The sequence below is a fragment of the Syzygium oleosum genome, unplaced genomic scaffold (assembly GCF_021117445.2).
Source record: "Syzygium oleosum isolate NSW1041296 unplaced genomic scaffold, Sole_v2.1 Sole_v2.54, whole genome shotgun sequence".
NCBI lineage: Eukaryota > Viridiplantae > Streptophyta > Magnoliopsida > Myrtales > Myrtaceae > Syzygium > Syzygium oleosum.
Genome location: NW_026607538.1, coordinates 803,327 through 857,714, shown reverse-complemented (window position 1 = coordinate 857,714; position 54,388 = coordinate 803,327). Strand labels below are relative to the sequence as shown.

Here is a 54,388-nt window from a genome sequence, read left to right as displayed (position 1 = left end):
TCGACCTCATCGAATAGAGCGATGACATGTATCAGGGATTCTAGCTCGATTAGGAAATTAGAAGAAAGAATCGCGCGGCGTTTTTGTAAAACAAAATAGACAGTAATATGGACAATAGATATAAATAAACGGGTAAAGCGGCTGTTTTCATAATTTGGAGCGTGAGGTCCCCAGAGGCTAATTTCTTTTTATTTACATATGCATGATTTTATTTAGGAATAGCGTGTTTAGAGGATACTTTTCTTCCATATTTTGCTCCTCATTTCTGAACTCAACATGAATGGCGATATAACATTCAAGCTTTGCAACTCAAGTATGATCAATGGAATCTAAGATATCAAAACATTTTTCACCCGCACTTGTATATAAATTAACACTTTTAAAGGATAATAATTTCATGAATCATAACTATAAACCACTACGACAAAATTTAGGCGAGGACAAAATTTCGAAAATCATAAGGTAAGAAACATTATGTGCAATTATTATAACGAAATTGGTAAAATGACGTGATCTAGTAGCTTAAGAAGCATTGCATTATGTATTCAATTCTCACTCAAATCGATTTCTTTGGGGAAATGTTTACGCATGAATCTTCCGGTCTCGACATAGAATAACTCGTCTGCAACTCGAGGTAAACTCGACATACTCGCGAGAATCGACCGTGTCCGACCACACGGCGGCAGTGTTAAGACACAGCCAAAAGCAAGCATGACTACATGTGTAATCCCCAAAGCAAAAATATGAACAGCGAGCATAGGCAGCTCCGAAAAGAATGACGCTAATTCATGAAGGAATTTGTCCCTGGAGACAAGAAATATTTGACCAAGTACATGCTTGCAGGGGAAGGATGGAGACAACATGGACGACCAGAACTAATGTTTGTCTTGCTAGAAGCTGTGGCCCCACTCTGGCGGGGGAATCTACGGGTCATATTCCGGCGAGCATCGAAGCGAATCCGGCAGCCATCAGAACAAAAAGATCACTTTCTTGTTCGCTAGCCTTGATAGCAATGCAATTTTGGACTTTCTGGTGTACTGTTTTCGCATGCTTCTTGAGGGGGAAAGCATGCTGTGTTGTCCCGACCAACATCCTAGCTGTACTCCCGAAGCTACTGATAAAAAATTAGCGGACGATGCGGCAGAGCCGGCGACTTTCGGCGAATGAATGAGACTTGGTTTTTGCGACTGTAGCAGTCGGCTTTTCCGAGATTTGAAGTGGGTCACTGTCGCTGTTTGAATTGATGTCGACACCTACTTTGCGATCTCTTTTTTTAATCGTCGGTTATTTCTTGATGTCTGCCTGGTCATGGGAGATTAAGAGAGTACTGGTACTGTACATATATCGGATAGTCTAATGAGAAGCATAATACAAGAGGTTTGGACGTGTGTCGTTGATGAACTCGCTCCCAAACTCGCTCCCATGATTAGCGCATTGCTATCAGTCGGCCAAACAAAGAACCATACCCAATTTCATTCATTCATTCATGAGAGAGAGAGAGAGAGAGAGAGAATGCAGTTCAATCTTGTGATGCATGATTGATGGAGCTATCAACTGTGTAAAGAGGAGTAAATTGCTTTCTCAGACTTAGCATTGCAGGAGGCAATGGATTCATCCTCCACAATTGCCAACTTAAAACAATGCTATTGCTGTAAATTTGTCCTCCTGAAAAGTTTGCAAGCAACATTCTTTAAACTCCACCATGATTACATTTTCCATGTCGACTATAAATGCAAAGGCTCTTAGATTACAGTTATTTCACCAGCCACATATGCATCATTCGAAGATCCCTCTAACATGGACTATCTCTTAAGGAAATTAAATCTGCTGGCCAAGCATCTCACTGTTAATGGAGAATCACAGAAGTCTGAAAACTACAGAGTCTTGGCATTTTGATTGTCGATAATTTACAGGTTTTTCAGGCAGTTGTTTCAACTGTTTCTGCCAATGACAAAGAGGACAAAAAGAGAACTGGCGATTTTTTACACTTGAAAATGCAGGGCGGGCTAGGAGCTAGGCCAATTAGCCAGATGAATTGAATACAGAATATTCAGCCTTACATCCCAAAGCCAGTGAGTCCATGAGGGCTTACCTGGGGTACAGCGACATCCCGGATCTTCAGCTTAGCTTCACTCCAAATAAGAGGTGCGCTTGTTGAGTCAATGCCCATTGCTCGTTTCTTTCCTCCAGCTGGAGATTCTTCAAGAGCTAAAATTCTGGGACTCTCGTGCGAGGTCAAGCAGCTTTCAGTAGAGCAATCGCCCCTCTGGGAATGGAGGTTTGGTGGCACTTCGTCCTCCGTGCCATGTACTGCAGTCACCTCATGCGAGTAAAAGCCAAGTGGATCAATGGACAGGTTTCTTGGCATCTTAACCCCATATGCCTGGCATTTTTGGTTTTCAGTATCAATGATTGCGCTACCGATGAATTGGTCGGCAAGCATCTTGCAAGCCCTCTCAAGCATTGCCATGTATCTTCTCTCTGCATCCTGGCGTATTTGCAAGTGCTTCTCAGCCTACACAATATACCCAGGATCAGACAACTGAATAATAGATCTAGATCTCCTGTCAAGCCCCAGAATATATTATGTTGTTCTTGGCAAGCAATCAATGAGTAATTCGGAATGTGGAATGTGTGCTAACATTCTGAAGATGACCAGAAAAATAAGAATAATATAGCCAATGGTCCAAAACTTCTATGAGGAACTCCAGTTCCAGAGAGATCACAGACTTCTCCTTAGAATAGCCCAAAAGGAAAGAAACTACAGTATGTATATACATAAGGGAAATCAATCACCTCAACTTGAAGATGTAATTTGCTCTGCATTTCCATTTGTGCTCTTAATGCCTCTTTGACTTCATAATTTCTGCCAAAGCCGGATATCCTCAAAAATTAAAATTTCACGACGCAAGCACATGCAAGAAGAACCATAGGGAGAAGGAAGATCGGACAAACTCGGCCTTACTCATTCAGATCAGATGATGGTAAGCTTGGGGTAGAATTACCGCTACCAGGGTTTTCTAAAAGGTAAGAACCTGACAACCCTACAACATAATGGCGAAAGCAAAATGTGTAAGATAAAAAATCTGCGAGTGGATAGAATCTACATATTCTAAAATAGAGGATAATATTTGACTTTTCTTCATCAGCCCATTATATTTCTGTCAAGGGTAAATTAAATAATGAAAAGCAGTGTAATACCATCTTTGGGTGCATCGGCCCCATCTTTCCCTGATTGCTTGCCTAGTCTGTATTTCTGAATGAAAAAGAAACACCATAATTAGTCGTTGATCGCCAGATCACCGTCGTCAATAAGGCATTCTAGTGATATAACATGCTATAACCTGGAGGTGACTCTTCAAATGGAACAGAGTCAACCCTTTCACGTTCATTGTCCGCATAATGGCCTTTGGGGTAGCTTCTGCAAATTGGATCCACGCCTTCATAAAATTAATGAGACAGTAATGGAGAACTCCCAACTTATGGGATACACCGAATTTAGGTGACTCAAGAAACATGCAGGTAAGCACCAAAACAAAGTAAACACAACCTAAATTGAAACCAATTAAGAAGAGACAGGAGACTTTAGCCGTAGTCCTAGTCCTCAATTATTTTCACGATATATTTAAACTGTTCATCAGGCTTGAATGCCTAGATGGAGAAACAGGGTAGGCCAAACCCAAAGCAGAACACATTGAGTCTAAATCTTTCCATGCAACATGCAGCCCATAAGATCTGGCTTCACCCAAGTCAATGTTAAACATGACTATGTCAAATAACTATCAAAGTCAAGAGACAGCAAAGCTAAAGCTAGGACAATCTGTTTCGCCATCTGTTTCTCTCCTATAATTGCTATCGAGTGCTGCAAGAACACAAGAGAGCCTACAGAAAGATCCTGCAGCATTAGATGCAAATGATGACGCAAGATCAGAACTCCAAGACTTTGAGAAGGATTTTATATGCGCTTCGTCAGACCATGCATCTAAGTGAGACTCCACAATAGCAGCCTCAACTCTTTTTGGACCAAAACAAAAGCACCGGAGAATTATAAAGAAAAGGTCAAAAGCTCACTTTCATTTGTTGATATACAAAGTGGTGACAAACAAATGGCGAGTAATGTTTGGATCGTTTCTACGAGAGGTTTAGAAAGATATGGAGAACCTAGATCCTTCAGTAGACTCACGATTATATAAAGAGGAACGACGTAAAAGATTCATGTAGCCAACTCCACTTAGTGAAATAAGGCTCAATTATTGTTGTTTTTGTAGGTGGATTTTCTTTGAAATATTTCAATTTACTTAAGGATGGAGTTACAGTTCATTACAAATAAGATGGCTTAAGATGATTTATGTAGCTGACCTAATGGGAAAAGGCTCGGTTGTTGTTATTGTTACAGGTGTGGACCAACTTCTTAGTTATACTGCTCTATAGAGCCTGGATGATTTACTAGGCGGAAGACCAAGAGTAAATAAAGAATCTTCATATAATTTTTTCTGTTTACAAGTAAGTTGCACATTACATTCAAAGCTGGTTCTTCCAGGGAAACCATATATTTATCCTGAAAGGATATTTGTGTAACCTAGTCAGCTGCTGGAATTTGACGAATCTCAGAAAACCAAAAGGAGAAACTCATGATTTTTACCAAGGAATCATGAAATGATCCCCCATTCCTATCAGCCACAACCATTAAATACAATAAACACAACCATGTATAGAATAAGAAAAAAACCAGACACTTGGATGAAGGATCTATTCCAAAACCTCTTAACTGGTAGCAACTTAGCAATGTTAGTATCAAGCATTGCTAGATGCTACTCTCACTATTTGTCTTATCCTGTTTGGCTATCTGATTGCACATGTAAAAAAGCCCCTACAGCTCAATTATCCTCTTTTTTCTTCAGAAACTCCCTCCACATGGGAAAGTTTTGCAGATTCACAACAATACCAAAAACATTCAGAACATAAGTTGCATTCAGAGCAATAAATGAGCACTCTAGGTTTTAGTTTTCCAAAAGTTGAGAGCCAAGTGTTTTTTTAATTATTTTCAACAATGAGGGACGTAAATGAACATCCAGAGAGAAACAATGGTGTCTTCAGTTTCATTTAAAATAAATATGCTACAAATTTCAATTAATGTACCAAGCACAATTGCGAAAGCCGAGCATTACAAAAGAAAAAGTAAATTCTCAGGAAATTTTAAATGAATACTAAAATTGGAGAACTACTCAAGCAGTCAACAGAAAGCCAGATATTTTCTGCCACGTCTCCATTTTTTTTTTTGGGGTCAGAACCATGTCACCGTTGATCTCTCTCAGTTACAAATCAGATAAAGAGAGTGCCAATATCATGAAGCTACCACTGTAATAATGCAAGTAGCGTATCTTCTCACAATACACAAGCGCGTCCACGAATGCGAGGAAGTCATCACTCAAGTCCATGCAAAGCTAACACGCAATAAAACATGCAAGCCTCTTACACGAGTTGGCTGGGGATCTAAAAAGGGAATCCTGTTGATTTCTAAGTCTCTTCCTGCATCAGGAAGAGGGTAAGGCCTCGGCGTCTGGCCATTAATTACCAATTATACGTCATCCACTTAAAAAATGAGTGGATTAGACGCACCGATTCGCAAATTGACCCTTCAAAATTTCATTGAACAGGAAAATGACCTGGAGGCTTCCTGTCAGTCACTAAAAGTACCAGATTTCATGCCGAAGTGACTTGGAAATACTTGTGATTACTATCTTTTCTGGGATGTACACCCAAAACATTCTTTTGGCGAAAAGAAACAGCCAACCCATTCCGGAACCTCCAACGGGGAAAGACTACATCTATTTCTTCTATTCAACAAACAGCTTAAGATTTTCTAAGTTAGATTGACTTTCAGTTCTTACCAAAACAAGATTCCAAGACCAGCTACTTTGCAGCATAAGTCCCTACAACTCCTCTTTGCTCTACAACCTCAGCCTGTCAACCCTATAGAACACTCCAGTATCAGGCAAGCACTAGCCTAAGTTGAGCGCCTGGAGAGAACTACTCACATCTCTCAGTTGAATGCTTTCTCAACAGTTCCGCGACCGGCATTATAAGCGCCCAGTAAATTTCCTCCCACATAAGCAATTTCCAGACTTTTACAAATCCTCCTAAATTCCTCGTTTTCTTGTAGGGGGACCCGCAGTAGTTCTCGCAGCTCGGGAAACTCTGCCGATCCATATAAAAGCCACCTCATTTCAGCCCGAAACAAAATCGCTCAGCGGAACCCAAAATTCCCCGCGTCAAATCCGACCCTAAGAAGCACCAAAGACAGCATGCATTTCCTTACCAAACTTCACACTGCGCGAGCCCCAACAGCAGCCTAAATTGAGGATCCCATGAGAACGACTAAACCAACAAAACACTCTCCGTCTCAGCCGAGCTACCAAAGCCAAACCAAACCTTTCCAGCGGAATAAAACCGAAAAGAAATCACGCACAGGTAATCCCTACCAAACCAGCACCAAACCCGACACGCCTCGCGGCACACGAACTGCGCAGCAAAAGAGAGAAAGCACATCCGAGAAATGCAGGAGGAGGAGGAGGGCTCACTGCTGGCTCCGCCGAGCTGGGTGACGGCGTCGACGAACCGCTCGTGGAGATCGGTGGTCCAGCGGAGGCGGGGCTTGGGATCGGAGGTCAGCACGAGGCACGGATCCCCGCGGTGGCCGGGATTTCCTCCGCCTCCGCCTCCTCCGCCGCCGACGACGCCGACGCCGACGAAGTCGTCGGGGCCGAGGAGCCCCTCGTGCGACTGGATCAGCCTCGGGAACATCAGGCTCCAAAACCCTAGCAAGCGAACCGACCGGGGACCGGGACCGGGACCGGGACCGGGACCGGACCGCCGCCGCCGGAGGCTCGGGGGAGGAGCTCGAGCCGCCGCCGGCGAATCGGCGGACCTTCGAAGGAGGAGGAAGAGGAGGTGGGGAGCTCGGAAGAGGAGTGGGCAGTAACTACTAAGTGAAAATGGAGCGAATGATGACGAGCTGCTTTTTTTCGGTTCGCAGCGGCGTCAAGAAAAAGCGCCTCCTTTTTGCCCCCATTTTGCGTTTTACGCACCGTGCGTAAAAAAAACAAAACACACAAAAAGCAAGAGAGAGAAAGCGAGATCGATAGAGAGAGAGAGAGAGAGAGCGAGGGTGTGTGTCCGTACGGAAACGGAAATGGTTGGTCGCGGCGCTCACTCTTTTTTTTTATTTTTTATGTTTTGTTTTTTCCCTTACGAGGTTTTCGTCGCTTTCTGCGCTTGCGCAGCAGGGTCGACAGGACGACCGATTCCCCCCCCCCCCCCTCGTTTCACACGTCCCCGATATTAGGGGGTTATCGATTCTCGGTCCCATCGGTCCCATCCCCCGTTAGAATCGGAACCGGATAGAGAGGATCGGTTCTCAAGATTGAGAATCGGGGGAACAGGACCGATTGATCCTGGGACCGAGAACCGGTCACTTTTCTTTTTCCCCACTACTTGATACCCTATGTTTTTGAAACTGGAATTGTATTTCCCTTACCGACTATATAAGATCACGAAAATAAATGTGCAGTTCGAGCCAATGCGACGGTGAATTTGTATTCCCTACGCCGACTACACATAGTCGCAATATGTAGTCGATCCGGTAACTCCTTGGAACTGGGAACCGGACAGCCCGAACACCGGTTCCACTTTTGGGAATAGGGACCGGACCGACACTCCTGGGAGCCGGACTTGATACCATATGTTTCGAAACTGGAATTGTATTCCCCGTACCGACTATACAAGATCACAAAAATAAACGTGCAATTCGAGTCAATGCGACGATGAATTTGTGTTTCCTACGCCGACTACACATAATCATAATATGTAGTCGATCCGGTAACTCCTTGGAACTAGGAACCAGAACGCCCGAACACCGATTCCACTTTTAGGAACCGGGGACCGGACCGACACTCCCGGGAGCCAGACTTAACCGGCCGGTTCGGTCCGGAGGTTCCCGATTCGGGCGGTCCGTTTTGTACACCCTTATCGGGTATCCCTGGACTTTGTCGCGATGCGTAACTCGGTCCTTGAAATTTTGCCTCGGCATGCAACTTGGTCCCCGAGCTTTTAATCTGTTTTCTGTGGTCCCTAAATTTTCGACGAATATTCAATCTAGTCTATGAATTATTATATACGTGGATTCAATTTAGTCCCCAGATTATTTAGTCCATGGGCTAAATTGAATGTGCACAAAAAATTCAGGGACCACATTGAATAAATTAAAAGATTAGGGACCGTATTGCACATCGAATCAAAATTCGTGGACTATTTATGTCATTTTTCCCATGTGTGTTATATGCAATAATGGCTAAGCAACTATTTCTCAACATTTCTATAACCTCTCGAGACATCGTTCCTCTAGTCTTTTAACATTTATGTGGTACAATACTTGGCACATGCACTGTAACATCCACGTTTCGGACCCCAGATCAACCAAGGGAAATGGACAGGGAATTGGTACGTGGACTGACCCAAGGGTCGGCCATGGATCAAGCTGTTTGGTCGGAACGGGCAACCAAGGGATGGACAATGAGTCGGCTTCCCAATCAAGCAAGTTGATTAGAGTGATCGACCACGGATCGACTATTCGACCATAAGGGTCGGCAGTGGGACGATCGAGTACCGAGTCGATCAATGGGCGGTCATGGATCGATGCCACGTGGACATGTGTCAGTCGCGGGTGATTCCACTCGGCCATGCATCGATCGCCATGGACCGACTCCAAGCGGCCGTGCGTTGGTCGAGAATTGATTCCACGCGACTACATGACAACCGAGGGTCGATCATGGATCGTTGATACTCAAATATAGACCGGTTGTGAATCGGCCATGGATTATTGCGGAAAATCGGGAAAGGCTATGGAGGAGTCATGGATCAGGCCCCGTACCAGGTCATGGACCAGCCATGCGCCGATTAGGATTGGCCATGTGCCCGGCCTCGTGCCGGCCGTGGACCAGTTTTGCACCCGTGCCGCACAGGCCCCGCGCCCGTGCAGGCCAGGCCGTGTGCCCGGCTCAGCGCTCGTGCAGGCCAGGCCATGCACCCAGTGCAGCGCCTGTCCAGCTCGGCTTTGTGCCCGGTCAGACTTGGCCGAATAGGCCTTGTACCTGGTCATTTCAGATTTTGGTTTGGTCGTGTTTGGGTGCTATTTAGCCCTGAACCTCGGTTCCAAATAAGAGGGTCGATCGTGTATGGCACATAAAATCCCTGATGGTTCTAATTTGCTTAGTAAGTTAAGCATTAGTGAAATTTAGTGCTCAAAGAAAAATGAACCATTGGAGTTAGTGAGAGCCACCAATTATTGGGAGTTCTTGAGAAAGAAGCACAAGGATCACATGCCCAAAAGACTTCATGGGCAAGAGGACGAATTGGATTGACAAGTTAATGGAATTATTGACAACTTCTTTTGTAAGTTGCCCAATAATAGAACTTTGATAACTTTCTTTGTAAGTTGCTCACTTTTTTATTTTTTTTTCTTACGAGAATTCGTCGCTTTCTGCGCTTGCGTGTGGTCGCGAGGACAACCGATTCTCCCTTCATTTCACACGCCCTTGTTCTTCTTGATTGCTATGTTCGGATATTAGGGGTGTTGGTTCCTGGTTCCACCTTGGAACTGGACGAGACCGGGAGAATTTGGGAACCAGAGATCGGACCAATTGATTTTAGGACCGAGAACCGGTCACTTTTCTTTTTTCCCACTACTTGATACCGTATGTTTTGAAACTAAAATCGTATTTCCCATGCCGGCTACACATAATCGCAAAAAATAAGCGTGCAATTCGAGTCAATGCGACGATAAATTGTGTTCCCTATGCCGACTACACATAATCATAATATGTAGTCGGTTCGGTAACCCCTTGGAACTGAGAACCGGACTGTCCGAACAGCGATTCTACTTTTAGGAACTGGGGACCGGACCGGCACTCCCGGGAGCCGGACTTAACCGGTCGATCCGGTTCGGAGGTTCCCAATTCGGGCGGTCCGTTTTGCACACCCTTATCGGATATCCCTGGACTTTGTCCCGGCGCGTACCTCGGTCCCTGAAATTCTGCCCCGGCGTGCAACTTGGCCCCCCGAGCTTTTAATTTGTTTTTTGTGGTCCCTAAATTTTCGACGAATATTCAATATAGTCTATGAATTATTATATATGTGGATTTAATTTAGTCCCTGGATTATTTAGTCTACGGGCTAAATTGAACGTGCACCAAAAGTTCAGGGATCACATTGAATAAATTAAAAGATTATGGACCGCATTGCACATTGAATCAAACTTCGTGGACTATTTGTGTCGTTTTTCCTATGTGTGTTATATGCAATAATGGCTAAGCAACTATTTCTCGACGTTTCTATAACCTCTTGAGACATCGTTCCTCTAGTCTTTTAACATTTATGTGGTACGATACTTGGCACATGCACGGCGAAATAGATGTATGTACTATGGTAAATTGGTCATCCAAAAAAAAACCATAGAATGCTCCCTAGCTGTTTTTTCGATGGAAAAGCCTCGACCTCGATCATCGATTTGCTCATCACTGAGTTTGATATTCCGGCTGAACTAAACTAAGTCCAACTAGGCTCGAAGCACAAATTGTGCAAGTATGGATATGAAGTTTTTGTTCCTATACTTTCACGCATTTTCTAATTACATCCGTATAATTTAAATTAGTTTAATCGAGTTCTACTTTTACAAATTTTTTAATCAAGTCCATCTCCATATTGAATCCGATCAAATCCAACTGACGTGACTATCTTACAATTCCAAGATATGAAGAAATAAAATTTAACCGAACACAAAAACTGGTCAAGTCTAACTGATGTGACGGTTCTGCAACTCTAGAATATGACGTGAATAAAATTTAACCAACGTGAACGTCTGCATATAGACCATTGTATTTAGCTAACGTGAACAATATCGGACCATGGCGTGGGTAAAATTTAGCCTGTATGAACACCCAAGTGGACGCTTACGTCGGAAAACAAATTTTCCATGTCACACTCCTCAAGGGTCGCATGAGCTGGATTTCGCCGAATTTGGTGCCCGTGGACCCTGCCACTTGATCAGAACGTTCGTAAAAGCATCAGGAACTAATCAGAAAAAATTTAAAAGTACGAGGAGTGGATTAAAAAAGGCATGGAAATTACACAGATAAAAGTGAGAATTTATCTATTTGTGGATTCTCGACACGATTGTCGCTTTCTCTTGTGGTGGGGCAGTTGGAGCTGAACCCACTTGGAGATCAATTAGGACTAAATTATTGGAAGTTGTTGCTTTTAACATTAATTTGTAAGTGCGCCGACCAAGTATGACCAAGCATGCACTTTTAAATAGACCATAGTTTAGGTTGCTCTTCAACGGGGAATTTTTTTATAGCTCAAAACATCATCCATTTTGTATCATTTGAGAACCACAAGTCAGTAAAACTCGTGAAATTTACTTAATTAGTAGGTAAAAGATGCACATACTTGCCTTCGATCGGGTAAGACTCCACCCACATGATGGGAACAGGTTTCCCGAGCTACTATGAACGTAGCGTCGATTGCGTTCGGACAACTCTTGACTACCCGGCTACCGGGGCGAATGGGGTTCGAGGGATGTCCATCTTTTAGAAGCCATTCAAATGCTGAGCTGGTAGCTCTTAGCTGGTCTCCCTTTCCGTATCCTGCTTCAGCCAACCTGCTCCAGAGGAAAATCACTCTCTTTTGCTCATCTTAAGGGGGTGAAAGATCAACGGCAATCCAGCCTTCCGGAGAAGCGTGGCAGAATTTGGAACGCGGTTGTGGTGAGTAAAGATTGGGTCAGAAAAATCGACTGGTTCGAAGTGGGCCGATTGACCTGCACATTACCCCCGGAAGGACTATACTTTGCGTACACAGAGACCTTTCAGTCTCCGGAATATCCAAAGCCAACACGGAGGAACCGAATCCGAGACTGTTGAAAAAAACGTCTCACACTTGGATGCATTGATAACGCGCATGCGATTCTGTATGAGCTATACCAGCACAGATCGGGTCTGTTTCGTGAAACCCGTTTCAAGCATTTGGGGCATAAGCTTCTCCTGCAGCAATGTATAGACTCTCTCCATCTCTGGATGTGATCTGTCCCCAGCAAAGAAAACGTGACTCTTCCCATTTACTTCTATTTGGCTGAAGCCCGGCACTTTCCTCACATTCTGTTCCTTCATTTTCTTCCTCACTTGTGCGAATTCGCTCCACTTGCCACTGGCAGCAAACACATTAGCCCATAGCACGTAAGGCCCCGCGGCAGCAGGCTCTAGCTCTATTAGCTTCTCCCCTAGGACATTTGCTAGACTATCGTCTCCATGAAACCTGCAAGCGCCTAGAAGTGCGCCCAAGACAGCACCATCTTGTTCCCGCTGAGGCATTTTGCAGAAAACCTCCAAGGCCTCTTCTACTTGTCCTGCCCGACCTAGCATATCCACAAGGCAACAGTAATGCTCTGCTTGTGGTTCTAAAGCATACGCGGCAACCATCGAGTTAAAAAGCATTCGACCTTTCTTGACCATGCCAGCATGAGTACAAGCCGATAAAACCCCTACAAATGTGATCTTGTCTGGCGTGGTTCCTGCCCTTAGCATGCGTGCAAACACATGCAATGCATGGTGACCATATCCATGATTTGCGTAAGATAATATCATCGCGGTCCACGAGACAACATCCTTAGACTCGAGATTCTCGAAGACTAGCCTAGCAGAGAAAAGATCCCCATTTCTTGAATACATGGTAATAAGGGCATTAGCAAGTGGCGTATCTTGCTCAAACCCAAGAGGTATAACTAGTGCATGAGCTTGCATGACTTCTAACGTGCCTTCGCACGAGGTTAAGGCACTAGTGATCGTCGTCTCATTTAGCCTAAATCCAGATCGCTGCATGTGAATGAGAAGGTGTAAGGCTTCACCTTCTGGGCCATGTCTCGCGTAACCATCAATCATGGCATTCCAGGTGACTACGTTCCTTTGCGGCATTGAGCCGAAAATTTCATTAGCTTCAAGCATAAGCCCTTCATTAACGTATGCCGTGACCATAGCATTCCATGACGCAATATCTTTATTCGGCATTTTCTCGAAATATCCCCTTGCGTGTTTAGTCATTCCATTCCGTGCTAGACCAGTAACCATAGTAGTCCAAGAAACTTCATTTCTTTGAGGCATCATATTAAACATTCGAATGGCTTCAATTACCCTATTGCCATACATCAAACCTTGAATCATGACATTCCAAGAATATGTATTCTTCTGCGGCATTATCTTAAAGAGTTGCTCTGCATCATCTAATCGACCATTCTCAATGTAAGACTTGATCATCACTGTCCAAGCAACAACGTTCTTCTCAGGCATCAGATCGAAAGTTTTACGAGCTTGATCAATCAAACCATTGCAGGCATAACCTTGAACAACAGTAGTCCAAGAGACCACATTCTTGTCCGGCATTTGTTCGAAAAGCGCAAGACCCTTGTTGACCTGCCCTCCCCTAAAGTACCCAGAAATCAAGCTAGTCCACGAGTACACATTCCACTCCGTCATTTCATCGAACACCTTCTGGGCATCACCTATACGGCCAGCCTTCGCATACCCATCTATCATCGCCGAATCGACTCCCACATTTCTCCCGGGCATTTCCCAGAAGAGCCGTTCAGCCTTGGGAAGATCATTGCTCTTGAGGTATGCCTTGATCATGGACGAATAAGAGAAAGCATCCCGTCGAGGCATATCGTCGAACACCTTCCTCGCCTTCTTGACCTCGCCCCCACTGCCCAGGATCTTGATCATCACGTTGCAGTCACGGATGTCGGGATCTTGGGTCGATGCCGGAAGTGAGCTCAGAGCTCTGGGAATCCGAATCCGATTCGTGTACCTTCTGAGGAACCGTTTCGCCGGGGAAGAAGGCAAAGGCGAAGGGCCCGGGTTCGCGCGTGCGCAATGATTCGCGGCGAGCAGCTCGAGGAAACTCCGGCGGCGAACGGGGCAGGCTCTGACGGAATGCATGGCGATGACGGCGTTCCATGCACGCTCGAATCGTCGGCTTCGATCGCGAAATGGTGTCGATTCTCCGCGGCGAGGATGCTCTGGCCAGAGCGTGTGGCTTGTTGCAGAGCGAGTTCAATTTTAAACTGACCTCCCGGCTTTCCTGACGGATTATATATGGATATGTCCATGTGAGCCATTAGGACCATTCTGTAAATAAATAAATGATTTATTTATTTTTTTAATTGTGATTAACGAGATGATTAATGTTATTTTTATGTATACATAAATGAATCAAGGGTTAATAAGACGAAAAAACCCCAAATTGGTACACCGGTGACAAATTTATCCCAAACTAATTTTTTGACCACAAAAAAACCTCCAAACTGGTACCTTTGTGACAAATATACCCTCCGTTTGTTTATTTTAAATTGGATTAATACCACAAAAAACCACAAACGGTATACCTATGACAAACGGATGGTACACCTGTCAATTGCCACGTGTCATCCAACTCAGTAATTGGACAGTAAAATTTCACGAAAACTAATAAAGGGTGAATTTATTATAGGTGCACCGGTATGAGATTTTTGGTGGTCAAAAAATTAGATTAGGATAAATTTGTTATAGGTGTACCGATTTGGGTTTTTCGGGGTATTAACTCATGAATCAAATAGATTATTCAAGTTTAATATAAAATTAAATTATGAATGGAATTTTGGGAGGCAAATATAGAACCTTCAAAAATAGGAGCTCTCTTTTCTTTGTAACAGAGGAAAAGAAGCACCTCATACGGTGTAGCTTGAGAACACGGGACGAAGAGATCTGCACTTTTTTACATAAACATGCAGAGTCTAATGCTGCCTGATATGGACATCTAAAGAGAGAGGTGCCTCCTTGATAATGTCTTCCTCCAACAGTAATTACAAGTCGAAAGTTTCAGACGATGATCACGAAAGTTACAGAAGAAAATCCTCGAAAATCCGCCGTAAAGAACCCCAATCCAATCCGGGTTAATCCTATATCACAACCTTCTTGTCCCAAATTGATCCTCAAAACATAGCTGGGGGACGCAGGGATCTCGACTCAACACGATTAATTGATTACGTTTTCCCTACCTCTTGAGATCAACTGGAGACTTGGACAGCATCAGCAATCAACCACGAGTCTCCATTCGCTCTGAATTTCGGGAGTTGCCAACATCGAATTCCCTCATGCGACTAAGCGAGCCTCATCGGACTCAGGTATTATAATGTCGAGCCTCATCATCGGTTTGTATATCTCGGGTATCTGTGCACCTGCCTGCATGCAGAGTTCTACGACGGCGGGAGCCTTACCGTAATATGACTTGAGCGCGCTTGTCAGAGGAGGTCCCTTCGGGTCCCGCGCGTGCCACACATAGTTTGGAGGGAAAACTTCGTCCAATGTGGCATCCTGCCAGCCATGCTTACCATCCCTCCATTGGTGCTTGAATTCCCCACAGAGCTTTGCATTGTGGCCCCAAGGCCCCACATGAACCTCGGAGCAGTATCCACAAGCCTTGACTGTATATTTCTTCATCAATCTCTGGACACCAGATCGGACGGTCTGGTATGCATCCATCGTCTCTTGTGCTATCCTAGGTACCTCCGACAACAAAGGAGGTGGGAATCGCTCGCAAGCCCCATGAGTATCGAAATCGACAAGTGCAGACAAATCCGCCGAACACCATGGCCTAGGCTCTTCTACATATTCACCTCGATCAAAAACTTTCTTTCCAATCATTCTGATCGGTTTGGTTCTTCGACGCGATGGGTATTCGGGTATTTCCACGCCAGCTTGGATGCATAGCTCTACAACAGCTGGAATTCTATCATAATCAAAACGAGTCTCATGCTTGACGCGCCTTCCAAAAGGATCATAGAGGTGATATGACTCGACAGGGAGTAGAACATCATTGATGGAGCCCCGCACCCATGAGTGGGAGCTATTACGCTTTGCATTAGCTGAACCTAGGCAGTCCTGAATTTTATGGCCAGTCTCAGCCACATGAACTTCCGGGCATTTACTGTCGAAACACATAGGAAATTAGTTTCACTAGAGAGAAGACCTACTTGATGGAGTCCCTCAGCAAATGCAACATTCATCCGGAAGACCATCTACTCCATAATAATTACAGGCTAAGGAAAAAAAGAATTTACCTGCAACCATATACAGGAATAACATGCAAGAGCTGTGCAACGCCTTTGATCAGAACTTTCCAGGCATCCAGGACATCATAAGCCGCTGGAATCAGACCAGGTACTAGCAAGCCATTTTTCGGAGGTTCAAGGGGCTTCTCTATACCCATTTGAGCAAGCTTTTTGTTCATTCTCGATTCCCGCAGAATCTTTTTCAGAGGGACTGGATAGGGTTTCTTCTTTTTCTTAGGCAATATTGGTGGAAGATCGACGTTTTGGGGAAACGCTTTTTTCTTGACTGATGAATCTTGTCTAGGCCTCTGACTGGCACATAGGCATGTTCTCTTGATTTGCCGACCGAAAACTTTGCTTTGCTCATTTTCCAACTGCAGATCAAGTTGAAACTTAGATATGATGATGAGAAGTCAGCCTCCATCAGATTAATCAAGGGAGTCGCTGTCGAAACTCATGAACAGGGTAAAACATCCTTAATAGTATTACTGAAGAATTAAACTGCTCATTCATCTAGGAAGATTTAAGAAAAAAATCTCTTTGGTAGGCCTGATGTCAGGTAATCCAGTTATGCATCTTCACATTATTTTTTTCATTTTGTCTTTCACACTAACAGAGACTAAATTGGCCTTTCAAATTCTAAGGGAGACCTGGGAGTCTGGCGTACATCTTTGCAACACTCAGCATAAACAGGAAATCATCAGAAACAGTCTCATATTAACTTAACTTATAAAGTCCATATGAACTTAATGCAAGATATCCTTCTGTAACAGATGATGCAGATTGCAGGGTCCCTAACACTTGAAAAACTATCTCACGTTAATTAGCTTCTAAAGTCTAAAACATCCTTTGTCATAAAACTTGGGCATAAAAGTGTATCTTTCCATACGCGACACTAAACTTAAGCAGCCCATATTCTGGCGGTCATAATACTTCAAATGCCAAATGCTTAAACGGCATACGATTGACATGTAACAGCAGCTTTCAATCATAGCAAACAAGCACATTGCAATTTACCTAGACACATTCAGCAGATTCAAAACTTCTATCCCTTGTAGAGATATTGTCCAAACATGGGGAATAGATAGTACCAGTCCGAGCAAACAACTAAGCAATTGGAAATGGAATTTTCGGTAGCTAAGTACATAGAGGATATACTATTGGCAAAATAAACACAACATGGAAGAATGGCAGAGAAAGAATGTAAACCTTCAACCCAAGAGTATATGACCTTAAAACTGACAAATTAAGCCACTTATGCTCCATCAGACTCGGGCAGGAACCTACATAAGAAAACCATTTGCTCTCTGTTATTGTATAAAATTAAAAATGAATACAATGTCAAAAGGAATGGCTCTACAGTTTTGGTCGGGCGAGCTCAATCACAATTCTTGGCTTGTAAATCCTACTACACAATTTCAGAGATAAGCATCTGTCATGCCTGCTTTGCTGAAGGAATGAAGTCCAAAGAAAAAATGCTTCTGCATGGGAGCATAAAGTAGCTATGCCACAGCTTTCAACTGCAGATTGGAAGACATCTTTTTCCACTCTGTATCTAACTTCATTGGAAAGAGAGGTTCCCAATTGCATTTAGAAAAAGAATAGAAACAAAAGTAGCTTGTGATCAATAAGCCGATCACCAGATGTGGTTGAAAATAACACAGTTGTTTTCATGCATTCACAATTCATACTTTCGCTTTCTCAAGAAGCTAACCAAAACAACCATTAAATATCGCTCCCCCTACAATTACAGTGGAGTGGACCAAAAAAGCAAGGACGGTTATTTTCAGCAACCGTGTTATGTCAGTGCAGTATTTGCATCAAACAGATAGTATGCACACACTTTTCACAATTTGAACGACCGACAAGATGACAACAAGTGAAGTAGCAGCACCGTTTATGCAAACTAGTGGCAGTTCATTCATAAAAGGGAAAACAAAACCCAACAACACATAATTACGCAACAATGAGCCGCAAAATAAAAAGTCACACCATAAACAATCTTTTGCTATTGCAGTAAAAAGGATTAGGGTCATTTGAGGTCCTCCCAAATTCCACGGCAATAGACAAAGACGTGTCCAACAGAATGAATGCACGAAAACATAAGAAAATAAAACAAGAGCGCTCTACTTTTCTATTGATGAAAAATGAACTCTAAATTTGCAACTCACCACCCTGAGATAGAGTCCATAAAGTCGACGATGTTGAGGGCCACTGCTGGAGCATTTATATCCAAAAACTTTAGTATCTCCAATTCTTGTAATGCTGAAGAACAAAACTCGAGCTCTAAGTATAGCTGAAAAGCAAAATCAAACACTCTTCAAGCACAAAACATACAATATGTACAAACCCATTTAGCAAGACATGGGTGATGATCAGAATGAACGTACTAGTGAGAATAGAGGGGGAAAACAGAAGATGCCCATCAGGCTTTGACCCCAATGGAATGAAATTAACAAGAGAACCGTAAAGCGTAACATGAACTACCGGTCCAAAGGAAGAACCTTTTCCCACAAGATAACTCACGACCATCATTCCAAACAATTGCACAGGGAAAGGAAAGAAACAGTGAAGAAAGAAGGAGATGGAAATTGAGAACAAGGTCCGAGGTACCTACTGCTCGATGTCGTGCGTATTGGTCGGTCACTCAGAGCGGAGCTGAAGCAGACGAGATGAACATATCGTTTGTTTCGTGTGGGTGGGAATGGGAGAGCGAACTGAAGATGGTGAGTATCCAGGGCTGCAATATGACACTCCCTGTCTGCGTTCTTGAGGCCCGTCTTTGATGGCCATTGTTCAAAGTTTCACGAAGAGCGAGAACAGCCCTTGTTTTGTTTCCCAAGCTCAGGCCCAAGGAACGCCGTGCATGATCCAAAGTAAAAGTGTGCTCGGGAAGGAGGTAGATAGCTTGTGTCTCTCGCTTTTTGGGCGGGTAGGTTACAGACACCGGAAGTGATCTTGAAACCCACCCTGTTTTCCGGTCCGGTTTCAAAATCTACCCAAGGACCTATTTTTTTCATTTTATTTTTTACAGCAAAATAATATGAGTAATGAAACGGTTTAAAATAAAAGATGAACGGGGATGGGCGAGCAAAGGCAAGTCAGGAACGAGCGAGGAAGAGGGTGAGTTGCAACTGAAGTGTTTGAGTGAGGTTAGAGAGAATAAAGAAAATCAACGAGATAAAAGAAAAGATGCCAAGAGAAAAATTTAGGGTATTTAGGCTTTATGAAACCGATTCAAAATTTAGTTCTATTTTGAGTGGTTCTTCACTCGGAAAAGAAACCCGATAGGTTTTGACGAAAACCTAGAACTAGACTGTTTTTCAGGGAGGTCCGTTTTGGTGCCTAGGTAGAACAAGTCCAATTGCACAGCCCTACCGGCATGCCCATATTTTCATGAGTTGTATTCCTACTCTGCAAACTCGTGTGCAGTTTATACTTTCATGGCAACCGATATCGCTCCGACAAGAGGCATGTGGACAAGATGAGCAAAAAGTTTTCAACTGAATTGAATCACGATCTTATTTTATTGCACTTGAACTTGAGTTGAAGATTCAGAAGTGTACTCTTTTTCGAACCAAACAAAACCAATTCATGAATATCTTCACCATCACGGGAAGATAGTAACATAAACCACCCAAATACAAACAGTAACACATTTTTGGTCCCACAAAAGGACATAACTCTTTGTCGTTCTCCCCTTGACACATTGGATTTTCTCCATATTAAAATGCAATGCCATGACAGGGACAGCTTTCCAATAGTAGCTGTGAAAAGCTAATCAAACACCTTATAGAAAGACCCTACCAACTACAATAGATGTAAAAGTTTTGTTGAATAGGTACCCTCTGGTGGAGGCCAAGGGAACTCAAAGGAGTCGAAACTCTTAGTGCTCATAACTTGGGCCATCACGTATCACCCAAAATTATGCAACTTGCCGAATATGAGCTATTTTTGTCTCCGCTCCTATCTATATTTAAAAAGGTATGATGATTTTTTTTCCAATTTAACAAAAATCTTACATCCAAAGTTCAAAAGGCAAAGGCCAGATCCACAGCACAAAATTGACATTACAAGGCTTAAGGGGAGAAGGGTTGAAGTTGTTATACAAAATTGATAAATCCAAGCAGACACAAGAACACAAGGGCAAATAGATCTATCTAGTCTCTCCTGTCCAAATTTTCTAATTCTATACAACCAGAACTACAGTATTTTCCCTCCTGGCAAACACTATATGGCAACACAAGCGAAAAATCATTTACAGCTGGTTAACACGGAGTTTATCACATGCATGAGAAGGCGGATGCTGTTGGCTTCAGAAGCAGAGAGGGTGGGGAGATTTCGATGATGTCCTAGTATCTGGTACACCTGTTCAAAGATTGGTCTCACGTGCACTGCAATCATTGGATCAGCTGGGTTGATGACGACTGCAACTTCCGTCATCCAACTCACCTTCCTCGGTGTTTCCTTGGTCATATCACAAGCCAACTGCTGTAGAAGTGCAAGAAGCACTCCCTGGCTCAATGGTAGTGGAGAGATGGACAAGATCTTCTGCAGATCAACCTGGCAATCACAGAATAGAGTCAACCATATAATGTAGCTTCCGACTCATTTTCATAGCAAACAAACACCATATGAATCAGGTATTCATAGTCATTGCCCCTACTTCGGGCTATCGATATAATGTGACGATGGAATAAGAAAAATATGAGGCACAACCAATAAAGCCCTTCAGATCCAGCGTCATTAACAAAAATGCACCAGAAACCAGACAACCTAATAGCTCCGAGCCAAACATGTGAACTTGTCAATAATCCTTTTGCTTACTACCTTTGATTGATAAGGAGAAGGTATATATCCCAACTACAGAACAGGTAAAGAGAGCCCCATCATGGAGAACTTTGTAAATTTTTTTTTTTGGTTGAATAGGACTTTGTAATTGAAAAGGCTGAGGGGCAAAGACTAAATAAATACTAGAAATTGTACAAGCCGACAGGGATCACTTGAAAAAAGAAGCACTAGTCAAGCGATCCATAATCATTTCGCCTGTATTAAAGATTGACATAAAGAAGTGGCAGTGTGGCAGCTAATTGGTTTGCTGCTTTCAGTCCTTTCTCAAGAGTATATATAGCATAAAAAGTAAGACAAGAGTTTGAAGACAAACCAATGGAGCAGAGACTAACATACCTGACTACATAGCCAAGATACTATTGATACGTCACTTTTGTGTAGGGCTGCAGTAAAGGCTTCTTCATACTTGTTCTCAGCTATCAATCTGGATAACTCTTTAGTTGGATCAATTGGTGCCTCAGCCTGTTGCATAACATATTAAATATTTGTCAAGGATGAAAGGAACTTCAGATACGGAAGCACCACATGCTTTACAGATGATTTTCAGATAACAAAAGGACACATTTTGGAGCCTATTTAACAAGAGAATGGTTGCCGGGAACATACAATATCATGCAGACCGGGCAATGGCCCGTTACTCAACTGAGTAACCAAGGGATTTGCAACATTAGAACTTGCACCAGCAGTTGCGATAGCTAAGAGCTTGCGCTGGCCCTCAATAAGTTCTCCACTTAATGTCTGAGTCATCGATGAAGCTGAACTGATGGCATCCTGCAGTACAGACCCACACCACTTAAATGGATTATGCTATACAACAAAGAAATAGCAGCAAAAATTTAGCCATATGAAGACAGCAGCGCAGAACATGCTTTCTTTCCTATCAATTCTGTACACATCGATGAGAAAGTTCCATGATGCCACAAGGAGGATGATACCTTCAATTAGACAAGTAAAAACTATTCCTATAATGTACAACCAAAAAAGAAACAATGGAGAATTACATATGTGGAAATACCCACCCTTAGAGCAATGGCCAGGGGAGAGTGAGTAGACTCAAGTTGCTGCTGAGTAGCAGTGATATGTTTCATGAGTCCTTTCTGAATAGTAGCGTCAACTTGCTCGAACATTGCTTTGCATGACAACTCAAAAGCAGGTATTATGGATGCTTCCAAGCTGGACCTTAGTGTCTCCTGAAAGAAGAAAGTTTATTTAGCAAAGTTAGAATACTATTGCAGACAATTTCGAAATCAGAATAAACCACGAAACTCTCAAAGAAACCAAAGCCAGAAGCCATGGTATCAGATTGATATATACCAGTGCCAGAAATGATTCACCATTGAAGTTGAGAAAATTAATGCAGATACAATATCCGTATGCTCTAGAATCCAGACTTTACCCTTTTCTGGTTATATACATTATATTTATTTATTAAAATAAAGAAACTATTCTGGTGCATTAGAGACATACAACAGAGAAATCCACACATCACAGACATATCAGCATTTGAGGGAAGAGAAAAGAGCAGTAAATCCATTCACAAATTAATTTCTTATAAAGCAACCATTTCAGCTTAAAATTCCACATATGAAGTACTCATATCAATCTTAAGCCACATGGATAATCTCATTCTTTAAACACTGGAAGCCAGGTAAGTAAAAGCAAATCATTACTGAGATGTACTAGCCTTGGTTATATTGATCAAGTTTGTTCCCAACTAGTTTCAGTTAGAAACTCATAGAAAATATAAATAGCTTTCACATTGACGTAGATTTTGGCCGAATTTGATTTAAACTGGCACACACAAGCTGTTAAAAATGAACTTTTGGGTAGATGAAATCCCAACTGGACTACACCATTTGAGAACCTTACTCTTGCAATAAAGGTTAGCTTATAAATTTTTACCTTAAGCAAAAGAAATTGATACCAATTGGTGACTTATTTAAAGGAAACTTATAGGCGACTAGCAAATTACGGATGAAGAACTCACAAATGGTGAAAAAAGTTCTTGGAAGAGTTTTAAACCGCAATTACCTGGAGAGCCTGCTTTCCGAAAGTCTGAAATTGCGATTGAATTTGCCTCCCTAATACAGCTTCTAATTTGGAGTTGACCGCCTTCTCCAGCTGGTTAACTGTCTTATCACCCACTCCTTTCTGAATAAAAAGCACAAGAAAGCAAATTTAGAGACGTAAGTAATGCTTCGTGGCAACCGATACCTTTCACCACAAAAATAAAAAAAATAAGGTAAGGCAAGAGTTGCTATATGACTTCTGGTGACAGAAAAAAATGCTCATACCTGGAATGACTCTGTTATGGCCACTGGTATGCTCTTCTCAATAATTGGACTGAGTGCACGAACTACAGATGGTCCAATTGCAGCTATTTCCTTCTTTATAGTTTTCTCCAGCATCGCCGGCAAATCCTTGTTCACAGAGTTAGTGATAAGATTTGGAATCTGTTGGGCTCGGTCACGCTCTAACTTTTCATGTTTAGCATTTTCTTCTTGGAAACGAGCCCACAGAGCATCAGCATTTGCTTTAACAACTTTCTCCATATTTCGTCCAAGAGATGTTTCCAGTCTCCTACTCTCTTTGTTAAATGGGACAGACACAACTGTTGCCATCTGCTTCTGCATTTCCTTTTGCATGCTTATTAACTGTTTCATATTGAGAAGCAGCAAGAATCAGCCATCTAGAATATTCTCTTCTAGGTGTGAAAAAGGGTGGATGCTCTAGCAAGGTTGTATATGCTCATAGCAGCAAAGTGGAAGATAGTAATCCATATGGATGAGACGCGATCTACGATAATTTGGTAGTGTTTGGCTAGTCCAAAAGCTACTACAGATTCATCTATAAAGTAGACTCCACTGTCTCATCTTCGTAATTTGTACAGCTCCGCAACTGAAGTCTATTATTGGTCAATACCTGGACTTGCTCCCTTGAATCCAATTGATTTACTTATAATTGTGTATTTTGATTCTATTAGTACTTCAGAATGTTTCGAAAAGCTCAAGTTGAGGGCCATAATTCATTCTAAAGGAAGATCATCCCATTCTAAGAATGTTTGGCTCCTTTTGAATCAAATGCTTGATCTTGTGGTTCTTGGTGCTTCCAAATCATCTAATTTACTATTAATTGTGTTCATTTTGATTCTATTAGTACTTTGGAATGTTTGGAGCTCCAGTTGAGGGCCATAGTTTAGTCTAAAGGAAGAACATCCCATTCTAAAAAAACGTTTCGCTCCTTTTGGGTCAAATGCTTGATCTTGTGGATTATGGAAGAGAATATCCAGACTTGCTCATTGTACCTAACTCTTCTTTAGGGAAAACCGAAAGGAAAACCAATCACTAGAACCGATGTCAGAGACTCTCTCATGTATTAATTTCAACTTTAACAGATTGTTTCCACTATCAGTAGAATTCATCCATTTCCTTTTGAGGTAGCATTGAACTTTTGCTCAATATTTTGACCTATACTTGGGAAAAAACGAAATAGAGATCTATACACAGAAACTTCATATGTGTAACTAGACGTAAGCTGGAAAAAGGAGGGCAGGTATGATGTATTACAACAGAAACGGTGGAAAACAGCAGAGAGGGTAATTTGTTGTGCACTTCAAATGCCTAAAAAGGAAGAACTACTAGTTTATAAACTAAAGGTTACACTATAGTATCATACACGCAGATGTATTAACAACGCAATCAGCTTCCCCTGAAATCTAGACATTAATGCGAGACTTTTAATAACTCGAAGATGTCACACAAACATCATGATACACTACAAACCGTGAAAGCAATTTTTGAGGCACTGAAGGCCCATTGCATATGCTTGCATTTGCATACAGCCCGATTCCAGCTGAAGCAATAAATACATCCCAGTTTTTTAGCACCATAACAATATTGGAGCTGATAGCTCACACTAAGGACGGAAATATCAGAGAACATAAGGCGTCAGGAGGTAAATCAATCTCAATCATGTAACAGAATAATAAGGATACAAAGGACCATCAACATATAAATATCAAGTCATCATAAGCAAAACACAAAATTAACATAAATGCAAAGTCATCACAAGCAACACACTAAATCAAAATCAATCGCAAAACCTAGCCAGTGCAAACAAAGAGAGAAGCACTGGAATACCGCAGAAAAATGTAATGTATGAATCTTTCATGGACACAAATAGCAGAAGGACTAAAATAAAAAATGCAGTAAGTTCTTGTCATGTAAGCGGTAACTATCCATGTTGCATAGGACCCATTAGGATGAGCTCAGAATAGTCAAGTGGATGGAACAAGAATCGATTACCTGGTCAAGGGACTCCTGCATAGCTAACAACTGGGAAAATGCAACATCCGCTGATGGGGCACCTGAACTACTGCCTGGGTCATTTGATGAATCTGTGGAGTTAAAAGGACTTGGGGATGGGGAAGAAGGGCCGGACACTAGAGAAGTTTTTCCTTTCTGTCTTTTGGCTTTAGAAGTTGGGGCTAAGGACTGGGGAACAGCCGCTGGAGTTTCTGACTCACCAACCTTCATAAAAGCATTGTTTGTCATTCCTTCATCACTGTTAGAGGGAAACTGATCTGAAGACTCACTAACACCAACATCATTAGTCTGATGAGCTCCTTCCACGCTGTAATTATCAACGCGACAATCTCTAGCCATCTGAATGCCAAGATCAGAAGCCTGAGAGTAGAAAGACTTCTCTTTTTGTTCAGCAATAGTTATTTGAGATTCTCTACGGAAGCTGTAATCATCATTCTGATCAATTCCTGTCTCCCCAACAACTTTAACCTCAACCTCCGTGCTTGCCGTGTCATTATTGACGACCACATCTTGAATTTTTGCCTCTCCCATGCTCATACCTTGACTAATTTGAGTCTCAGAGGAGGATGGAGCCTTGGATAAAATTTCCGATGGAGTCACAAGATGAGTTGGATGCTTAAAAACCATTGGAGGATCTGGAACCACTGGTATATCATTTGACGCAACATTTTTGTCATCCTTCCTCAAATCATCACATGGAGCTGGTCCGTCGGCACCAATCTCCAGTCTCCTATCAGATGAATATTCAACAACCGGCTGATCACCAGAATGATCAGGGAATGCAGGACCGGGCTCAAAGCTACCTACTGGAGTTCTGAAACCAGAGGACTTCCGCGACAGCCTAGGACTCAAAGGAAGAGGAGGAGAAGCAATGTGGATTTGTTCAACAGTTCTTGGAGATGGCAAAGCACTTAGCTTTGTCTCTAAGCCAGAAGTAATGGTCTCAGGCAAGGTAGTAATTTGAGAAGAAGGCACTCTTGCAGGGGGCGCCGCTCCAGGGGCACTACCAGCACCGCTCGAAAGCACAGATGGAACCAAAGTGGCATTACCTGATGTTATCTCAGAATGCTTAGTTCCTTGAGAAACTTCCAAGTTAGCAAATCCATCAGGATTGGCAGCATCAAATGCGCGAGAGACATTAGATTCTGTCTTCTCTAACTCGGTGTTATCCAAGGGTGGTGGCAGGCACTGGGACAACGCCAATGCATACTGCTGAATGGCTTGTGTTTGGACACAATACACCTGCACAATGTGTTCCCCATCCGGTAAACTCTCGCTAGTTCCAGTGATACTCAAAATGGGCATTGTAACTGTAAATTCAGCCATATAGTCCATGCGGGTTGCAGCAGGATGAAGCCCATAATCTATGTGCACTGCATATATAGCATTCTTCTTTGCATTCGCAAGTAAAAGAAGCCCTGCACGAGGTAACGCCACAACTTGATTAAAGAATGCATCCTCAACCCGGAGTTCACCGGAACTCTTTAACTCCAAGGTCTGAGTACATTGCCAGGATTCAGAATCACTAGGCAACAACCATCCCTCTTCGAGGGAAGAGGTCCATATCTTGACTTCTCGATTCACCGGACCCTACAAATGATATAAATCAGCGTGAGATGTAATTAAATCTCAGGAGAATGCATTAACTTGGAATTCTGATTTATGAAAGGCCACACACTCTGTCAAAATTAGAACTTATCCTAAAGAAACCAACAATTGAGGGCAGAATGAAAACAGGGACCGTAATGTCAATAAAAGAGAAGCTGACCCCTGTGATAAGAACGATGTGATCTGGACGGTGGGGAGCAGTCAAAAAGGTGACAGAGTTGACAGCATGACCATCATGAGGCCTCAGAACTGCAAGTGGTAATGGCTTGCGGTCTTCCCAAATTTTCACCTGCAAATCAAGCGCTGCCGTAAGCAAATCTCATGTAGCAAGAAAAATCTGCGACGTGATTTGATGACACAAACATGGGTCTAAATGCCAAGCCCATTAATTAGGTCAATTGATAGAATACCTGCCCAATTTAATCACCTTCTAACATTAGAAAAACACTGTGCTATAGCAACCAACCTGCACCCTCGTCAATAAATTACTGAAGATAGACTATTCTGTTAAAACATTTTCTTTATGTGACGACAAAGCTATCATGTAAATGCCTCTCCCCTCTATGAAAAAATGAATGAGTGCTTCAATTCGTCAAAGACCAAAAGACATTGAAAACACTTTCTGATCCAAATTTTTTGATAATCTTACTATTTCTATTGATCCCAAATCATTTGCGCAGCTTCTAGAAACGACGGGGATCTATCACACCACAATAGTTACATATCAGCACTTCCATCACCACTAGACTCTTAAGGAAAAAAATTTGAATGTTAGCAGTAATGGAGGATAATTCATAATCGTATGTGTTAGTTAAACCGACCTAAGATAATACATTTATGTAAGGACAAATATGTCATTTATTATCAGGTTAGCTGCCTCAGCTAATCAGCATCTGTTGAGACCAAAGCCCAAGACGCCAGTCTTTTCAGATATTATTCATCTTGACAACTTGCAGAGTAAGCAAGAGAGGGATGGAGTCAACATCATTAACCAGGGACGGTCAAATCATAACGGACATTCAACATAAAAATATTTTATACTTTATCAGGGTAACCACTAGAATCATTTGGTTGAATCTCTCCGAGCAATCTAGATGAAGTAGATAACTTTTTATTCTAAAACTGACAAAAGATTTCCTCTTTCAATATCCAAAGGTCCTGGAAGCCGTGCAAAGCTAGCAAGCTCACCACAAAAAAAAACTAGAATACCACAAATGCATGACCATATTCGGGAGTAAAGAACTATACAAACCGTTCCATCCACTGAAGCTGAGGCCAGTCGGCTAGTCATCCATTGGCACATTGACAAATCTGTCACTACTGCATCATGTTTACCAACAATCTGGACGCCATCAATTAGCTTATCCATGGGACACTTTAGAGGTTCCTCAGCTGTGAACGATTCTGCTTTACCAACTTTTGTGGTATCGATCTTCAGGATACGGTTTCCAATTGCAACCATCAAAATTTCCTGCAGTTTTAAGTAACCAAAAAAAGACGAGTAAACTAGCAAGTCAAAAGATTAAAACAAATACCAACAGAACACAACCTGGACAGCGGATAGGTCTCGTAAAACTTTTTCTTACTTGCTTGTGAGGATGCCAACATAGTCGTGGATGCACAGGTTCTTCCTCTCCCACAATCTGAACGGCAATGACAATTTTCCCCGAGATTTGAGCCTTCTCCTCCTCCTCTGCACCTTCATGAATCTTCCATATGAAGATCCTCCCGTCAATGCTTGCACTGCAAAAGTTAAAATTTAGCGCACTTCAACATATACCCATTAAAGCGGCTTTTTTATTTTATTATATGGTTGTCACAAATTACCTGGCCAAAAGGTGAACATCCTCAGCAAAGAAAGCCATATCTGTTACTCTCTGAATCGGAAAAAAGAACAATAAAGACCTAATCGAAACACGATATCCGACCATAAATGAAAAGACAACGATAAAGTTCAATTTTTCCATTCAACCCGTGTTCTTACTTGGTGGAGAGTGATGCAGTGCATAAACAATCCATGAGAATTACCGAACTTACGGCGTCAACCAACTCGGAGATCTTACAACTACTCTCAACAATACAGAGCATACAAACTGAACACCAACACAAGGAAGCAGGGAGATCGCACCTGTGTATGACCTCGCAACAAAGACCTCAGCGCGGTATTTATATTAAGAACCCTAATATTCCCCATCTTCAACCCGTAGCATATATAATTCCGGTTAACGGCAATCTGACGGCCCAAGACCAAACCCGGATCCGACACGTACTTAGTAATCGGAGTGACCTCGAGCTGAGGCTGAACTTCACCCTGCAATCTAACGTCGATGTCGTAAACCAAATGATCGCCGATCAAATGCCGACCTTTCGGGAGCTTACTACTGAGCATCCGAACTGGCGCGCCGCACTGCGCCGCCGCGAAACCGACCGGCGGGGCAGAAGGGGCCGTCGTCAAGTTCAGGTTCGCGTGCACCCCGAAATCGGACGGGGCGGACGGCGACGGGGCGAAAGCCGCCGCCGACGACTGCGGAGCCAGATCGTGGGGATTAGGGTTAGGGTTTTGGGTGCCCAGGAGGGCCATCAGCCGGGCGCCGCTCGAATTGGGATCGGCCGAGGGCGAGGGCAAGGGCGGGGCGGGGTAGGACGAGATGGGCGGCCGCGGCGGGGGCGGCGGGTGGTGGAGCTGCTGGTGCTGGAAGAAATGGAGGTTCTGCTGCTGCTGCTGCTGCTGCTGCGGCGGCGGCGGCGGGGGAGGCGGCTGCAGGGTGTAGGGCAGGTAGTGGTAGGGGAGGGGGCCGGTGGGGGGCGGGTAGGAGGAGGCGGTGGGGTATGGAGGGGAGGAGGAAGGGATGATGGGGTTGCTGGAGGAGGGGCGTAACAGCTTCTGGAGCTCGAATTGCGGGTTCTGCTGGGGATGGTTGGGGTTACCGGGGGACGCCATGGAAGGTGTTCGATGAAATGACTAGGAGAGAGAGAGAGAGAGGGAGAGAGAGAGAGGGAAGATGAGTCCTTGCCAATCGTGGGTAGTGGCGAGAACTGAAGGTGGGGGGGTCGGGAAGGAAGGTGGGTTCTCTCGTTCTTGTACGGAGAGAGAGATTCAAGAAGAGGGGGGAGGGGACATGGATCCGGCGATTGAGATCAAGATTCAAAGGCGTCACCTTTATCACTCTCTCTCTCGCCTGCTGTGTCTCGGCGACCCAAGTGACCAATCTCACACCAGAGATAGAGAGAGAGAGAGAGAGAGAGAGAGAGAGAGTGTATAAAAAATGGGGGGAGAGAGAGAGAGAGAGAAAGAGAGGGAGAAGGAGAGTGCAATTTGGATCGAAGTTTGGAGAGGAGACGGAAATGGGAGTGCTCTAGCATGGACTAAGGTGGGGTGGGACATGGAAGGGGAAAAAGAAAGTAATAGAACTTCCAATAATGATATTTATCATCATTTTCAACCCCTTTTTATTCTTTTTTCTCTTTCGATTGGCCGATGATGACATCTTATCTTTGGCCGGACTGAGTGATATTACCCGTGAACATATTGAGCAATATAATATGGAGTATTATATAACATTGCGATTTTAGCTCTTTCTGACAAATCATTATCCTAAACGTATGTGACTGAATATGACAAACATACATTTTATATCATGAAATATAAGCAATCATCTTGATGGATAAATTTACACTTCGAAAAACTGTCAGATCTTGTGCAGGCGACATGGTTATTGCAAGTCCCATGTAGTCTTTTCTTTCTCGGTAAATTTAGTTGCCAGCGCACAAAACTGAGGAAAGCCCAATTAAAACCCATCAACGGCAGCTGGGCTAAAAAACATTACAAGACTAAACAAAACAGGAGACGAGTAAAAGAATGATTTTAACAGAGAACAGCATTGCAAGCAAGCTGCTGCACCAAAGAGCTCTGACATGTGGACACAAAACTCGAGCTTTTTCCATTGGAATTTGCAAGGACATCTTCACCCAGACAGCAGTGAGAATGATATCCTGTGTGCCCTATTATCAACTTGAGGAGCAACATCATCATGAATAGCTGTACTCCTCTCCCTCCAAGGCCAATTTCAGTGACTTCTTGACAAAGGACTTGCCTTTCAAATACATCACTGCCCAGTCCAACTCCGAATTCCAATCTCCAATAGCACGATGAACGCCATCAGCAACATATAGAAAAAGATTCCAGACTATCTTCTTAGAGGAGCAATTAAAGAACAAATGTGCATCAGGAGCCAACCCACAGAAAACACTAGGTGTCGATCACTGGCTTCCACTGTTTAACCCTGTCAAGAGTCTGCAATGGCTGTTGCATGTCTCGGATCTATTTCATTTGTGATGAATAGATATGATTACTCTGCTTTATTTTAATGTTCCTGGAGATGATAATCGGTGATCATGAGCCCGGCGCCTGACTGAGCCCCCGAGACCTGTAAGACATGAGGCATAAATGGGTAAAATTTTGACAAACTAATTTCTTCTTCGCCTAGCCTTGCCAATCAGACCAGAGCAGAACCATTCATGCCCAATACAGAAATCATGGATAGAATTGGACAAGGAGTTTTAAATTGGGAATAGCAGGCCTCACCATTCTGGTCTCGGTCTTGCTTATTGATCAGGTCTTGCCCTATCAGTGCAAGCAGCCAAACCGACAACCACACCCGGAAAAACTCCTTCCATGGAAACCAGTTAAAATAGAACTTTGAAAAAAAAAAGAGAAGCAATAGTCCATCCGAAGTAATAGCAATAAACTCAAAAGATACCTTGTGAAATGAAACAGAAGTTCCATTTGCCACAGAACGGACAATGGATGAAGAGTTTATCATACATTATTCAACTATCTTACACTTAACATTAGAAAATCAGCTAGAACAACTTTACAAGTCATGAGATAATCTCAAAGTACTTCGAGATAAGAGATTGAAATTAAAAGGAGGCCAAAATGTGCAAGTCAGATCGACACATTTAACTGCAACAACCTCCGCTTTGAGGTGGAGCACCATCTCTGCCGCCTGAAGGTCCTTGGATTCCCCCGTATCCAACTTTTATTCCGTAAGACTACAACAAGGACCAAGCAAGCAAAATAAGTTTAAACCAGGAAAGCAGAAGAATTGAAATCCAAGACACTTTGACAAAGTTTATGCAATGATGGCAAGTCCTTGCAGATATTTTCATCCTATTAACTGAATGAACACGGTTACTTGTCTAGATGTTTTACTTTAAACACAGGTACAGCCTCAGACCTCCAAAGTTTTCACAAATTTGGGAGAGAGTCTACCTCATTTGAGACATCCAAAACACCATCCTGGATTTTCTTGTAGATTGTTGCGGCTGTCTTGATAAACGCCTATGCAAAATTTCTTCAAATCAGTCGTCATCGTAAAGAAGCATCTGAACAGACACATAAAAGGAAATAATATTCTCTTTCTACAACATAAAATCAGGATATTTCTCACCTCTTCCACATTTTGAGCAGTTTTGGCAGAGGCTTCCATGAAAATCAATCCATGCTCTTTGGCGAACTGTTCACCTTCCTCTGTGCTTACAGCTCTTCTGTGAGCAAGATCGCACTTGTTACCGATAAGCATAATCGTCATGTTAGCATTTGCATGCTGCCTTGCGTCCTCCAGCCAACTAGCCAAGTGATTGAAAGTCTCTCGCCTGAACCATACAATAATCAGTACTGTCAAGTCCAAACACTCGATCTGAAAGATATGTCAAGATGAATGAACTACCAAACACAGGGCATCATAAGACTAAAAGCACCAAAAACCTGAGCTACCCTACTGCATTTACATACTAGGAATATATCGGGCTGAGAGTTGAATCGGCAGACCCAAGAACATCTGCATCCCCCCGCTACCCCCACTCCTTATACTTACAAGATAAAAGTTACCAATGAGAGGGCCTCTTTTCCCCTCATTTTTCTTTCAAAGATTCCTAAAAAGCTAGACTGCCAAAAAATGATTACACAAGTTTGGGAAGAAAATAATACCGTGTGATGTCGTAGACAAGCAATGCACCGGCAGCCCCTCTGTAGTATGATCGGGTGATAGATCTGAAGGATTCTTGCCCCGCCTGGCAAAAGTATTTAAACTTTCATATGAGATAACAAAACGATTAGACATTGGAGAAACATATCATTACAATACCGAATTCCCTTCCTAGTTTCACCGTGTTCTCAATGTTATTTGATGGGGAGACAAAATCTAACAAAGGAATTGTGGACTTGACAACAGCAACAATGATGCAAGATAACGAAAAACCAGCAGCGAACTAGCCAGTGAGACATCAGCAATTTCTAAAAGCTTAATGGAAGCCCACACAAACCGGTCCTTCTTTGTATTGAAGTGGAAGAAGTTGCTTCATTCGGCCGCGCAAAAGTTAAATTCTCCACATAGTTTCAAAAATACATAGAGGAGAGATAACCAACCGTATCCCAGATCTGCAGCTTAATCGGTTTGTTGTCAATTGTGATCATCCTGGCTCCAAATTCAACCCCGATTGTCAAATCATGCACGGGCTGGAAACGCTTGTCGGTGAACTGAAGAAGAAGGCATGATTTCCCCACTCCTACAGAGAACGAAAAGGCGACGAAAAGTAAAACACACATGCGAGATGCCGAAAAGACTTCAAATTTCAAAAAGGGTCAGTCTCAAACCAGCCACAGCACAACAGATTGAGAAACTTAAAATTTCAAAAAAGGGTCAGTCTCAAACCAGCCACAGCACAACAGATTGAGAAACTCCAATCAACCAATACACACAGCAAACGCATGCCCATCAAACGGTTTCGACACGAAAGCCTAAATTCACCATAAGCGCACGCTTAAACTTCACCAATACCGAACTCCAGAAATCATCAAAGATCATCATCAAGCCAAGTAATTCTCAATTCACCCTCCACGCCCATCAACCCGAATAACCCGAAAACGCGAAGCTCGAAAACCAAACGACCCAAAGCAAAAGATGCAACCGCGCATCACTATCTAAACCCCTCGTCACGAAGGCAATACGAACAACACCCACGTCGCGAACTTCGCAGACGAAAAAAACGCACGAAGAGATTCCGCGACGGACAATGCAATAGGAAGAGAGGCCGGAGGCGCTAACCGGTGTCGCCGATGATGATGTACTTGAAGAGGTAGGCGTACGACATCGCCGGCGCCCACAGAAGTTCGAAGAACGAGAAACTCCCCCGGAGACGCCGCGCGCAACCGGAGCAGCCAAAGCTCGAACGTATTTGAAGGAGCGAAGAGAGAGAGAGACAGAGAGAGAGAGAGAGGGAGAGTCAAAGGAGAGAGAAAGTCAAAGGAGAGTCGTCGCTTCGTTTCGACGAGGCTTCGGATCCAGCGAGGAAAACGACGATGGCGGTGTGCGTACCTCTCTCTCTCTCTCTCTTCGCGGTAGATCCTCGCTGTCGTCTCCGGCTTCTCCGCCACCCCGCACGGCGGAGAGAGAGAGAGAGAGAGAGAGAGAGTGGCCCACATCATATATACGCTCGCTAAATTTAATCTGGACCGTCGAGATCTTGGAAAGAAAAACATTCGCGTCGGATTTCACATGAAATCTACCGTTTTTTAAATTACTCGAATTTAAATTAATGTGTAAACTAAAACTTTTTATTAAAATAATTCCTCATGGAATGTCGAACCAAGCATATCTCGTGCCGTGCATGCATTTATGGGGCGCGTACAAATAGTCCATCGTCTTTGATCCGATGTGTAATGTGATTCCTGAATTTTTAATTTTTTCATTGTGACCCTGAAACTTTACTCCAATGTGCAATGGGGTTCCTGAACTTTTATTTTGCTTTAATGTGATTCATGGGCTTTTTGTACATATTTAATGTAATCATCGAACTATATGAAAGTATGCAATGGTGTCCCTAAATTAATTCAATATCAAAGACGACATCGAACATTTTCATATAATTCAGGGATTATATTGAATAAATTAAACGTTCAGAGACCACATTGCATAATGGATTACAGTTTACGGACCATTTGTGTCATTTTCCACGTATAATGATACGTACAAACATTTATTACGCAATTGGCCATGGTAAAAGCCTTATATTAAAATTGGGACGAGATAAAATTAGGAGGATCGAGAGAAGAAATCTTTCGAAAGTTCACGATAGGGATGAATAAACTTTCCAAATAAAAAAAAATCTAAAAGCATAATATGTGTCAATTTATTCGTACCTATCCTAAACTTGCCTAAAAAAAAAAATTCTTTGACCCTACATCAACATGCATTAATAACGTATCGACTGCATAAGGATGAGATCGACTTCACGAGACTTCCGAACCATCAAAATCTAAAAAGCGTTCACGTAAAATCCATGTGGGATCTATCATTTTTAATAATTTGAATTCAATTTAGTTCATATACAAAATTTATAAAGTAATTCCTTACAAATGATAAGTACATATACTTATTGCGTATCTGATCATGATAATAACTTTATATTACAAGCAGATGAGATAAAACTATGAGCATCAAAAGATGTAATCTTTCGAATTATTCAGATAAGGACAATTAATCGACACATATTAGGCCGACAATACAATTATATCAATATATGTGTAGAACGTATCGAGCAAATAAAGATAAGATTGACTTCACGAGACTATTTAAACTCGATCTATTTTCTTTAGTTTTTTGTGGGTCGAATTCGAAAAAAAAAATGAATAAATGCTGTTTACTTATTACAACTAATTAGTTACCGTGACCATAGCTCGACACTATTCAAACTCGATATATTTTCTTTGGTTTTTCGTGGGTCGAATTTGAAAAAAAGTTGAATAAATGCTCTTTACTTATTACAACTAATTAGTTACCATGACTGAAGCTCGAGACTATTTAAACTCGATCTATTTTCTTTGGTTTTTCGTGGGTCGAATTCGGAAAAAAAAAATGAATAAATGCTCTTTACTTAATGCAACTAATTTGCTACCTCGGCCTAAGCTTGAGAGTCATCGTGGCACCACTCAAATATTATCTTTTTTGTTTGGTGAAAGAAAATAAAAAATTAATAGGAGATTAATTTATTCTTTTTTTTTGGGCTTGATGAAGGAGATTTGAAAAATTAATAAAGTCAAAATAGATATATAATTCAGAGAAAAAACATTTTTTTTACTATGATAATTGGCATAGTTATTCTCTATAATTGTCTTTTGATAGAATCAAATTATAAATTTAATTTAATTTAGAAAAATAATCAACTAAAAGTAATGGATAAAGATAATAAAATCCGGTCCTGTATCAGTTAATCATCAATTAATAAAGAGGGGGCCTCTAAAGATTAATTTAACTGTAAATGACTAAATAAATATTACTGTAAATGACTAAATTAATATAACTGTAAATGACTAAATAAATATGATCTTAAAAAAAAAAAAAAAAAAACAAAGGAGCATGGACTGATGTATCATTGCATGATCTCACTATGGACATTGCCCTTCCACGAGCAGGTGATTCTGTATAGACTGCCGAATCATATTGCAATATCTACTTTCTGCTAGTTCTACTGCAACACAATCCCTCCACTCCAGAGCACCATGAGTTTCATTTTTGTCAATCGGGACTGCAGTCGCGTCCGTCATTCCGATCATCTATTCAAAGTTTCTTCTGGTTAATATGAATCTGTATACTAGACCGAGGTGGATGTGAATCTGTGATGCTGTACTTCTGAGGCTTCCGAGACCGCAAGACCGAAAGGAAGGCCTCAATAAGAGATGACAATGTCCCATGAGCTGGTTCTCGCGGGAATTCGTATTTTCAGTAACTTGTCTTCTCTGAATTCAAACTCTCTCTCCTCCGAGTTCACGGCGCAAGACCTGGGTCTTGTGCTGGAATATGCTCCAAATGTGCCCGGTCCTCTCCCTTTGATGTGTATTCCAGAATCGGAAGATTTGCTGCAAATATCAACTGCTCGAATGGCGCCACCTGAATTGTACATGTCTATCAACCCGATTGGTGCAAACTGAACCTTCTGATTGTGAACCTGGATAATCAGACCACATCTTAGAGTGTGCATATTCCGGAGGATCCCACCAAAATATTTTAACTAGGTGAAGCTATAGATACCTTAATAGGAGAAATGGTCAAGATGTCGCACTCTAAAACCTTCAAGGTGACATTCATCGACTCTTCCACGGACAATCGGCGTACAGAGCCTATTCGCATTGACACAAGGCCGAAGCATGAGCAATTGGACATTGCCAATCAATGTATTCGTGCGGTTGTTATTCTAACTGGATGCATATAAGACAGGCAGCAAAGGAGTCATAACGTACCAGTCTTGAAGGAAAAGATCGCACAATCTCTGGTCCATGAATCCCCAGTAACCTCTTCCAAATACTCTACATCAGATGGAGAAACTGACGCAGATATCTCTGGAGCAGCATCCTCAATGACTTTCTTGTCCGTGCAAGGCCAGCTTCCTGCTCCTTGGCAATTGAAAATGCCAAGAACACCGGTACAGTTGTTCATGTTCCAAATCTTCAGAAGACTGCAAAAGAGACTTAGAGGCATCAAGCAGTTGGAAAATGAACGGAGAATGAGCTCCGTCTTACTAGTGAAAACGTCAAGATACCTTTTTCCATCCATAACTGGGTCAATGAATAGGCAATCACGAGAAGGCCTGCCAGGGTATTTTGCTCTAAGAACCGAGCCATCAGGAAGCACAAGCTTTTTAAGTATCTCGAAGTCATGATTTCCAGGTTTATCACTGGCATAAAATGGGGACAAAATGAATAAGCAAAACCTATAAAAAGTATGGAGCATGCAGTGGTAAAAATGCATCACAGTCAAACATCAAGAGTTGTAATCTTTTAAGTTCCTAAAACATGAGAATGTGGGGCTTCTGAACAAATGATGCATACATTAAAAGGGCATGACCTTTTAGCACACGCATGAAGATGGTCATCAGGGGAATCATTGAATTAAAAAGCCATGCACATTCCATACACTGTAGATATGATGGATGTGGCTTCTTGGGCTAAACTACAAAGGAATAAGAGGTCCTAGGCTTCCTGCTAAATACATTTCGAAAGAGACAGACTATGTAATAAGCATGGCCAGAAAGAGCCAAGTTTGTCATCTTAAACAGAGACTTTGCAATGATTTGATGCCTCGTACATCTGTCTCTACAAGAGAACATTGGCACACCTTACATAGACAGGACATCCTCCCACTGCTCGAGCTACTGCATGGAACTCAGCTGCATCATGGAGGCTCTGAAGATGTAAAAAGTCGATAAATATTGTGGATATCGGCAAAGCATTAGACAGTACTATAGCAGCAAAGAGGGATGGGATATCATACGTAGAACATGTCCCAATCTGGAACAACTACTTCTCCGAGAAATATGCTATTATATGCCACAGCAGCTATGTGTAGAGTCTGAGTTGCCGGATTTTTGGGATAATAATCATCAGACGCTCGCGTTATAGCACTTCGTTGACAACTGCATGGGCAGATATGAAGCAGACATAAGATATTAAAGGTCTCTGATACCTGGTATTTCTATTCCAACTTCATAACTAGCATACGAGACATGCCATGCCAGAAAATTTGAACGAGTGATCTATTGGAGTAGGAGCTTATGTCATTAGATTCTGGTAATATATACGTTAAATAGTAACATCGAGGTTTGTGGTTAATTCACTAGCTTCCGTTGCCGAGACATATATGGTGAGTATGAGGCATTGTGCCATCATTATTCTTAACTAAAAGACGGAACTACCGGCATAACTAAAGTGAACTAATAACAAAATACAGTAAAAACTAATTTCTCTCATTCTTCACTTCCAGAAATTCAGTAATGTATTCTATTCTTTTTTAATAAAGTACAAACTTCCTTTTAAATTTAGTAATTGTATCCATTTGTTTACTTAAAGATTATCCAATAGTCCATAGTCAGGACATCTCTGGACTAAGTTTGAAGTTCAATTCAGTAATAAGCATCCTAACCATTGCCCCACTATAAAGCAATGTATCCAATTTTGAAGCAAAATATGATGGGAAATAGTAGTTATATACTGGTAAATGGAATCTGTGCCGTGACCCATACAGCAGATGATGCTGTTATCCTGGAAATTGGCAGCTATAGACTTCTCAAGGGCTTCTTGGAATTGTCTGGAAAGGGAAACACGACCTCCTAGATCTGTCGCTATTGTTTCCAGAATGTTTTGCACATCTACCTTCACTCCATCCACACCCTGAGAAACCAGGTAGCTGTGTAGATCGTCATAGAACTGAGATATTGTTGCGGGATCAATTACACCCACGCCATAATTCTCCATAGCATCCAGGGATAGGTCCCTCATATTTGCCAAATTTCCTGGTGACTGTATGGGATACTTTAAAACTGGATTATACTTTTTCATAGCTTCTGCTCCAGGAAGAAGGCCTCCCCAGTATCCCATCAAAGCATGCCATACATAGACATACCTGAAATTTATTGAGAGATACGCAAGTAAAGTCTCTCAATCAATCGGTTTCAACAAACATGACATCGTCACTGAAAAGGTCACCATAGAGAGAAGTCACAATCGTGAAATGTAGAACAGCTAAATCACGGAAACAATTTGTGGCACCTCCTCACTTTTCATTTTTCAGTCTGGTCATCGTGGTTTGCTTAAGTACATGCACAGAAAGAACAGAAAAAGCAGTTCGAGTCGTACTTAAGACCACAAGTTCCCTTGATGTCTGAAACAAATTCCTTTAAATCTGTAGGCGCCTCGCTAAGGGATCCGTTTTCAGTTCTTTGAAACTTTTGATTTTCTTTGATGCTGACTAATCTGCCACCAAACCTGCAATTTCACCAGCAGTGGAAAGACGTGTTGTAGTTTCCTAATTCGCAGTTAATCATACAACATCACAACAGCATAACTACTTACTGTGACCCTTCAACAAATGGCTCTCCTTCTTTTTGGAACTCATTACTTGTATCTTGCCACCCATCATCAATTATGATAAATTTGGCTGGTGTGCCTCCATCAGATAAACTGCAAGGAGGGAAACTTGTAATGGACACTTCTGTTCAAACTTATCAAGTTAAAAAGTTAACTTCGTTGCCTAGGATTAAAATTCCTCGAGGGCAGAAAAGGGACAGTCATTCAACTTTATAGAAGTGTTTTTCGGAGAAGCAATTTAAAAGGACCGTTTTCCCTCTCTTTTGAAAGCACAGCCAAGAGGGACCTGTGCAATTATATACATTGAAGATGCAGCAAACTGAAGTCCTCAAAACACATCGACATAGATTTTGCATGCATCTGCATCATTGACCTTTTAAGCCCCTGTCTGATTCCTTTAGGATTAACCTCTTGGTAAAAGGCATCCCAGGTGCACCAACCGAACCAATCTAAAATTGCAGGCATCTGCATCATACAAACCATCAGAAGACAATGTTAGTTGATCACCCATTTCCCATTTCGAAGCTTGATATAACTATGCAGTTGTTCAACGAAGACCTACCTGCTTCCTTTCTCGGACTGCAAATGTTCCCATCTCCTTCTCCAAGAACCTGCGTATGCAGTGAGTAAATGTAAGGGCGACAAGAACCAATTTGCAATGACTAACTCAGATTAAAATTAGTTGTCCTGAAACTTAAAGGGTCTAATTTACAAGATCATGCACTATTCAACTAATGGATTATGATTCAGACTCCTTGTAATCTTGAATTTCCAGTTCAAACAAGAAGATTGCTCAGAGGGCAGCCCTACTTCATTGATTCCTTCATCAGGTCGAATGGATTTTCCCCATAATTGACAAAAACAGCTTTTCGAGACTGTGAAGTAACTATTGCAGGGTCACCTAACAAGAATTGTAACACCCCACGTTATTAGAGTGAAAAGAGTAATACATTCAGATTAAAAACAGCTGCTGACTTGAAAAGCTTTTCATGTTCATTGTTTAAAAGCGTGTACACCACCGTAGAAACATGAGGCCCCACCGAGTGCTCCCTGGTCTATTATTCTCTTCCATATTTTCTTAGTGATAGTTGTTAATACACACATCCGTATAAACACGTGATAATGTCAGCCTGCTGAGTGCTGACTGGAGAGACAGAACATAGTTTACTTTGGATTGCAAGCAGAAAGCAACACTGGCTTTCATCAGTGAGGATGAAAAATTACCGCTTTCTATACATAGCTCGAGTTCATCCGCCAAGTTCCCCTGCAAGCTGCTTCTGAACTTGCCGTCCAACACCGGCAAGAAGAGGATGTAACTTGGCTCATCAGATGAAATGGATTCCTCCCTTACTTCCAGCAGCAACATCTGAGTTTCAATCGGAATGTCACTCCCCGAGACACCAACTCGAGGTATCATCCACCACATCTTGAATCTAAACAGGCACAGTAGCCTAATGCCCCTGCATCATCATTCACGAAAATCAAAATAACTCACATCACTTCCCTACTAAATTTTCCCTTGACATCCTTCAAATTTGATACAGCCAATTAGAATTTTCTTCACATGTAGCTGAAGGTCACAGGCAAAGAAGAAAAATCACTCACTGAATAACTCCTAGTGTAAAAACATGTCTCGAGCCCTCGACATTCGAAGTAGCTCCGACAAATGCGGACGAATTGGTCAGCGGCGTGACCACCACATTCTCTGGCACGTCCGTCAACACATCCTTGCCATCGACGCTCAGAGTCTCTTCTTTCAACACGGGCAACATCGAATGCTTCCATGTCGTCTTCGACGCCCGGCTAGCTCCGGCCAGCCGCCGGCTCTGACGATGGGAGCACGCAAATGTGCAGAACCGGGCATTGCGCGGCAGAGAACTCAGCGGAGAGCACAACGCAGCGATTGGCTGAACCATCACAAACCCAATTCACGCAGCCCCGAGTAGTCCTCGGCGAGCTAAAGCAAACGTCTCGCACAGCCCGTTCCTTCCGACCCACGAAAGCATTCGGAGGCTGTAAGCAGAGAGACCAGAAATAACGAGCGACCCGAGTGGCTAAGATGATGCTCGCGGTCCGCCATTGATTAATGTCCACAATTTTTCAACTCGGAAATTAACTAAAGACAAGATATTCGAGAACTCTTCACCTCGAGCTGTCAAATTCTGACCTTCAATGGAGTCTCCAGAGGGCGCGGGGGGGGACCGAGGACCATTGCTTCGACAGTGAAATAGATTCGAACCCGCCATTACAGATGACCACCAAGGCGAGGGTCGCCAACCATCTCCGAGATCAGGGAAAGAATGTCGACAGTCAGTCCCAGAATATCACATTATCAAACCTTTGAGAGATTTTTCATTGGGTCTATCTATGGTTGTGCTCGAACGAGGATGACATGCGCGATGCTGACACTTGTGGACTTTATTGCTAAGTCGAGCGCATTCGATAACCTTGGTATATGTCCTGTTTTGGGAGGGTGAGCAATCAGGTCGGGCCGGGCCGGGCCGGTTCCATCTGAATCCGGATCGAACTGGCTTTTTATTGACCCTGTTCGGTGCTCGGGTAAAGAAATTTGAAAACTGACTTTCATTGATTCGGCTTCCGATTCTACACCCTGAACCCTGAACGGTTCTACTCGGGAAATGGTTGGAACAGGCTTGATCCCACCCCTTTTCTAAAGTTGCTGGTCACGATGCTAATTCTGTTTGACCATACCAAATGTGAGCTTTCGATCCCTCGATTGAAATCGGCCGGTTTCAGTCGAGAGATGCCTACACTTGTGGACTGTTTTGCTAAGTCGTGCGCATTCGATAACCTTGGTAAATGTCCTATTTTGGGGAGGGTGAGCAATCGGACCGGGCCGGGCCGGGCCGATTCCATCGGAATCTGGATCGAACCGGCTTATTCTGACCTGGTTCGATGACTGGATAAAGAATATTGAAAAGTGGCTTTCCCTAATTCGGTTCCTAGTTCTACACCTAGAACCCCGGCCGGTTCTACTCGGGAAACGGTCGGAACCGGCCTGAGTCCGTTCCCGTTCTAAAGTTGCCATCGTGATGCTAATTCTGTTTAACTGTACCGAATGCAGGCTTTTGATCACTTGGTGGACAACCAGCCGGTTCCACTCTGGAGATGGTCGGAATCGGCCCGATCCCGTTCCCTTCAATTCTGTTTGATCGTACCAAATAAGTGCCTTCGGTCATTCAATTGAATCGATTAAATTAACTAGAGAAAACCATTTAATCAGCTAATTTGTGGATTAAGCAACAATCAGAAGAAATAAATACAAAATTACAAGCTACTCCCGGAGAAATATCTCAAATTGCATATTTGCCACCAAATTAAGCTAAGAAAATTGAAATTAATGTCCTAATAATTTTATTTACTCCTAACGAAGAAAACAATTCAAGCTAATTCCATATCTACTTCCTCTTGCTCCTTGGTGATCTGATCATCATGTTGCTTAACTAGGCAAGCCAACCACAATTGGGCTTCTCACGTAATGGCGTCCATCAGACCATCTCAGTCCTCCAAACACGTACTCCATCGCATGACGGGCATACTTAGCTTTCAGGGTCACCTTGAAGCTCTTCTCCTCACCGACCTGGTCGAACGTCAGTGTCCTTGGCTCGACCGAGACCAAGATGCCCGGCGGCTCGATGACCCGTGCCACGTACGTGCCGGGCGAGCCGACGTTCTTCACTCGGCGGGTGACGGTGGCCGAGCCGCGGAGATAGGGGACCGTGATCGAGGGGTAGTTGAAGTCCAGGAGGCTGATCGACTTCGGGCACTCGTAAGGGTCCTTGGAAAAGGATTGCATCAGAGTTTGGTTGTAGCCCAAGGCGCAGAGGAAGTTGAAGTAGTCGTCGGTGCTCAAGTCGTAGACTAGGCCGGGATCCATGGCGCGGTTCGGCCGCATGTGGCCCGAGCCGTGGTCGAATGGTGTCGCCTCGAGGAAGTTCGACCCGTCCAGCATCGCTTTGTTAGTGTTGTCCCTTGTCCTAGCTGTTAAGACCACAAAAATGCGAGAGTAATAACTTTCCTCAGACTTCACTAAAACGGTGAAATCATGTTAGTTCGTCATACCGAACCAATGAAAGTTTTCCAAGAAGATACCGCGCATACGATCAGCAATGTTCAGCATGTGGTGCCGATTGATGAACTATGGAAGTTCTAGGACTTAGATACAACTTCGGAAAATGGAGGACTGAATAATCCTCTAGGACTACTATTACAATCTCTGTAGTCACTTGTTTTGCCTCCTGGCAGTTTATGAAATGTGAATTTCAAGTAATTGTTTCTGTCAAATAACTCCAGGACACTAGAGAACAAAGTTAATATTTTGAGTCTCAATTGGATATTGAACTGATATTCTGTCATTGTTCATGTAATTGTCAGTTCGCCGGTATGAATTGCAGAAGGAAATTAAAAAATTACCAGTGGTCATGATTGCCGATCGAATTGAAGACACGCTCCAATCAGGGTGGAGTGCCCTGAGAAGGCCAACGACTCCCGCGACATGAGGGCAAGACATCGACGTACCAGACTCGGTGTTAAAAGGAACCCTGCGATTGTCGAAGTCCAAATCCGTAGGACTTACAGCCTCGCTGAAGGCAGCTATTATGTTGACGCCAGGAGCAGTTATATCAGGCTTAACAAAGAAACAGAAAGTTTCAATAATGAACAGTGAATTGTACCAGCCAGAAATTAATCAGAAATGCTAAACATTAAAGGCGAGACAGTATTTTTCCGGACCTTGAGGATCTCGGGCGTAACCAAGTTTGGCCCTCTTGATGAGAATGCCGCCATGAACGGCGCAGGCTTTGTGTTCAATTTTGCCGTCGGTGCAGTGATGAAACCAACCGGATTGCTGTTCCGAATAATAACAAAATGGTAAGCTAGTGTTAGGTAAGATTTGGCTTTGGATTTTGAGCATGTCTTAAGCGATAAGCATGACGATAGAGAGAGTACGCGGTGGAGTTGATGTAGGCATAGACTTGGAGGCCATCTTTGTAGGTAAGTTGAGATGCAGGAAGTAGATGCGGGTCGGCAATGATCTCGTTGCCGCTGAGCTTGTCGTTGCAGAGAATCATTCCTACTGCGCCAGCTTTCAAGGATTGTCGACCCTTGTCGACTCTCGCCGTATCGCCTCGGAGGCACACCATGATTTTGCCTGTCCCCTTCTCTGGATCCAAAGTCCCAGGCTTACACAGCATACTTCACATTGTAGCAAAAAGGAAAAAAAAATTGTCAGTACCACTCAAAGCTTGGGAGCCAAGTCATTGCAATTCTAAAACTTTGTTTCGCAATTATTACGAGTCGTTCACGGAGGCATTAGCTGCCTTCGCTTGCGCGCCAGTGATCAGGGGATAGAACTTATCCTCAGGCAAAGGCTTTGAAAGACTCGTGCCCTTGAGGCGTGTGCCATGCACTCCGGTCGGGAGCTTGACAAAGGCTTCAAACTCACGGTCCAACGTGCTCGCTCCCACCGTGAGAATCCATGGCGAAACGTTGGTGACGGATCCAGCAATAGGCCCACTGTTTCCAGCCGAGCACACCACGGCGATCCCTTGCTTCACTGCGTGGAATGAGCCGATGGAGAGGCCATCCTTGAAGTAATCCCCTGGGAACCCTCCCAGGGACACAGATAGGACGTCCACACCATCGTCGATTGCAGCATCGAAGGCTGCAAGGATGTCTGCATCGTAGCACTCACCGCTGTTGTTGACGGGTGTCCAGCACACCTTGTATGAGGCCACGCGGGCTCTGGGCGATCCTCCTCTGGCAGTCCCGTTGGCAACGCCAAAGACATTGGCTCCGTAGACAAAATTCCCTCCTGCGGTCGATAGCGTGTGTGTCCCATGGCCCTCGAGGTCTCGCGCCGACTCGTAAGAAGCATTGAGCTTTTCGATCCCGGAATAGGCTGCAAAGCCTTTGTTAAAGTATCTTGCTCCAATGAGCTTCCTGCAGAAATGAACATAATTTCATACCAAAATCAATCAAAAACGGCAAAAATATATTATGCTGTGTCAAGTTTGAGGACCTGATCACATTAATAAACAGTCGATGCTATACACTGAAGTCTTGCCTACATTCACTCACAATCGAACTAATGTCATTTCACTAGTTTTCGAGGAAATAACTGAATCCTTCTCTTTATTGGCAAGATCATTCGATTGCTTTTAATTACTGATCAGTAGTTGAGGCTAGTATTAGAGCAGACCCGTTGCAAGGCACGCCAGCAGCAGTGTCGTTCTCGCAAAACCCTTTCCATTTCAATGGGGGCGGTCCGTAACCGTGGTCGTTAAAGCTTTGTGATTCTGGCCAAACACCTGCAACAAATATCATTCATTTAGGTACGCAGTCGTGTGAAAATCCATAACTTAGCGCCCAGAAAGAGAAACTATGGACGGCGAGTTAGTAGTACCAGTGTCGAGGTTTCCGATGATGACATTCTCGCCGAGCTTGGCCTTTCCCCACAAAGAACTAGGGGGGATCACACCATTCTTCTCTAGCAACATGAAGTCCCATGAATGGGTTGTGTGCAGATTTCTTCCCTGGTTTGGAAACACCGAAATAACCCTTGGATCCTCTGCATTCAGCATTTTATTTCACATGTTTCAATTCAATCGGTTGCTGTCTATTTGATGTTTGTATACATAAATTGACGAGCACACTGCTCGTCCAAGGAAAAAAAAAGGTTGTCCTCGCAGCGCGGTCAGTGAACACGCCATTCATGCAACAATTTACGTACTTTCAATTTCCGTAGCATCTTCTTCCTCAAGGATGGCTGCGAAACCATTAATATGTCTCGTGTAAGAGTAGAATATTGCTTCCTTTGCCTTCTCATGACTGCATAACAAGAGAAAAATAACGCCAAGAAAAAAAGTAACATGCAATCTGCAAAGGTTTCGTGGTATGATCATAGTACTTACCTACCCAAAAACGAACCAAGGAACTCGTGATGAGACTGGGCCACGCGATCGAAAACTTCTGTCGTGAGTTCTTTGCCATGCGCATGCGATCCCAAGTACACTATATAAGACTTCTCGTTGCGAGCAAAGAAGAAAGCACTCAAACTCCGTCAGATTAACAAAAAAACATCGTCTTTGAACAAGTATATGATCCTAAATTGATAATTCATAAGGAACGAAAGAGAGAGTACCTTCTTAGCTGCAAAAACTGGTGCTTGAAACACAGAAACAAGTACAAAGGCAGACAGCAAAATTGGTAGCTGAGGGATCCCCATGGCCATCTTCTCTTTGGCCTGAAGAATTTCTGCAGCAAAATATTTGACTCTGATTTTCTTCTTCTTTTATTTTGGGGTTTTCTTATGATGGGTTTTCTGCAATCTAGAGCAGCAACTTAGCTGACTTCTCTACTGTGTTATGCTCATGATCTCAACCTTGTAGCTTGGGTTCAGGTTCGGCAAATTTGAAAGCCATAACTCTTATCTTTTGGAAGATTTCGTTTGCACCTAAAAAGATCTCTGAATCACCTGAGAATCAAATTGGATGAGCAACAGAGGAGATATGCTACTGAAGTCGAGATAACACTCCTTAATTCTCTTGCTTATCCAATAAGAAGTGATTCCTAACAATTTCTTTTTGTTTTGGTATTTCAATTAAATATTTCCAAAAGGCTGAAATCGCTCAATTATATTTGGTTAATACCACGAAAAATCTCAAACTGGTACACCTATGACAAATTTACCCAAAACTTTTGACCACCAAACAACCCAAAATTAGTACAGCTGTGACAATTTTATCCTATGTTAATTTCCGTTAAATTTTACTATTATTGCTTTGTTAAATGACACGTGACAGTTGACAGATATACCGGTTTTGGCTCTTACCCTCCGTTTGTCACAGGTGTACCAGTTTATGATTTTTTTTGGTATTAATGTAATTTAATGAAAATTGACGGACGATAAATTTGTCACTAACGTACCAGTTTGGAGTTTTTGGTGATCAAAAAATTAGTTTAGGTAAATTTGTCACAGGCGTACCGATTTGGAGTTTTTGGTGGTCAAAAAATTAGTTTGGGATAAATTAGTCACATGTGTACCGGGTTGGGGTTTTTCGTGATATTAATCCATTATACTTATTTTATTTTTGTCACAAGAAGAGTATGCGTGGAAAAAATTATAAATGTGTACCAAAAAAAGGAAATAGCTAGTGTATTTTTGTTGAATTGTATAAGACTAGAATAGTGTCAGGAAATAGTTTTAATGTGAAGTTATAGTATGGATTTAGGAGATTATGTGTTTGTTACGCTGATCATGGTTTTTAAGCTTATATTCGGCGTCGGGCTATAACATTCTAAACCTTTGAAGTAAATGGAAATTTTCACATAATTCCGAGTTTCTCAAATTACAATTTCGTTAACAAAAAACGTATTATCATTCTTTTTAATAGAGGATAAGGGTTTCTATAAACTTGGGTCTGAGTTTGAATATCTTGTTAGGTTTCAATAGTTTAAAAAGATATAGAGAAGATAGTTGTAATCACTTAAAATTTATTCCTACTGTACACCCCCAAGATTTCTATGATCACATTACGCATTTAAAAGGTTAGTGGGGGAGAGATCGTCATGCATCTGACGTAATAACGCCCCGAAATTTAAAAGACAAAGGGAAATGTCAGGTCACGGTTCCCAAGAACAAATCTAGTTCTTCGTTCCCGCTCCTTGTGAACCAAAGAACTAATCATTGAAAGGGTCTCATTCGTAGGATAAAAACAAATTAAAAAGATTGAATCAACAAGAGAGTTTCGAAATGACACAAATAATTTATGAACTTTGATCCAATGTATAATATGATCTATGAACTTTCAACTTGTTCAATATGGTCCATCAATTTAAACTTAATATGCAATATGATTTTTGAACTTTTAAATTATTTAATGTGTTCAGGGACCATATTGCATATTAAGTTAAAGTTCATGGATCATATTAAACAAATTGAAAGTTCAGGGATTACATTGCACATTTGGCCAAAGTTCATGGATAATTTGTGTCATTTTTTCTACCTATTAAGCATGCTTAATGAGTATATTTTGACTTTTTATTGCATTATAATTATAATCTGTAATTTGTTAATTTGGTGATTTAACAAGTATTTAGTACTTAGCTCTTTAATAAAATCTTCATGGGAAAGGAAGCTTATGCTGCAACAAAAACGACAAGTAGTTGACAATAAGATTTCATGTGGGACAAATTCTAGAGTCTTTTAAATGCTTTGCTTCCCACTTTGTCTCCTCGTCCCTCTCTCTCTTCCCCATGTAGGTGAGATATTTTAGGAACAAGTACGGTAGAAATTGTAATCCTTGTATGATCCGTCATTTTAATCTTACATTTTTTTTTATCATATAAGTCCTAAAACTTATTGTCATTCTTCAAATTGATCATTCCATTGACCTCGTCACTTTTCATTTACGAAAATTTATGAGACATTAATTTTTCACAAATTTTTTCTTTTATTTTACACACAAATGACGCCGATGTGGCATTATTTTTTTCTTTTAGGTGAGTAGTAGGAGTGCCGCCCCCTTTGTGGCCGATGAGGGCAGGCTACCGTCACTAAGGTTGCGCATGAATACCATTCTGTGCCCGGGAGCTATTTCTGAACAGAAATAATTTTTTTTTATTCTGTGCCCGGAAACAATTTCTGAGTATTTGAAGGCGTTTGATAAACTGTCCAAAATTTCTATTCCTAGAGTAGAAAAGAATAGAAATACGTTTGGTAACTACACAAAATTTCTGTTCTCAAATAATATTTTAATAATATTTTGAATTGTTTATTTTTTTTTTCTTTTTACCCATTTTCTTCTTTGGCCATGGCCGGTCGCCGGCGACCGGCGATCGGCTACAGCCCAGGGCCGGCGAGGGCGTCACGGCCCTCGCCGGCGAGGGCGAGGGCTGGACCCTCGCCGCCTGGGCGAGGCGGCCTCGCCCAGAGACGGCGAGGCTCGACCTCGCCCAGATCTGGCGAGGCCGAGCCTCGCCGTCGTGACCCACGGCGAGCGAGGCTTGGCCTCGCCAAGATCCGGGCGAGGCCGAGCCTCGCCGTCCTCCGGGCGAGGCCGACCTCGCCGCAGCCGACCGACGGCGAGGCTCGGCCTCGCTCGATCCGGGCGAGGCCGCCGCCCGCGGCGAGGGTCCAGCCTCGCCCTCGCGGCGAGGGCCGTGACGCCTCGCGGCCCCCGGGCAGTGGTCGCCGCGGCCACCAGGGGAAGAACAACACAAAAATAAAACAAGAAAAAAAAAAAAAAAGAAGAAAAAACTGATTCTCAAAATTGTGCTGAAACAAGAAGCAACTTTTTTTACTTCTTGTTTCTCTTCCAAAATCGTTTCTCGGCACAAATTTTTGCAAAAATGTGCCCAGGAACAAAAAGTTTACTAAACGCATTGCTCCCAAACTATTTCTGGGAACAAAAGAACAGAAATTTTCACTATTTGGCACGTTACCAAACGGGCCCTAAGCCACTGGCGAGTTTTGTTGCCCTCACTTCGTGGCAGTGGCGACCCTTGCGATTGCCACGTGAGGCTGAGGTCACCATCGGGCTAGGCGGCCTTCACTAGAGTTTCGCGAGGGCGAGGGGGGGGGGGGGGGGGTGACATTGCAACCTTTCCTAATCCTCTCTAGCGATCCGTTCCTCTCCCCACATTCGGCAAAGACATATGAGGAGCGAGAGTACATGGTTAAGGCGTCTTATGCATTAGTTGTTGGCAGTTTGATTTATGTTATGGTGATCTTGCTTTTATAATTTATAAGCAGTTAAGGAGTTACTCATTTCAATTATGAACTTATTGTAACTTATTTTATTACAATTTTTTTTATTAAGGGCGTCGAGAGATAAGTAATTTTCAAAGTACGAGAAGAAAAGATCAAAGTATCTTCTACAGAAAAAGTGAACCTTTTCAGGTGAATGCGCTTATCTGAGTTGCTTACCATGCCTGTAATTGAAATCTTCCTCCTGGGCACTCACAGAAAATTAACCCTTTGATGTAATTGCTCGCAAAAGGATGATTCTACATGTTTAGAGATTGGAGGAAAAGAAGTGTTTACGGAAAAAATTGGAGGAGAGAAACAATGCGCTTTAGTCTGGAATGGAAGGACTTACATAGGTAAAAAAACTCGCGCAGTTGCACGGCAACTTAAAACTACGCGTCGATGTGAACGGGAGGTACGGTAAAAATGGCTAGTTGTGGAAATTTCTATCTGCGTTGAGCCAAGTGTAGAAGGTTCTTTCAGCATGGAAACCATCTGTAGCGTCAATCCTTGGTCAACTTTGGACCCGAAAGGAGTTGTTTTTCTCGTGAAGAATGGCGTTTCCTTCATAATTAATTCACCATATTCGACAAAGGCAAGTAATTAGTTTTGACGTGTAGTTACCGCAAATCATGCAACCATCACGTGTTTTGCTTAACTACATATGGTGCACAAAACTTTCATGTGTCAAACAAGCAAGTTTTCAGAAAATACACAACCAGCCTTGCTGGCTCTTGATATAGGTGAAGGCATGGCCACTTTAAAAAATACTATGCACTACTAGGTTAATTACTTCAGAAGTTCGAATATTGCACTTCAGTCTTAAAGCTTTCTTTTCATACATTTAAGCCTTATATTTAACCAATAAATTTCAGCTTATTCATTTTTCATTTTAAGAAGGCCAGGTGTGGAAAGTTTTGTTTGCATCGAGCTAGGTGTTTAAAGTTCTTTCTGCATGGAAACCATACTGTCGCGTCAATTGTTGGTCAACTTTGGAACTGAAAGGAATCGTTATTCTCGAGAAGAATGGCGTTTCCTTCCTAATTAATTCACCATATTCTAATGAGGCAACTAACTAGTTTTGACGTCTAGTTTCCGTAAATTATGTGACTGTCATGTGTTTGGCTTGACTGCTTATGGTGCACAAAACCTTCATGTGTGAAACAAGCAAGTTTTCGGAAAATGCACAACCAACCTTGCTAGCTTTCGATATAGGTGAAGGCGTGACCACTTTAAAAAATACTATGTGTTACAAGGTTAATTATTTCAAAAGTTCGAATAATGCACTTCAGTCTTAAAGCTTTCTTTTCATGGATTTAAGTCTTATATTTAACCAATAAATTTCAACTTATTCATTTTTCATTTAAATAAGGCTAGGTGTGGAAAGTTCGGTTTGCACCAAGCTAGGGGTTTAAAGTTGTTTCTTTCTGCATGGAAACCATCTGCCGTGTCAACTCTTGGTCAACTTTGGAACTGAAAGGAATCGTCTTTCTCGTGAAGAATGGCGTTTCCTTCATAATTAATTCAACATTTGCGACAAAGGCAAGTAATTGGTTTTGACGTCTAGTTACCGTAAATTATGCGACTGTCATGTGTTTGGCTTGACTACATAAAGTGCACAAAACCTTCATGTGTTAAATAAGGAAGCTTTAAAAAATGCACAATCAACCTTACTAGCTTTTGATATAGGTGAAGGCGTGACCACTTTAAAATATACTACGTGTTACTAGGTTAATTGTTTCAAGAGTCCAATAATGCACTTCATTCTTTAAGCTTTCTTTTCATACATTTAAGCAATAACTTTCAGCTTATTCATTTTTCATTAAAAGAAGGCTAGCTGTGGAAAGTTTTGTTTGCATCGAGCTAGGTGTTTAAAGTTCTTTCTGCATGGAAACCATATGCCGCATCAATTCTTGGTCAACTTTGGAACCAAAGAGAATCGTTTTTCTCGTGAAAAACGATTATGTGATTAAGGAAGCTTTCTTTTCATAAATTTAAGCCCTATATTTAACCAATTAATTTCAGCTTATTCATTTTTCATTTAAAGAAGCTAGGTGTGGAAAGTTTTTTTTGTATTGAGCTAGGTGTTTAAAGTTCTTTCTGCATGGAAACCATCTATTGTGTCAATTCTTGGGCAACTTTGGAATCGAAAGAAATCATTGTTCTCGTGAAGAATGGAGTTTCCTTTATAATTAATTCACCATGTCCGACAAAGACGTGTAATTAGTTTTGACGTCTAGTTACCGTAAATTATGCGACTGTTATGTGTTTGGCTTGACTACATATGATGCACAAAACCTTTATGTGTGAAACAAGCAAGTTTTCAGAAAATGTACAACCAGCTTTACTAGTTTTCCATATAGGTGAAGGCATGACCACTTTTAAAAAAATACAATGTGTTACTAGGTTAATTATTTCAAAAGTCCGAATAATGCATTTCAGTTGTTAAGCTTTCTTTTCGTACATTTAAGTCTTATATTTAACCAATGAATTTCAGCTTATATATTTTTCATTTAAAGATGGCTAGGTGTGGAAAGTTTTTTTTGCATTAAGCTAGGCGTATAAAGTTTTTTCTGCATGGAAACCATTTGTCGCGTCAATCCTTAGTCGACTTTGAAATTGAAAGGTATCCTTTTTATCGTGAGGAATTGCATTTCCTTCGTAATTTATTCATCAAACAAGAAGCGAGTAATTACTTTTGACATGTAGTTACCTTATATGATATGACTTTCACGCGTTTGGCTTGACTACACATGACGCACAAAACTTTTGAGGCGTAAACCAAGCAAATTTTTAGAAAATCCACAAAAGCTTTTCCTAGCTCCGGATATGGGTAAAGAAGTGACCACTTAAGAAATTTCAATGTTTATCGGGATAATTATATCAAGAGTCTGGAAACTTATCATGATAATCTTCGAAAAGTTTCTTTTCATGCTTTTAAGTCCTAAAACTATTGTGCTATATTTATTGAAATTAATATAATGTCTTATACGTTTTACAATCTTAATTCCAAATAGAAATTTTAGTTTTGTACAAACACATGTAAAGCTCTATCTACAAATATATGCCCGTATTAACCAATAAATATTAGCTTATTCATTTTTGTTTAAAGAAGGCCGGTGTGGAAAGTTTTATTTGCATCGAGCCAGGTGTAGAAAGTTCTTTTTGCATGGAAACCATCTGTCGAATCAATTCTTGGTCAACTTTGGAACGAAAAAAAGGAAATTCTTGAGAGAAATGGCATTTCCTTCATAATTAATTCACCACAACAGACAACGGCAAGTAATTAGTTTTGACATTTAGTTACCTTAAATTATATGACTTTCATGTGTTTGGCCGGACTATTTACAGTGCACAAAACTTTCGTGCGTGAAACAAGCAAGTTATCAGGAAATGCACAACTGCTAAATCTGGTTATATGTAAAGGCGTGGGCACTTCTGAAAATTCGACATTTATCGGGATAAATATATCAAGAGTTTGAAAGCTTGTCATGATAATCGTTTCATTCATTTAATCCCTAAAATTATCGAACTATATTTATTGAAATAAATAGCTTTGATATACATTTTGTGATCTAAATAGAAATCAGAAATGTTGGTTTTGTACAAACACATGTAAAGCTATATTTGCGAATATATGCTCGTACAAAACACATGGTATTCTTTTGTCATTTCATTTATATTTTACCAATAAATTTTAGCCTATTCATTTTTTCACA

The 54,388-nt window shown here is 42.1% G+C and overlaps 7 protein-coding genes across 14 annotated transcripts; all 7 read right to left on the bottom strand.

The window, feature by feature from the left end:
* Positions 1-1,840: 1,840 nt before the first annotated feature.
* Positions 1,841-6,985, bottom strand: LOC115686414 (protein PHR1-LIKE 2-like). 2 transcript variants are annotated; one of them, XM_056307505.1, is made up of 6 exons: positions 6,582-6,985; positions 3,345-3,421; positions 3,202-3,256; positions 2,966-3,044; positions 2,797-2,884; positions 1,841-2,515 (listed from the first exon to the last, which is right to left on the bottom strand). In XM_056307505.1, the coding sequence occupies exons 1-6, from the start codon at positions 6,802-6,804 to the stop codon at positions 2,057-2,059; spliced, it is 981 nt and encodes a 326-aa protein (XP_056163480.1). In that variant the 5' UTR covers positions 6,805-6,985; the 3' UTR covers positions 1,841-2,056. The 2 variants fall into 2 exon arrangements, with proteins under 2 accessions (XP_056163480.1, XP_030467556.2); XM_030611696.2 differs by having other exon boundaries at positions 2,797-2,866; positions 6,582-6,972.
* Positions 6,986-11,457: 4,472 nt separating this feature from the next.
* Positions 11,458-14,209, bottom strand: LOC115686347 (pentatricopeptide repeat-containing protein At4g02750-like). The gene has a single exon (XM_030611604.2). It carries the CDS (start codon positions 14,043-14,045, stop codon positions 12,033-12,035), a length of 2,013 nt encoding a protein of 670 aa, XP_030467464.2. The 5' UTR covers positions 14,046-14,209; the 3' UTR covers positions 11,458-12,032.
* Positions 14,210-14,758: 549 nt separating this feature from the next.
* LOC115686423 (APO protein 1, chloroplastic) lies at positions 14,759-18,876 on the bottom strand. 4 transcript variants are annotated; one of them, XM_030611707.2, is made up of 5 exons: positions 18,813-18,876; positions 18,367-18,460; positions 17,405-17,478; positions 16,205-16,569; positions 14,759-16,071 (listed from the first exon to the last, which is right to left on the bottom strand). In XM_030611707.2, exons 2-5 carry the CDS (start codon positions 18,419-18,421, stop codon positions 15,237-15,239), a joined length of 1,329 nt encoding a protein of 442 aa, XP_030467567.1. In that variant the 5' UTR covers positions 18,422-18,460; positions 18,813-18,876; the 3' UTR covers positions 14,759-15,236. The 4 variants fall into 4 exon arrangements, with proteins under 4 accessions (XP_030467567.1, XP_030467569.1, XP_056163496.1 ...); XM_030611709.2 differs by having other exon boundaries at positions 18,809-18,842; XM_056307521.1 differs by having other exon boundaries at positions 18,367-18,491; positions 18,813-18,839.
* A 1,292-nt stretch (positions 18,877-20,168) lies between these two features.
* Positions 20,169-30,231, bottom strand: LOC115686355 (enhancer of mRNA-decapping protein 4-like). The gene is made up of 12 exons (XM_030611616.2): positions 29,108-30,231; positions 28,807-28,856; positions 28,566-28,722; positions 28,232-28,450; positions 27,140-27,268; positions 25,351-26,961; positions 23,341-23,700; positions 23,078-23,197; positions 22,066-22,236; positions 21,653-21,817; positions 21,383-21,508; positions 20,169-20,758 (listed from the first exon to the last, which is right to left on the bottom strand). The coding sequence occupies exons 1-12, from the start codon at positions 29,918-29,920 to the stop codon at positions 20,450-20,452; spliced, it is 4,230 nt and encodes a 1,409-aa protein (XP_030467476.2). The 5' UTR covers positions 29,921-30,231; the 3' UTR covers positions 20,169-20,449.
* A 1,509-nt stretch (positions 30,232-31,740) lies between these two features.
* On the bottom strand, positions 31,741-34,411 carry LOC115686339 (ras-related protein RABB1c-like). Of its 2 annotated transcripts, none has more exons than XM_056307466.1 (6): positions 34,089-34,411; positions 33,410-33,549; positions 32,972-33,054; positions 32,433-32,637; positions 32,255-32,336; positions 31,741-32,034 (listed from the first exon to the last, which is right to left on the bottom strand). In XM_056307466.1, exons 1-5 carry the CDS (start codon positions 34,132-34,134, stop codon positions 32,256-32,258), a joined length of 555 nt encoding a protein of 184 aa, XP_056163441.1. In that variant the 5' UTR covers positions 34,135-34,411; the 3' UTR covers positions 31,741-32,034; position 32,255. The 2 variants fall into 2 exon arrangements, with proteins under 2 accessions (XP_056163441.1, XP_030467456.1); XM_030611596.2 differs by having other exon boundaries at positions 32,255-32,323; positions 34,089-34,409.
* A 1,874-nt stretch (positions 34,412-36,285) lies between these two features.
* Positions 36,286-42,266, bottom strand: LOC115686422 (probable galactinol--sucrose galactosyltransferase 2). Of its 3 annotated transcripts, XM_056307523.1 has the most exons (15): positions 42,048-42,264; positions 41,507-41,914; positions 41,126-41,361; positions 40,712-40,802; positions 40,464-40,512; positions 40,275-40,366; positions 39,887-39,994; positions 39,671-39,799; positions 39,027-39,437; positions 38,310-38,451; positions 38,154-38,221; positions 37,579-37,713; positions 37,280-37,494; positions 37,071-37,159; positions 36,286-36,987 (listed from the first exon to the last, which is right to left on the bottom strand). In XM_056307523.1, exons 2-15 carry the CDS (start codon positions 41,815-41,817, stop codon positions 36,709-36,711), a joined length of 2,355 nt encoding a protein of 784 aa, XP_056163498.1. In that variant the 5' UTR covers positions 41,818-41,914; positions 42,048-42,264; the 3' UTR covers positions 36,286-36,708. The 3 variants fall into 3 exon arrangements, with proteins under 3 accessions (XP_056163498.1, XP_030467566.2, XP_056163499.1); XM_030611706.2 differs by having other exon boundaries at positions 41,507-42,264; XM_056307524.1 differs by lacking the exons at positions 39,671-39,799; positions 39,887-39,994 and having other exon boundaries at positions 41,507-42,266.
* Positions 42,267-43,361: 1,095 nt separating this feature from the next.
* On the bottom strand, positions 43,362-47,153 carry LOC115686374 (subtilisin-like protease SBT5.4). Its single transcript, XM_030611643.2, has 10 exons — positions 47,064-47,153; positions 46,834-46,943; positions 46,653-46,750; positions 46,326-46,490; positions 46,122-46,230; positions 45,215-45,862; positions 44,870-45,115; positions 44,654-44,768; positions 44,336-44,549; positions 43,362-43,903 (listed from the first exon to the last, which is right to left on the bottom strand). The coding sequence occupies exons 1-10, from the start codon at positions 47,151-47,153 to the stop codon at positions 43,362-43,364; spliced, it is 2,337 nt and encodes a 778-aa protein (XP_030467503.2).
* Between the last annotated feature and the right edge of the window lie 7,235 nt (positions 47,154-54,388).

Bases quoted from the DNA above. Each gene is read 5' to 3' on its own strand.
- LOC115686414 (XM_056307505.1), bottom strand. From the start codon at position 6,804: ATGTTCCCGAGGCTGATCCAGTCGCACGAGGGGCTCCTCGGCCCCGAC. The intron at 3,257-3,344 runs GTTATAGCATGT...TTTTTCATTCAG, and splicing joins ATTTGAAGAGTCACCTCCAG to AAATACAGACTAGGCAAGCA. The intron at 3,045-3,201 runs GTATTACACTGC...ATTATGTTGTAG, and splicing joins GGCCGATGCACCCAAAGATG to GGTTGTCAGGTTCTTACCTT.
- LOC115686347 (XM_030611604.2), bottom strand. From the start codon at position 14,045: ATGCATTCCGTCAGAGCCTGCCCCGTTCGCCGCCGGAGTTTCCTCGAG.
- LOC115686423 (XM_030611707.2), bottom strand. From the start codon at position 18,421: ATGCTCCAGCAGTGGCCCTCAACATCGTCGACTTTATGGACTCTATCT. The intron at 17,479-18,366 runs GTGAGTTGCAAA...TTTCTTATGTAG, and splicing joins ATGGACTCTATCTCAGGGTG to GTTCCTGCCCGAGTCTGATG. The intron at 16,570-17,404 runs GTTTACATTCTT...CTTGATCTGCAG, and splicing joins CATATACTCTTGGGTTGAAG to TTGGAAAATGAGCAAAGCAA.
- LOC115686355 (XM_030611616.2), bottom strand. From the start codon at position 29,920: ATGGCGTCCCCCGGTAACCCCAACCATCCCCAGCAGAACCCGCAATTC. The intron at 28,723-28,806 runs GTAATTTGTGAC...TAACTTTTGCAG, and splicing joins GATGTTCACCTTTTGGCCAG to TGCAAGCATTGACGGGAGGA. The intron at 22,237-23,077 runs GTAATTGCGGTT...TTCTTCTTTCAG, and splicing joins TCGGAAAGCAGGCTCTCCAG to GAGACACTAAGGTCCAGCTT.
- LOC115686339 (XM_030611596.2), bottom strand. From the start codon at position 34,134: ATGTCGTACGCCTACCTCTTCAAGTACATCATCATCGGCGACACCG. The intron at 33,550-34,088 runs GTTAGCGCCTCC...CGTTCTCTGTAG, and splicing joins CATCATCATCGGCGACACCG to GAGTGGGGAAATCATGCCTT. The intron at 32,035-32,254 runs GTAGACTCTCTC...TCCTTGTTGTAG, and splicing joins TTTTGGATGTCTCAAATGAG to TCTTACGGAATAAAAGTTGG.
- LOC115686422 (XM_030611706.2), bottom strand. From the start codon at position 41,817: ATGGTTCAGCCAATCGCTGCGTTGTGCTCTCCGCTGAGTTCTCTGCCG. The intron at 39,995-40,274 runs GTCAATGATGCA...CCCTCCTTGCAG, and splicing joins ATCAGACAGGGGCTTAAAAG to TTTATCTGATGGAGGCACAC. The intron at 37,495-37,578 runs GTATCTTGACGT...TCTCTTTTGCAG, and splicing joins CCAGTTATGGATGGAAAAAG to TCTTCTGAAGATTTGGAACA.
- LOC115686374 (XM_030611643.2), bottom strand. From the start codon at position 47,153: ATGGCCATGGGGATCCCTCAGCTACCAATTTTGCTGTCTGCCTTTGTA. The intron at 46,231-46,325 runs GTACTACTAACT...TATTTGTTGCAG, and splicing joins CATCGGAAACCTCGACACTG to GTGTTTGGCCAGAATCACAA. The intron at 44,769-44,869 runs GTACTCTCTCTA...TATTCGGAACAG, and splicing joins GCCTACATCAACTCCACCGC to CAATCCGGTTGGTTTCATCA.